The sequence below is a fragment of the Salvelinus sp. IW2-2015 genome, linkage group LG20 (genome assembly GCF_002910315.2).
Source record: "Salvelinus sp. IW2-2015 linkage group LG20, ASM291031v2, whole genome shotgun sequence".
Lineage (NCBI taxonomy): Eukaryota > Metazoa > Chordata > Actinopteri > Salmoniformes > Salmonidae > Salvelinus > Salvelinus sp. IW2-2015.
Window position 1 is genome coordinate 54,035,939 of NC_036860.1, and position 61,254 is coordinate 54,097,192.

The following is a 61,254-nucleotide window of genomic DNA, read 5'->3' on the forward strand; positions in this document are numbered from 1 at the left end:
GTAAGAGTTCATCCTGCACCTCTGTTTCCCAGGGGATGGCTAGGGTGAATCACACACTAGATTAGTTATTTTGTGTTTTAAATTACTGGTTTCATATTAAACTATTAATTTGCTATGATAATGTACTCCTCAGTGAAGTCATTCTTATTGAGGAATGGGATAGTTATAATGAATTACTGGTGCATTAGTAATACAGTATCAAAGCATGAATTATTAATTACACACCGTCCTGCCAAGGGTTTTTACGAGAGTTGCTGAAGAGCAGAGTAATAGCACTTTAGACTCAGTGAGATATGTTGGAATAGTTGGTTGATCTGGGGGCATGTTAATGTGAAATGGGATAGCAGGCACTTTTATCGAAGGCATCACACCCACTGAACTCTGATGTTACAAGCACCACGCTCTAACCAACTGAGCCATCAGAAGCACAATGTGTCAGTGTGTGTGAGTCTGGCGCCTGTTACCAGTATTCTGAGTGTGTTTATGGGCCTGCATAATGCCTGTATCGGGGCCACAGTGGGCATGGATGCATTGATTTCACAGGGATCTTTCTTTTTCTCTCTGAAAAGGAGCAGATAGCAGGAATATGAGCAAGGGAGATGAGTGGCAAAGTGAGTGGAATTGAGCTAGCCATGTAACTGGCTTCCACACTGTCATCTCTGTAATTGAGTCCAATCATGATAAAAGTGTATTGGATTGATTCAACGCTCCCCCATCCAACCCCCCCATCAGCCACATTAGGTCAATGGGCTAGGTGAGCCTATTATCATCATGCTCTTTACTGATACCCCTCATTCAGGCTGCATACAGGTTGATTCTATCATCCATGGTTTTCAGATAAATCTGTTTGAGCACGTGCCTGTGTGCGAGCATATGAGAGAGAGTGAGGGAACGAGAAAGAGAGGAGAGAGCGAGAAAGAGAGACTACCAGAATGACTAGAACATATTTATAGGCTCTACACTGACTGAGAAACAGAGATCAAATTAAGGTATTTTTTATATATTTTTCTCCGCTCCACATATTCCATTGGAGGTAATAACAGAAATCATCTTGAAAGCTCGCTTTCCTCTCTCTCTGTGTGTGTGTGTGTGTGTGTGACATTTAAGATTTAACAGTCATTTATGAGTTGTCCACAACTGTCTTTAATATTTGGTATTTCAAACTTGAAATCCAACAAATGAGATACTTAGCATTCTCTGAGAGCGTTATCTGGAATGAGGCTGGTAAGAGAAGACTCAATCACAATCTCTTACGAGTGTCACCAACGCCCATAGACAACCCACCATATGTCACTCCAAGATAAATCACGGTTTCAATTCTGAGCCTCTATCAAAACAGACAGTAGCCTATATTTCATTCATCCTAAGAACGTTGAGAGTGAGGTATTTCTGTGCACTCTGAATGGGGAAGTTGAAATGCGGTTGGATGTCTTGTCAAACCTCTAATTTCTCCCTATAATGCAGTATGTAAATCAGTTAATCTCCTGGGCTGGTTAATGTGATACACTGGTCCACTGTCTGCTGGCCTAGTCTGTTTGAGAAGCATCTGCCAAATATGGTAGTTACTAGTGAATTGTTGTTTTTATGAACTTTTTTCAAAACTGATACTTTCAGTACTATTACTCTATATTGAAGGTTTCTAGATGCTGTTTTGCTGTCTGTGCTTACTGCAGTAGGAAAAAGTGCATCCAAAATGATGAGTTTCTTTTGCACTAATCTACCAATACAAAACCTCTCAGATGAACTGCTAAAAGACAAGGCAGATACTGACCTCTGGTGGTGTGATGCCTGTACAGCTTACTTCTCTTGAGGCGTGACACAGCTTTTTAGTTTAAGAACATAGCTGCATAGTTGCATTTACCGCCAATGGTTAAATTGGTTGGATGTGATAATCAAAAGCACCAACTACTCTCAAAATGTCCATGTTGATGTTTATTTGTCCTTTTGGCAAATTTGATTTGACATTACAAAGGCCTTATTTCAGGGTAACTACCAGTAGAATAACATGTTCCAAAACATAATAATTGAATAACAGTATGTTACATTGGACAGTACCCCCCCCCCCCCCCTCTAGGGGCGCCACTCGGCATCCCACCTGGGCGAGCCTGACCGGCCGAGGCCTGGGCACTGGGGCGTGACAGCCCGACGAACCAGCAGGGGCGTGGGAGCCTGGCGAACCGGCTGAGGCGTGACAGCCTGGTGATCCCGCTGGAACGTGGGAGCCTGATGAGCCGGCTGAAGCATAGACGCCTGGTGAGCCGGCTGACGTGTAAAACCCTGGCGATCCGGCTGAGGCCAAACGTGGGATGGGCGCCTGCCGAGCCAACCAGGACAAGAAAACCGTTTCGCCCATCTTCCCCAATATCACCTGTGTATTTATACCTGTGTTCTCTGTTTGTCTATTGCCAGTTTGTTTTGTTTCGTCAAGCCGACGAGCGTTTTTCCCTCTGCTCCTGCCTCTCAATTGTTCCTGTTGCCTAGTTTTCCCAGATTTGACCATTCTGCCTGCCCTGACCCTGAGCCTGCCTACCGTCCTGCACCAGATATCGCAAATCAAATCWAATTTTATTGGTCACATACACATGGTTAGCAGATGTTAATGCAAGTGTAGCGAAATGCTTGTGCTTCTATTTCTGACCGTGCAGTAATATCTAACAAGTAATCTAACAATTTCACAACAACTACCTTATACACACAAGTGTAAAGGAACGATTAAGAATATATACATATAAATATATGGATGAGCGATGGCCGAACGCCATAGGCAAGATGCAGTAGATGGTATAGAGTACAGTATATACATATGAGATGAGTAATGCAGGGTATGTAAACATTATATAAAGTGGCATTGTTTAAGTGACTAGTGATAAATATATTACATCGAATTATTAATTATTAAAGTGGCTAGAGATTGAGCTGTTTCCTAAAGTCCACGATCATTGGAGTGGGTCTAGGGTGTCAGGTAGGGTGGAGGTGATATGATCCTTGACTAGTCTCTCAAAGCACTTCATGATGACGGAAGTGAGTGCTACAGGGCGATCGTCGTTTAGCTCAGTTACCTTAGCTTTCTTGGGAACAGGAACAATGGTGGCCCTCTTGAAGCATGTGGGAACAGCAGAATGGGAGAGGGATTGATTGAATATGTCTGTAAACACACCAGCCAGCTGGTCTGCGCATGCTCTGAGGTCGCGGCTAGGGATGCCGTCTGGGCGGAGGGTGAACACGTTTAAATGTTTTACTCACTCACATTGGCTGCGGTGAAGGAGAGGCCGCAGGTTTTGAAGGGGGCCATGTCAGTGGCACTGTATTGTCCTCAAAGCGAGCAAAGAAGTTGTTAAGTTGGTCTGGGAGCAAGACATCGGTGTCTGCGGCGGGGCTGGTTTTCTTTTTGTTGTCCGTGATTGACTGTAGATCCTGCCAAATACGTCTCATGTCTGAGCCGTTGAACTGCGACTCTACTTTGTCTCTATACTGACTMTTACCTTGTTTGATTGCCTTGCGGAGGGAATAGCTACACTGTTTGTATTCGGTTATGTTTCCGGTCGCCTTGCCATGATTAAAAGCAATGGTTCGCGCTTTCAGTTTTGCGCGAATGCTGCCATCAATCCACGGTTTCTGGTTGGGGAAGGTTTTAATATTCACCATGGATATCGCATCTCCGATGCACTTGTTAATAAACTTGCTCACTGAATTAGCGTATACATCAATGTTATTGTCCGATGCTATCCAGAACATATCCCAGTCCACCTGATCGAATTAATCCTAAAGCGTGGAATCAGATTGGTCGCACCAGCGTTGAACAGACCTGAGCACGGGCGTTTCCTGTTTTAGTTTCTGTCTATAGGCTGGGAGCAACAAAATGGTGTCGTGTTCAGATTTGCCGAAAGGAGGGAGAGGGAGGGCTTTGTATACGTCACGGAAATTAGAGTAGCAATGTTCCAGAGTTTTACCAGCCTGGGTCGCGCATTCGATATGCTGATAAAATTTAGGGAGCCTTGTTTTCAGATTAGCCTTGTTAAAATCCCCAGCTACAATAAATGCAGCCTCAGGATATGTGGTTTCCAGTTTACATAGAGTCAAATGAAGTTCTTTCAGGGCCGTCGAGGTGTCTGCTTGGGGGGGATATACATGGCTGTGATTATAATCAAAGATAATTCTCTTGGTAGATAATGCGGTCGGTATTTGATCGTAAGGAATTCTAGATCAGGTGAACAAAAGGACTTGAGTTCCTGTATGTTGTTATGATCACTCCACGACTCGTTAATCATGTTTGTTTCGGTCGGCTCGATGGCTGAAGAAACCGGGTGGCTGTACCGACTCTGATAATGTTTCCCGAGTGAGCCATGTTTCCGTGAAACAAAGAATGTTACAATCTCTGTCTCTCTGGAAGGCAACCCTTGCTCGAATTTCGTCTACCTTGTTCTCAAGATACTGGACATTGGCGAGTAGTATACTCGGGAGCGGTGGGCGATGTGCCCTTCTACGGAGCCTGACCAGAAGACCGCTCCGTCTTCCCCTTCTGCGGCGCCATTGTTTTGTGTCACCTACTGGGATCCGATCCATTGTCCTGGGTTGTGGTCCAAACAGAGGATCCGCTTTGGAAAAGTCATATTCCTRGTCGTAATGTTGGTAAGTTGACATTGCTCTTATATCCAATAGTTCCTCCCGGCTGTACGTAGTAAGACTTAAGATTTCTTGGGGTAAGAGTGAAAGAAATAATACATTAAAAACCAAAATACTGCATAGTTTCCTAAGAATGCGAAGCGAGGCGTCCATCTCTGTTGGCGCCAAACACAGATTGGTGCCGACCGCTGCCTGCACTTGACTTGCTTTTTGCATTCCCTGTTCGATTAATAAACTGTTGTTACKGTTTAAACGTGATACATAWCAATCTATTTTTCTGATACTTGTTCCAATCGAGGCGTAAGGGGGATAGAAATCTATCAAACAGGCAAGTGAGTCTGTAATACCAACATGTTTCAAGCAGACCACCATAGTCCCTGTGCCCAAGAACACAAAGGCAACCTGCCTAAATTACTACAGAACAGTAGCACTCACGTCCGTAGCCATGAAGTGCTTTGAAAGGTTGGTAATGGCTCACATCAACACCATTATCCCAGAAACCCTAGACCCACTCCAATTTGCATACCGCTCAATCAGATCCACAGATAATGCAATCTCTATTGCACTCCACACTGCCCTTTCCCACCTGGACAAAAGGAACACTTATGTGAGAATGCTATTCATTGACTACAGCTCAGCGTTCAACACCATAGTACCCTCAAAGCTCATCACTAAGCTAAGGATCCTGGGACTAAACACCTCCCTCTGCAACTGGATCCTGGACTTCCTGACGGGCCGCCCCCAGGTGGTGAGAGTAGGTAGCAACACATCTGCCCCGCTGTTCCTCAACATTGGAGCTCCCCAGGGATGCGTGCTCAGTCCCCTCCTGTACTCCTTGTTCACCCACGACTGCATGGCCAGGCAAAACTCCAACACCATCATTAAGTTTGCAGACRACACAACAGTTGTAGGCCTGATCAACGACAATGACGAGACAACCTATAGGGATGAGGTCAGCGACCTGGCCGTGTGGTTTCAGAATAACAACCTATCCCTGAACGTAAAAAAGACTATGGAGATGATTGTGGACTACAGGWAAAGAAGGACCGAGCACGCCCCCATTCTCATCGACGGGGCTGTAGTGGAGCAGGTTGAGAGCTTCAAGTTCCTTGGTGTTCACATCAACAACAAACTAGAATGGTCCAAACACACCAAGAAAGTCGTGAAGAGGGCATGACAAAGCCTCAGGAAACTAAAAAGATTTGTTATGGGTCCTCAGATCCTCAAAAGGTTCTACAGCTGCAACATCGAGAGCATCCTGACTGGTTTCATCACTGCCTGGTACGGCAATTGCTTGGCCTCTGACCGCAAGGCACTACAGAGGGTAGTGCGTACAGCCCAGTACATCACCGGGGCTAAGCTGCCTGCCATCCAGGACCTCTACACCAGACGGTGTCAGAGGAAGGCCCTAAAAATTGTCAAAGAGCCCAGCCACCCCAGTCATAGACTGTTCTCTCTACTACCGCATGGCAAGAGGTACCAGAGTGCCAAGGCTAGGACAAAAAGGATTCTCAACAGTTTTTACCCCCAAGCCATAAGACTGCTGAACAGGTAATCAAATGGAGACCCGGACTATTTGCATTGTGTGCCCCCCCAACCCCTCTTTTACGCTGCTGCTACTCTCTGTTTATCTTATATGCATAGTCACTTTAACTATACATTCATGTACATACTCCCTCAATTGGGCCGACCAACCAGTGCTCCTGCACATTGGCTAACCGGGCTATCTGCATTGTCTACTGTGTCTACTGGCATATGATCTAACAAAAACTGATCAACTTTAAAAATACACTTGACAGTTGTTTCACTATTACTCAGGAAGACATCAAGTTTAGATGATTTGGGTTCCACAAGAGAACCATGTTTCAATTGAAACATACGCTGATTGTACAAAACCCTCGGCAGGACGGTGTGTAATTAATAATTCAAGCTTAGATATTACTAATGCACCAGTAATTCATTACAACTATCCCATTCCTCAATAATAATGAATACACTGAGGAGAACATTATTWTGGCAAATTAATAGTTTAATATTAAACCAGCAATTTAAAACACAAAGGAACTAATCTAGTGTGTGATTCACCCTAGCCATCCCTTGGGGAACAGAGGAGCAGGTTGAACTCTCAGCATCTTAGTAACACTCATTTTACAGAGATAATTGTGAAAGTTGACAGTGCTCTTGAAATTCCAAAGGTTGAAAAATACAACAATCTCTAAGAAAAGGTTAGGTTATAGATTTGTTTGCGAAATAGCTCCCCAACCTCATGTTAATTTAAAGCCATGCCTATAGTTCTTTTCACTTTAATGCGATTACATTTTCTTTAAGTGAAACCCAGCAGTTCTAGAAGCTATAGGAACTCATAACATCGTTCACTATCAAACCTAAACAAAGCTATCTTTTTATAATGTTATACACTGAGTGTACTAAACATTAGGAATATCTGCTCTTTCCATGACATAGACTGACCAGGTGAATCCAGGTGGAAGCTGAGCAAGAGGACAAGTATATTAGAGTGTCTAGTATGAGAAACAACTGGCAGCTTCGTTAAATAGTACCCGCAAAACACCAGTCTCAACGTCAATAGTGAAGAGGCAACTCCGGGAGGCTGGCCTTCTAGGCAGAGTTGCAAAGAAAAGTATATATCTCAGACTGGCCAATAAAAAGAAAAGATTAAGTTGGGTTAAAGATCAGACACTGGACAGGAACTCTTCCTAGAAGGCCAGCATCTCGGAGTCGCATCTTCACTGTTGACGTTGAGACTGGTGTTTTGCGGGTACTATTTAATGTAGCTGCCAGTTGAGGACTTGTGAGGCATCTGTTTCTCAAACTAGACACTCTAATGTACTTGTCCGCTTGCTCAGTTGTGCACCGGGGCCTCCCACTCCTCTTTCTATTCTGGTTAGAGCCAGTTTGCACTATTCTGTGAAGGGAGAAGTACACAGCGTTGTAAGAGATCTTCAATTTCTTGGCAATTTCTCGCAGCACAAGAACAGACTGACGAGTTTCAGAAGAAAGTTCTATGTTTCTGGCCATTTTGAGCCTGTAATCGAACCCACAAATGCCGATGCTCCAGATACTCAACTAGTCTAAAGAAGGCCAGTTTTATTTATTCTTTAATGAGAACAACAGTTTTCAGCTGTGCTAACATAATTGCAAAAGGGTTTTCTAATGATCAATTAGCCTTTTAAAATGATCAACTTGGATTAGCTAACTCAATGTGCCATTGGAACACAGGAGTGAGTGATGGTTGCTTGTAATGGGCTTCTGTACGCCTACGTAGATATTCCATTCAAAATCAGCCGTTTACAGCTACAATAGTCATTTACAACATTAACAATGTCTTCACTGTACTTATGATCAATTTGATGTTATTTTAATGGACGAAAACATTGTGTAACGGCTCTCTTTCGGTGAGTGAGTAGACCAAGGCGCAGCGGGTGCTGAATACATAATGACTTTATTGTAAGACGAAGACAGACACGAAATACACTTGACTAAATATACAAAATAACAAAACGAACTAGATAGACCTAAACTACGAACTTACATGAAACGAAGAACACATGAACAGGAACGACCGAATGAACGAGACAGTACCGTGTGGTGCAACAAACAGACACAGCGACACAGGAGACAATCACCCACAAACAAACATTGAGAACAACCTACCTTAATATGACTCTCAATCAGAGGAAATGCCAAACACCTGCCTCTAATTGAGAGCCATACCAGGCAACCCTTTAACCCAACATAGAAACACAACACATAGAAATGCCCACCCCGCTCACGCCCTGACCAATAAACACATACAAAACAAGAGAAAACAGGTCAGGAACGTGACACATTGCTTTTCTTTCAAAAACAAAGACATTTCTAAGTGACCCCAAACTTTTGAACAATAGTGTACGTTGATTCCTTTCAAGTCATTGGTAACCTTTTCGATAACTGGAATGTAGTTAAAGTTACACAAATCATGTGCATTACTGCAGGGGTTCTCAAAGTGGGGTACGCGGACAGGTACTGCTGTAGGTCCACGGCAATTTTTTTATGAATATGACTAACAACAACACATTAAACAAAAGGGATGTGTAGAATAAGTTAAGATGGTGTAATACAATACAATGTAACACAATTACTCTACAATATATATTCTTAACCCTGGGCAACATGGGCCTGGTGGGCTCACAGGGATATTGGTATCCACAGTACTCCATCAATTTATAAAATACTTCTTGTATTCCCCAAATTAGATTTTTTTAATTAAATGCACAGTAATTTAAGCTTTAAAACTGCAAAGTTCACTCTGCCAAAAAGTGGCAAAATGTGTTGAATTGCARGATATTAGCTTCAAAGCTGCAACAACAAAAAATATCTCTGCCCCAAGCTGAAATGTTCAGAATGCAGGGAAAACTACACAATGTTCTCTCTGATGCCTAGAGGTGGTGCTTTAACATTTTCCCGCAGAGCCCGAGATTTGCTTCGTCCAGCCATGCACTGCAGAAGTCGTAGTAAAACTCCTTGTATGCTATTTTTACCTAACTCGAGTTCTGATTATGAGTGGGGTCCCTAATAAATGTGTTATCCCAAAAGGGTTCCCCGACCCAGAAAAGTTTGAGAACCCCTGCATTACTGGGTATCACAACTCCTAAGTTCTTAATATTCTTCAAGGACAATTTCCATTTGAATTGGTCTTGTAAAGGTTTTGGGTTGAAGGTAGATATAGGCATAATCTCTGCCTTGGACCAATTGACTTTGTTAAAAACCCTCTCTCCTTAACACTCTCTCTGGCCCTGGGAGTGACACAAACTTTGTAGATTTTTACTGCTGAGGTAGCAGAGAGACATTTTGAATCTTTACACAAGACAATATTCCCCCAATGGACTCAAATTTTAGCTATCTCCCTTTCTATAACTTACACACCTCCCATATTACATGCCTCATTACATTTAGGAGCTATTTGATCTGAATATTAGCTTTATATCTAAGCAATGTCTTTGACCCTCTTTATTGCCACCTTCGTTTTTTCATATTTTGTTTTCATTTACTTTTCATATTCTATCTTTTGTKAATGACACCTATGGGTCATTGTTATGGGTGCCCCTCCCATTGCGGTGGCCTTATTGGTTTATTGGTTTATGACATAGTCAAATTGTATTTCTTTACTTTCTCACCACCAATAAGAGCTACACTCTGTTCACCAGGTAGCCTTAAGCCTGTGTCCCTAATTGAATAAACTTTATAATTTATTATTGCAAGTGAGTGTGGAGTGTACCTTTTTCTGACTTTATCAGGTCGACGCACCACAAACTTCAGTCCAAGTTAATCAGTGCACTGGGTTTTTCGCTTATTTTACAGGCTACCTCAACCTGACCCCATTGTCCAGTGACCTGTTGTCTCTCTGCACATCTGTATAAGGGAACAGGTTGCCAGGGCACTCAGTCAGCTGACCTGGTCAGCCAATCACAAGCCATATCAGGTGGGGTAACAGACCCCTTTTCCTGCTTTTTCTTTAGTTGGACACAGAGRTGCAGAGAGACAACAGGTCAGAATAACTTTGYACCACCTCCACACAACTTTCCACTGGACCTTTCCTATCAAGAGAAGCCTCCACCCTGGACTTCCCAACAGTACTTGTTAGCATTGCTAATCTTTGGATAACAGAGGCTGTGGGGTTAGTGCCGGTATTACCGAATATCCCGGTACGGAACAAGGTCCGTATGAAGGTATGACAATCTGGATACCGCCCAAGCCGAGTTCAGGGGTACTTTACATGTTCGGGTAAAATCTCTCCCCATTACACTCTTTGGGTCATGATGTAAAATTTCATTTAAAATGGCCAACCAGTGAAGTCATCACATCCAGTTCCTTCCTGGCCTCTACCAACATATATTATTACGGCACAGTACTACACTTTATTACCCTTTAAATGCTTCTATTTATAATTGTCTGTTGTAGGAAAGACTGTATTCATATAAAAAACATTGTTTTAAAACAACTGCAGACACCCCCCCTCCCGAAAGCCCATTGTTTTGAAACGCACACACGCGTCTTTCCTGAAACATTTTCTCAGAGAAAAGACAGATTCCAGGTGTTAAAGGTGAGATACAATTTTAAAACCCTTTATTTAATTATAAATATTTAGTACAGAACTTTTAAAACATGCTATAATTAATACAAACAATTTTACTATTCCTTTCTTACAGATAAAGGGGCCGGCTATAGGGTTAGCACTGACACCCATCCGTTTCCAATTCACCATCGTCAAGACAGGCTCTCTTGCTCGCTAGATATCCCAGACACTCCCCGTTCCATAAGTTTGTATTCCATGGATAGATTAAACGTTGTGCATGTCGACCCTGGGTATGTCTTAAGGATAGAAGCGCCCAGCAGCGTAAATTGTTCACAATTTTGGAAAAGATTGTCCAGCTTTGTCATCATGGCCAGGAATATATGATAATCTCCCCACTTAAAGCTAAAGACGGGCATAAAATAGTTTACATCCTGCAGGCTTTGGAAAATACATATGAACAAACTGATTTTGTAGCATTTGAATTATCATATTGTTCACATGCTAAAATTGTCACTTTGGAGTCGGGGCTATACGCCATTGAAGAGATTCKTATGGCTTTCAAATCCTTGCGCCCGCACACCTCTTCCAACGCGTAGCCGGGCAGGGATGTACCACTCAGGGCGTGTTCGATCTGACAGAGCGCTAGCCGTATCTTAAGCCATTCTCTCATACGCAGCGCAGGAGAAAAACTCCCGGGTTTTGCTTGATAAAGGGGACTGGGGCCGCTGTCTGTGAAAATCTTCACAGTTGAATCCTCCGGTTGGAATATATAAGCATTATGTCCATCACTCATATCCAAAACTCCTTTAAAACATTCAGGGGCCTCACACAAAAAGTCCACTATGCTTTTGTCATTGGGTTCTTGACACRAGGCACAAAGTACACRCAGAATTGGCCTAGGAGACATGTTTAATTTTCGGTTTAATGTTCTGGGTTTATTTTTTATTTCTTGTTTAGTGTTCTGGGGCGCTTGTGGTGTTCTGGGGCTTATTTATAATGCGTCTGCCCCCCCAATACCCCCRGACATTCCTGTTTCATAGACAACAGCCCTAAGGTCACTAAAACAGGGTGGGGGCCATACTCTTTGAAATGTTCAAACACATCCCCCAGTTCAACGAGGTCCCTACACATCAATCATCATGACAGCTTCAAAGGAACAGATGAAATATATGCATAAATTAACACTCACTSTAAAGCGTGAAAACAGGAACGACAGGATGCCCATATATGGGCACTCCCTAGAGCATGTGATAACTTCCCGCCAGGATGTCCTAACAGGATGCCCATATATGGGCATACACACGTGACCCATGACATAGGGTCATAAATCACACGTTTGACGTGTGCCGTCTACTGTATTCTCTCTCTGGTTTCAAGCGCAGGGCACAGCAGGTGTTTATTTGTAAAGGATCACAGGAGGAGCAGGTTGCTGGGGCCAGGGGCAGGCAGAAAGTCATACACTGGGGGTCCAACAAGGCAACAGTACAGGCAGGGAAAAGGCTAGTAACGTTGTCCGGGAGATCAGGCAATAGGATAATTACTGGAAATCCGATAGGCTAAAGTACAGGCAGGGAATAGGCAAAAGGCGCCGTTAGTGAGGCAGACAAAACTATCATACACGGGACGATTAAATTACGGGTGAAAACAGAGCTCCGAATAGAAATGTGTCACAAAACAAACAATACCTCACAATGATGGGGTGCAAAGAACTGAACTAAATAGTGTGTGATAACGACATACAGGTGTGTGAACAGGTGATCAGAATTCAGGTGATTGGGATCTAGAGAGTGAACTGCGTTCAGGGGATCTATGTGTTAGAGAGTGTGAGCTGGAAAGTGAGCTGCGTTCAGGGGATCTACGTGTTTGAGAGTGTGAGTTGGAAGCAGATGTTACAGTGTGTGTATGGTTATAAAGTGTGAGTTGTATCCCTGTATCTCCTGCTGGTCATTTCCATCCTCTTACCGGGACAGTTGCACATACACCTAAACCAGCACCTCTTTCCGAGACCACAACAATGTGTCACTCTTTTTCAGACTTTATAACCAGATAGTTTACCAAAATCTTCAAGCAGTGACTGAGGACTGGAATTGAGTATGAAGGGTCTTGGAGATAGAGTATAACATCCTTCGCATACAATGATATAACATGGTATCCTTTTCCAATTGTAAGTCCTTTCATTTGGTCATCGGATTTAATGACTAACTTCTTGCAATTCTACACATTTTACCATGGTGCCAAGAGAAACATTTACAGTTTTATAGGTAATCACGTGCTATTTTACACATTTTGCCATGAGGCTGAGAAAACATTTTTGCAGTTTCAAAACACATTTTCTACAATTCTACACATTTTGCCATGAGGCGGCTGAGAGATAATGTTGCTGTTTTAAAGCGACATGTTTATATGCTATAGGGGGGACAACCTCAAGGAGGTCTATAATATGACGTCTTCATGTGCTATATGCCTCAACTAGCCTTTTCTAAGTACCATTACCATGATAGATTCAATCCAAGATGGCGTAGCAGTCAGACGTCTTTGTCATTCATCTTGTYGTGTCCCATGTATATATMTTTTTATATATTTTTCTTCGCATATATTTTTTATATTTTTCTAAACCTCAACTTCAAAATACTCTCCTGCAACCCACCTCACCCAATGTGGTGTGGATCTGTTTTTTCTAAAGTATTTTTATATACCTCGGAACTGGAATCCCCCAACAGAAGCTAGCCAGCTCACTAGCTACTAGCTAGTAGTCAGCTAACCACTGCTAGCGGTCATCAGCTAACCTTTAGCTCGGGAAGCTCTCGCCAGTTTGTACAACGCGACTCAAACCAGAGCATACCGGACCTATTTTCTCTCCATATCCCCAGATTCCTACCGCAAGCTCTGAACCTTTTCAACTGGATCATCGCAGCTAGCTAGCTGCTATCCAAGTGACTACTCCTGGCTAACGTCTGTCCCGAAGCAAGCACCAATTAGCCTGGAGCTAGCCCATGCTAGGCCCWTTCTCCCGGCTAGCTTAAGAGGCCCATCAGCCACTCCTGGGCTACAATACCCGGACCCCTTCTACTGGCGGTACGGGGCACGGAATCCCGCCRATCCTTCACGACTGGACTACCGACGTAACCTGMTCGAGGGGGAACTCAACTGGACCCTACGTCGCGACGTCCCCTGAATGCCCATCTGCTAGTCGCGGCCCGCTAGCTGCAAGCCGCGGCCCGCTAGCTGTCTAGAGCATATTGGACTGTTAGCTGAATAGATCCATTGGCCAATTTCTTGGGCCACTATACCTATTTTGCCAATTGGACTTGGACCCCTCTGCTACTYGGAACCCTACTAATCCATCATGACTGGTCTATCGACGTCACCCCACGCGGAGRCTAAAACAGACTTTCCTCCAAAGCGACGTCCCTTTAAGGCCCTTCTGCTAGCTTGCTATCCCCGGCCTGCTAGCTGTCTGAATCGCCGTGTCTCCAGCCAGCCCAACACCTCATTAGACCCCTATGATCACTTGGCTACGCATGCCTCTCCCTAATATCAAAATGCCTTGTCCATTACTGTCCTGGTTAGTGATTATTGTCTTATTTCACTGTAGAGCCTCTAGCCCTGCTCAATATGCCTTAACCAACCATTTAGTTCCACCTCCCACATATGCGGTGACATCACCTGGTTTAAACGTCACTAGAGACAATATCTCGCTCATCATTACTCAATGTCTAGGTTTACCTCCAATGTACTCACATCCTACCATACCTTTGTCTGTACATTATGCCTTGAATCTATTCTATCGTGCCCAGAAACCTGTTCCTTTTACTCTATGTTCCGAACGTACTAGACGACCAGTTCTGATAGCCTTTAGCCGTACCCTTATCCTACTCCTCCTCTGTTCCTCTGGTGATGTATAGGTTAATCCAGGCCCTGCAGTGCCTAGCTCCACTCCTACTCCACAGGTGCTCTCMTTTGTTGACTTCTGTAACCGTAAAAGCCTTGGTTTCATGCATGTTAACATTAGAAGCCTCCAGTGTTTTATTCACTGCTTTAGCACACTCTGCCWACCCAGATGTCCTAGCCGTGTCTGAATCCTGGCTTTGGAAGAACACCAAAAACCCAGAAATGTACATCCCTAACTATAACATTTTCCGACAAGATAGAACTGCCAAAAGGGGCGGTGTTGCAATCTACTGCAGAGATAGCATGCAGAGTTCTGTCTTCATTTCCAGGTCTGTACCCAAACATTTCGAGCTTCTACTTTTAAAACTCCACCTTTCCAGAAACAAGTCTCTCACCGTTGCCGCTTGCTATAGACCACCCTCTGCCCCCAGTTGTGCCCTGGGCACCATATGTGAATTGATTGCCCCACATCTATTTTCAGAGCTCGTGCTGYTAGGTGACCTAAACTGGGACAAATTTAACACCCCGGCAATCCTACAATCTAAGCTTGATGCCCTCAATCTCACACAAATTATCAATGAACCCACCAGGTACAACTCCAAATCCGTAAACACGGGCACCCTCATAGATGTCATCCTAACTAACTCGCCCTCCAAATACACCTCTGCTGTTTTCAATCAAGAYCTCAGYGATCACTGCCTCRTTGCCWGCATCCGTAATGGGTCTGCGAYCAAACRACCACCCCTCATCACTGTCAAAMGCTCCCTAAAACACTTCTGCRAGCAGGMCTTTCTAATCGACYTGGTCGGGGTATCCTGGAATGACATTGACCTCATCCCGTCAGTAGATGATGCCTGGCTATTCTTTAAAAGTGCCTTYCTCACCATCTTAAATAAGCATGCCCCATTCAAAAAAAATTGAATTAGGARTAGATATAATCCTTGGTTCACTCCAGACCTGTCTGCCCTTGACCACCACAAAAACATCATRTRGCGTTCTGCATTAGCATCGAACAGCCCCCTTGATATGCAACTTTTCAGGGAAGTTAGTAACAAATATACACAGGCAGCTAGGACASCTAAGGCTAGCTTTTTCAAACAGAAATTTGCATCCTGTAGTACTAACTCAAAAAAAGTTCTGGGACACTGTAAAGTCCATGGAGAATAAGAGCACCTCCTCCCAGCTGCCCACTGCTCTGAGGCTAGGAAACACTGTCACCACTGATAAATCCACTATAATTGAGAATTTCAATAAGCATTTCTCTACGGCTGACCATGCTTTCCATCTGGCTACCCCTACCCCAGTCAACTGCCCGGCACCCTCCACAGCAACCCGCCAAAGCCCCCACCATTTCTCCTTCACCCAAATCCAGATAGCTGATKTTCTGAAAGAGCTGCAAAATCTGGACCCCTACAAATCAGCAGGGCTAGACAATCTGGACCCTCTCTTTCTAAAATGATCTGCCGAAATTGTTGCAACCCCTATTACTAGCCTGTTCAACCTCTCTTTCATATCGTCTGAGATTCCCCAAGATTGGAAACCTGCTGCGGTTATCCCCCTCTTCAAAGGGGGTGACACTCTAGACCCAAACTGCTACAGACCTATATCTATCCTACCCTGTCTTTCTAAGGTCTTCGAAAGCCAAGTTAACAAACAGATTACCGACCATTTTGAATCCCACCGTACCTTCTCCGCTATGCAATCTGGTTTCAGAGCTGGTCATGGGTGCACCTCAGCAACGGTCAAGGTCCTAAACAATATCATAACCGCCATCGATAAGAGACATTACTGTGAATCCGTATTCATCGACCTGGCCAAGCCTTTCGACTCTGTCAATCACCACATTCTTATCGGCAGACTCAACAGCCTTGGTTTTTCAAATGATTGGCTCGCCTGGTTCACCAACTACTTCTCTGATAGAGTTCAGTTTGTCAAATCGGAGGGCCTGTTGTCCGTACCTCTGGCAGTCTCCATGGGGGTGCCACAGGGTTCAAATACATCAATGATGTCGCTCTTGCTGCTGGTGATTCTCTGATCCACCTCTACGCAGACGACACCATTCTGTATACCTCTGGCCCTACTTTGGACACTGTTAATTAACCTYCAGACGAGCTTTAATGCCATACAACTCTCCTTCCGTGGCCTCCAACTTCTCTTAAATGCAAGTAAAACTAAATGCATGCTCTTCAGCGATCACTGCTCGCACCCGCCCTCCCGTCCAACATCACTACTCTGGACTGTTCTGACTTAGAATATGTGGACAACTACAAATACCTAGGTGTCTGGTTAGACTGTAAACTCTCCTTCCAAACTCACATTAAATCTAGAATCGGCTTCCTATTTCGCAACAAAGCATCCTTCACTCATGCTGCCAAACATACCCTCGTAAAACTGACCATCCTACCGATCCTCAACTTCAGCGATGTAATTTACAAAATAGCCTCCAATACTCTACTCAGCRAATTGGATGCAGTCTATCACAGTGCCATCTGTTTTGTCACCAATGCCCCATACACTACCCACCATTGCGACCTGTACGCTCTCGTTGGCTGGCACTCGCTTCATACTCGCCGCCAAACCCACTGGTTCCAGGTCATCTACATGTCTCTGCTAGGTAAAGCCCCCCCTTATCTCAGCTCACTGGTCACCATAGCAGCACCCACCCATAGCACGCGCTCCAGCAGGTATATCTCACTGGTCACCCCCAAAGTAAATTCTTCCTTTGGCCACCTTTCCTTCCAGTTCTCTGCTGCCAATGACTGGAACAAACTGCAAAAATCACTAAAGCTGGAGACTCATATCTCCCTCACTAGCTTTAAGCACCAGCTGTCAGAGCAGCTCACAGATCACTGCACTTGTACATAGCCCATCTGTAAATAGCCCATCAAACTACCTTATCCYMATACTGTATTTATTTATTTATCTTTATCTATTTTTTGCACCCCAGTATCTCTACTTGCACATTCATCTTCTGCACGTCTACCATTCCAGTGTTTAATTGTTATATTGTAACTACTTCGCCACCATGGCCTATTTATCGCCTTACCTCCCTTATCCTACCTCATTTGCACACTGTATGTAGACTTTTTCTACTGTATGTTTGTTTATACCATGTGTAACTCTGTGTTGTTGTCACGACTTCCACCGAAGTCGTTTCCTCTCCTTGTTCGGGCGGCGTTCGGCGTCACCGKTCTTCGAGCCATTGTCGATCCACTTTTCATTTTGTTTTGTCTTGTTTTCCTACACACCTGGTTTCCATTTTCCTCATTAATTGTTGTGTATTTAACCCTCTGTTCCCCTCATGTCTTTGTGTGGAATTGTTTGTTGTAAGTGCTTGTGCACATGTTTACTGGTTGCGCGTCGGGTTTTTGTACCCATATTCTGTATTTTTATGCCATTGGTTTTTGGATTAAATTGCTCCGGCTACTACGTAGTTCTGCTCTCCTGCGTTCGACTTCCATGCCACCAGTTACGCACCCCTTTACAGTTGTTGTGTGTCGAACTGCTTTGCTTTATCTTGGCCAGGTSGCAGTTGTAAATGAGAACTTGTTCTCAACTAGCCTACCTGGTTAAATAAAGGTGAAATAGAAAATAAAAAATAAATAAATGTCCCCAGTTTTACACATGTTGATGTTTGTTTGTCCTTTTGGCAACACATCACATACAGTACATTTACCAGGGTAACTAATAGTAGAATAACATAATGAAAAAGAGAGACTTGGTTCTACGTATTCTACTGGTTTATGACTCACTGACAGGTACAGAAAAATGAATAATGAATATTCACATACAGGCTACAATGGATAGAACAGAGTAGTGAACATACATGAATAAGCTATAACCATGTAATTAAGATAAAACAAAACGTTTGTATTTAATCCATTTTAGAATAAGGATGTAACATAACAAAATGTGAAAAAAGTGAAGAGGTCTGAATATTTTCCAAATACATACATACGTACATAGCGACATACATACGGTACACTACCAGTCAAAAGTTTCAGAACACCTACTCATTCAAGGGTTTTTCTTTATTTTTACTATTTTCTACATTGTAGAATAATAGTGAAGACATCAAAACTGTCAAATAACACATAAGGAATCATGTAGTAACAAAACATTTTTTTAACATATTTATATTTATATTTCAGATTCTTCAAATAGCCACCCTATGCCTTGATGACAGCTTTGCACACTCTTGGCATTCTCTCAACCAGCTTCACATGGAATGCTTTTCCAACAGTCTTGAAAGAGTTCCCACATATGCCCTTGTTGGCTGCTTTTCCTTCACTCTGCGGTCCGACTCATCCCAAACCATCTGAAATTGGTTGAGGTCAGGGGATTGTGCTGGCCAGGTCATCTGATGCAGCACTCCATCACTCTCCTTCATGGTAAACAGAGACTGGAGGGGGTGTGTTGGTCATTGTTCTGTTGAAAAACAAATGATAGTCCCACTGAGTCCAAACCAGATGGGATGGCATATCGCTGCAGAATGCTGTGGTAGCCATGCTGGTTAAGTGTGCATTGAAATCTAAATTGATCACAGACAGTGTCACCAGCAAAGCACCTCCACACCTCCACACCTCCTCATCCCTGCTTTACGGTGGGAAATACACATGTGGAGATCATCCGTTCACCCACACCGCRTCTCACAAAGACACAGCGAATGGAACCAAAAATCTCCAATTTGGACTCATCAGACCAAAGGACAAATTTCCACCGGTCTAATGTCCATTGCTCGTGTTTCTTGGCCCAAGCAAGTCTCTTCTTCTTATTGGTGTCCTTTAGTAAGGGTTTCTTTGCAGCAATTCAGTCATGAAGGCCTTATTCACACAGTCTCCTTTGAACAGTTGATGTTGAGATGTGTCTGTTACTTRAACACTGTGAAGCATTTATTCGGGCTGCAATTTCTGAGGCTGGTAACTCTAATGAACTTATCCTCTGCAACAGAGATAACTTGAGGTCTTCCATTCCTGTGGCAGTCCTCATGAGAGCCAGTTTCATCATAGCGCTTGCACTTGATGGTTTTTGTGACTGCACTTGAAGAAACTTTCAAAGTTCTTGAAATTTTCCGTATTGACTGACCTTTATGTCTTCAAATAATGATGGACTGTCGTGTTTTTACTCATTTGAACTCTTCTTGCCATAATATGAACTATTACCAAATACGGCTATCTTCTGTATACCCCCACACCTTGTCACAACTGCTTGGCTCAAACGCATTAAGGAAAGAAATTCCACAAATTAACTTTTAACAAGGCACACCTGTTAATTGAAATGCATTCCAGGTGACTACCTCATGTCTACCAGGGCGGCAGGTAGCCTAGTGGTTAGAGCGTTGGACTAGTAGCCGAAAGGTTGCAAGATTGCATCCCCGAGCWGACAAGGTAAAAAAAAAATCCTTCTGCCTCTGAACAAGGCAGTTTACCCACTGTTCGTAGGCCGTCATTGAAAATAAACATTTGTTCTTAACTGACTTGTCTAGTAAAATGAAGCTGGTTGAGAGAATGCCAGAAGTGTGCAAAACTGTCACCAAGGCATAGGGTGGCTATTTGAAAAATATATTTTGATTTGTTTAACTTCTCTAGGATATGTGGGACGCTAACGTCCCACTTGGCCAAAAGCCAGTAAAAATGCAGAGCGCCAAATTCAAATATATTACTATAAAAATCAAACTTTCATGAAAGACACCAAATTAAAGCTACACTTGTTGTGAATCCAGCGAACATGTCTGATTTCAAAAAGGATTTACGGCGAAAGCACACCAAACGATTATGTTAGGTCAGTACATAGCCACAGAAAAACACAGCCATTTTTCCAGCCAAAGAGAGGAGTAACAAAAAGCAGAAATAGAGATAAAATTGATCACTAACCTTTGATGATCTTCATCAGATGACACTCATAGGACTTCATGTTACACAATACATGTATGTTTTGTTCGGTAAAGTTCATATTTATATCCAAAAATCTGAGTTTAGGCGGGACGCTACTGTCTTACTTGGCAAAAAGCCAGAGAAAATGCAGAGCGCCAAATTCAAATTAATTACTATAAAAATCAAACTTTCATTAACTCACACATGAAAGATACCAAATTAAAGCTACACTGGTTGTGAATCCAGCCAACATGTCAGAATTCAAATAGGCTTTTCGGCGAAAGCAAACGATGCTATTATCTGAGTTAGCACCATTGTAAACAAAGAGAGATAAGCATATTTCAACCCTGCAGGCGCGACACAAAACGCAGAAATAAAAATATAATTCATGCCTTACCTTTGACGAGCTTCTGTTGTTGGCACTCCAATATGTCCCATAAACATCACAAATGGTCCTTTTGTTCGATTAATTCCGTCGATATATATCCAAAATGTCCATTTATTTGGCGCGTTTGATCCAGAAATACACCGCTTCCAACTTGCTCAAACGTGACTACAAAATAKCTCAAAGGTTACCTGTAAACTTTGCCAAAAAATGTCAAACTACTTTTGTAATACAACTTTAGGTATTTTTTAACGTTAATAATCGATAAAATTGAAGATGGGATGATCTGTGTTCAATACAGGATTAAAACCAAYTATAGCCAGCTTTCTGGTCACGCGCTTCTATCTAACAGGATACTTAATGTGACTCTCGTTCAAGATGGCCGTACTTCTTCATTACACAAAGGAAAAACCAGCAACTAATTTCTGAAGACTGTTGACATCCAGTGGAAGCGGTAGGAACTGCAAGAAGGTTAATTAGAAATCTGTATTCCCAATGAAAATCCATTGAAAAGAGAGTGACCTAAAAAACAAATATATCTGAATGGTTTGTCCTCGGGGTTTTGCCTGCTAAATAAGTTCTGTTATACTCACAGACATGATTCAAACAGTTTTAGAAACTTCAGAGTGTTTTCCATCCAAATCTACTAACAATATGCATTTCTCATCTTCTGGGGATGAGTAGCTGGCAGTTGAATTTGGATATGCTGAAAATGCTGCCCCCTATCCTCGAGAAGTTAACACTTTTTTGGTTACTACATGATTCCATATGTGTTATTTGATAGTTTTGATGTCTTCACTATTATTCTACAATGTAGAAAATAGTACAAATAAAGAACATTTCTTGAAGGTGTTCTAAAACTTTTGACCAGTAGTGTACATACATGCATTCATACACACATACATAACATAGTMAAATCAAATCAGATCAAATKTTATTAATCACATGCTCCGAATATAACAGGTACAACCTTACAGTGAAATGCTTACTTACGAGCCCCTAACCAACGGCGCAGTTTCAAAAAATGCGGATAAGAATAAGAGATAAAAGTAACAAGTAATTAAAAAGCAGCAGTAAAAGATCAAATAACAATATATACAGGGGGGTGCAGGTACAGAGACAATGTGCGGTTAGTTGAGGTAGTATGTACATGTAGGTAGAGTTAATTGAAGTGACTATGCATAGATGACAACAGAGAGTGGCAGTGGTGTGGAGAGGGGAGGGGGGGAACCAGTGCAGGAACCAGAGGAGAGCCCAGGGCAGGCCCCGGAGCAGGCCCCAACGGGTGACCCAAGGTCAGGGCCAGATTTGATTTGATTGATTCATTAGGATCCCCATTAGCCAACGCCAATGGTGACAGCAAGTCTTACTGGGGTCCGACATATAATAAGAAATACATTACAAAAAAAATAATCCAATTTACATACATTTATAAACATTAACCTGTAGTGTGTGTGTGTGCATCTATCAGTTACACATACATGTCAGTACATACACACAACAAGTACAGGTCACATGGGGAGAGGCGTTGTGCCATGAGGTGTTGCTTTATTTGTTTTTTGAAAGTGAGGAATAGAGTCCAGTCAGCATCATAGGATCACTACCATGTGGCGATGGTGCTGGTGTCATATATACTGCCCGAGCCGGTGAGAGGGTTCCCCCAGACTCCACAACAGTGGAGGGAGGATCGAGAATGACATCTGGGGTGGGCTCAGTCTCTGTAGTAGGCAACTCCTGWGGACCAGTGGTGGCTGGACACATTGCGTGTCCCTGCCTGGTCCCAGTCGCAGCCGTGCCCGACAACGGTGCCGGGGCCAAAGAGGCAGAATATTCACACACTAAAGTCACAGTCGTAGCCAGTAACGTTGCCGGGCTTGAGAGGTGGCGTCCTGCTRCTGAACTCCATATGACTGTCCCTTGTCCTCCACTGCAACCTGTCGGAGAGGGCTCCCCTGACCGGAGGAAGCCCGGGATATGGCCTTCTGTTGCAAGATGTGAAGAAGCCTCTGTATATTCTGCTCCATACGAGCCAAACGTGTTTCCTGTACTCCACCGGAAAAAGGAAACCCATACTACGGATGCAGCAATGTGACTCCCTGGTAGACCACAAATTGGGTGCTACTGCAGTCCCACTTTGTGCTGGGTAGCATCCCACAGATGGAGGAGAGGGGCCATAGGGTCCATGCTGTACCGTTGGCAGGCGTGGGGCTCCAATAGGCTCCAGAGAGGGGGTATAATCCACACGGTAGTAGTCCACTGGATACCCYGGAGCCATAATCCACTGGACCTCAGTGTGGGCAGTGTGGAAAGTACCCTTTGTAGTCTTTGTGGACCGGCATAATAATAGTGGTGTAAGCAAAGTCACAAATCCAGCGGGACATAGGACCATGAAAGATCGACTCGGGTCTACGTATTCTACTCATTTGTGACACACTGACACTGCCCCTGGTTAGAGAGGAATAAGGCAACCCAAGAGTTGACACACACAGGAACTTTACTTACACACACTAAGGAAGATGAACATGGGGATGGTTTTTGTATAAGCATCCGATGCACCTAACTCCACGATACCACTGTCAGGTTCAGGGAAATAGCTATACCCTTGAGGGAGTGTGCAACGGACCCGTCTGACCAGTGCAGGGCTAGCTATGAGAATCTGACCAATCAGAGAATGCATGATCAGTGCATGGCCAGATTGTGGGGTGCATGGGAGAGTCTGATTTGTAGAAGACACAAGCTGGGGGTGATCAATATCTTACATGAGGAAGAGAGCTAGACAATGCGGCGCCAATCAGTTGTAAATAAACACACACGCTGGAAATTAGTCCAACAGCGCCCTCGGCAGGGGGATTCTGTAGCACATAACATAATAATGAAATAACAGTATGTTACATTGGGTTACCATAAGGTCATGTAGGTAGGTATCTGAAAACCTACTTATTCAAAGAGAATCTTGATTAATAAAATAAAATAAAATTGTATTAGTCACATGCGCCGAATACAACAATTTTGTTTACTTGTTAGCTACCTACACAAATAGCTAGCGAGAATAAAGTGTTATTGACAAGATAAAAAAAATTAAAAGACTTAAAAGCAACACAAAAAAAGTTGCCCTTACAGTGAAATGCTTACTTACGAGCCCCTAACCAACAATGCAGTTTAAAAATAAATAAATACATATTTTCACTGGCTGTTGTCATATCATCCCGTTAACGGGATTGCAGCCATAAGAATTAATATGACTGTGATTTGCGGTTGTCTTTCTTAGCTACCTTAAAATGAATGCGCTAACTTTAAGTTGCTCTGGATAAGAATGTCTGTTAAATGGCAAAGTACAATATTTTTTACTCTTGTTTTTCTGGAAAAATACCRTTGATTCAATTGGTAAGTACAGTGTAAGTGTCTCTTCCACTTTGTACATGGTAATTACCCAGATTATTCCTTTATCGTTATCCCTTGAATGACGGCTACGTAATAGCTATATTGCTGTCTTTTATCATACTATGCCAGTGTACCATTTACTGTAAATGTGTTTTGTATTTTTCCTGTGTGGGAATTGTGCACCAGAGAGTTCAGCACAGTGGCACTGTTATATTTAGTCAGAGCCAGAGTAGCAGCTTCGTAATTCTCACAGACATCCCCTCAAGTACCTTTACCATGATCAACTATCCCCAGTTTTACCCTTGAGAGAAAAAGTACAATCAATGTTTAACTAGAGCATGTGTATATGAGGAGGGCAATCAGTATCACTAGCCACTCGAAGCTAATTGCATTGCAGTATAGCTGAAGATGAGGGCTGTTATAGTGTGGCTGCATGGTGTTGGTGATCTCTCTATGTGGAGCACAGACACAGATAACGGTCAGTRAAGATGAGACAAGAATAAACGAAGCTGGTGCTTCTGACAAACAGACAACCAGCCAAGCTGACATCTGGACTGAGCTGAGAGAGCTGAGAGCTGGAGTGAAGAAAATAGGGGCTGTGGCGGTGGAGCACAAAATGGAGTTGACAGCCGCTAGGTCACAAGTGACAGCCCTGGGAGCTAGACTGAGAGCTAGTTAGAGTCAGTTGGAGAGTCAGAAGACCATGATGGTAGAGCAGGCAGTGAGGCTGAGCATCACCCACTCTGAGCTGAAGGCAATGGAGGCAAAGTTCCAGATGGGCGAGAGAATGCTACAGGAGCACAGCACCAGCATGGTTGATTTAAAAATTAAACTGAGCATTGCACAGATGAAGCTGCAAGCTCAGAAGAAGTACACTGAGGAACTTAGGCAACTCTGGTATTATTTCTATTATCAACAATAATGCTGTTGTAATTGTTTATCATTATCCATTGTTTGATCCTGCAACTGCCATGTTCATGTCCAGTCTATTGTAGAGCAACACCATTCCATTTGGAAATTGACTGAATTTTATAATGTACTTAAAAAAAATGTGTGGTACATTTCAGCCTTGGAAACATAGATAATGGCCAATGAGAGAGAGATCAATGAAATTAAGAAGGTGACTGAAGGTAATGTACAAAGAAAATAGAGAAAATACAGTGCAGCAAAATGTAAAAGCTTACATCACAAACTCAATCAATAATTATATTTTCAGCCCAATTATAGCTGAAGTCGGAAGTTTACATACACTTATGTTGGAGTCATTAAAAACGTTTTTCAACCACTCCACAAATGTCTTGTTAACAAACTATAGTTTGGCAAGTCGGTTAGGACATCTACTTTGTGCATGACACAAGTCATTTTTCAACAGTTGTTTACAGACAGACTATTTCACTTATAATTCACTGTACACAATTCCATTGGGTCAGAAGTTACATGCACTAAGTTGACAGTGCCTTTAAACAGCTTAGAAAATTCCAGAAAATGATGTCATCGCTTTAGAAGCTTCTGATACGCTAAGTGACATCATTTGAGTCAATTGCAGGTGTACCTGTGGATGTATTTCAAGGCCTACCTTCAAACTCAGTGCCTCTTTGCTTGACATCATGGGAAATCAAAAGAAATCAGCCAAGACCGTAAAAAACAAATTGGAGAACTCCACAAGTCTGGTTCATCCTTGGGAGCAATTTCCAAACACCTGAAGGTACCACGTTCATCTGTACAAACAATAGTTCGCAAGTAAAACACCATGGGACCACGCAGCCGTCATACCACTCAGGAAGGAGACACCTTCTGTCTCCTAGAGATAAATACTTTGGTGCAAAAAGTTCAAATCAATCCCAGAACAACAGCAAAGGACCTTGGAAGATCTGGAGGAAACAGGTACAAAAGTATCTATATCCACAGTAAAACGAGTCCTATATCGACATAACCTGAAAGGCCACTCAGCAAGGAAGAAGCCACTGCTCCAAAACCACCATAAAAAAGCCAGGCTAAGGTTTGCAACTGCACATGGGGACAAATCATACTTTTTGGAGAAAATGTCCTCTGGTCTGATGAAAGAAAAATAGAACTGCTTGGCCATAATGACATCGCTATGTTTGGAGGAAAAAGGGGGACGCTTGCAAGCCAAAGAACACCATCCCAACCGATGAATTACGGGGGTGGCAGCATCATGTTGTGGGGGTGCTTTGCTGCAGGAGGTACTGGTACTCAACAAAATAGATGGCATCATGAGGRWGGAAMATTWTGTGGATATATTGAAGCAACATCTCAAGACATCAGTCAGGAAGTTAAAGCTTGGTCGCAAATGGGTCTTCCAAATAGACAATGACCCCAAGCATACTTCCAAAGTTGTGGCAAAATGGCTTAAGGACAGCAAAATCAAGGTWTTGGAGTGGCCATCACAAAGCCCTGACCTCAATCCTATAGAAAATGTGTGGGCAGAAGTGAAAAAGCATGTGCGAGCAAGGAGGCCTACAAACCTGCCTCAGTTACACCAGCTCTGTCAGGAGAAATTGGCCAAAATTCACCCAACATGTGGAAGGCTACCCGAAACTTTTGACCCAAGTTAAACAATTTAAAGGTAATGCTACCAAATACTAATTGAGTGTATGTAAACTTCTGACCCACTGGGAATGTGATGAAAGACATAAAGCTTAAATAAATCATTATCTCTACTATTATTCTGACATTTCACATTCTTAAAGACATGAACTGATGGGGAGATGTATATTCTCTTTACAGTATAAAGAGGTGGGAGAACAGCGGGTGGATTTGACTGAGCTGAAAGCWGWGGTGAAGGAGCTGAAGAGAGAGTGAAGGTACAGTATGTTGTTTATTATAGCCAACAGTCATTACATTGTACACATAGGTTGATTAAAGGTCAGGATGTTGTGGTCTGAAAAAAATTATTGTATCAGTATTAATACATTTATTAAACTGCCTCAAGGCCATCCAATTTATTTTTCCACTAACTGTGGCTGCTTTCTAATGGAACCTATATAAAGTTCAATYAGACGAACTGGAGGCCCTCACCATGAGGTCAAACGCTATCGACACCCAACTGGAGGAACAGAAGATGAAGGTGGTGAAGCTGACAATTGAAGTACTCAATCTGTGGAGGGAGGATGAAGGAAAGAAAACTATAATAGCTCAAATTATTAGGGATTTGACCTGGGAACTTGAGGCAATTTTTTAAGGCTATTCATCTGATTTCAGGTCAAGCCCAGGAACTAGTGGTCCTTGATGTCAGGCTGAACAGCACTGTGGCTGAGGTCGGGGAACAGAAGAAGGACCTRACACGTCAGAAAACAGAAGTAGTGCAACTGTGGAGTGAGCATTTTGGTACGTACACACAGTGCAGACCCTCTTGTTTACAGGTCTACAATCTCCTCTGGCAGTGACAATACAAAGTCTGTTACTGCTGAAGAGAACAAATTAAAGGATTCATCTCAAATACAACACCATGGTTTTTGGTAATGTTGTMGTTGGGAGTTAGTGTATTAATTGTGATATATTTCCTTTGGGTCAAGCCCGGGAACTGAAGGCCCTTAATGCCAAGTCAAACAACACTGAGATCCAGCTAGAGGAGCAGGGGGCAGAAGTGGGGAAGCTGAGAGCTATGGTGGATAACCTGAAGAAAGTTGAAGTAGTAGCACTGTGGAGGGAGCATTATGGTACGTGCTATTTTACATTTAAGTCAAAAATGACCTCTGTCATACAAAAAAAGGTTTGTGGTACTGCTAAAGAGAACAATACATGATTACACAGATGTTATTTGGTAATGTTGTCATGGGAGGAAGTGTGATATCTTTCCCTTAGCTCAAGCCCGGGAACTRGAGGYCCTTATTASCAGGTCAAACAACACTGAGATCCAGCTACAAGAGCAGGAGTCAGAGGTGGTGGAGCTTAGAGGAGAGGTTGACGAGCTGAAGAAAGCAAGTTCATGTATGGAGAAGTGTACACATTAGCCATCATTACATATAGTGCTTTGAGTTGTTGACTTTACAGTTGTCTCTTATACACATCTATTTGAGTTGTTGACTTTACAGTAGCGTAACAATCCGTGCATCGATAATTAGTTGTGCCACAACATTTTTACCTTGTGATGACATTGTGCTCACAGACACACCAAAGGTGTCATTCTCTGCATCTTTAGGAATTGGTGGCTACTTTGGACCCTTCCTCAACGACATTTACTATTATTTACTATTATGACCTGATCTACAAGTGAGTAGATGTAAACATCGGAGATGCTTACAGTACATCCACAGGTACCCTGCTGCATTCATATGTATATTCYCTATCCATTGTTGTGTTTCTTATACAGCAAATATATTGCATCGTTTTAAATCTTTATAAAGTATTAGGCCATATCTTCTTGCTGTGGGATAATCTACACAGCATATCATATATTCATAAGGACCTATAAATGAGTATGTAGAGCCACCACAATGAGCTTCAGAGGCACTGGACTTTCAATTATAGCACATGAAAGTATAGCACAGTAACCCACATTGTTGAATTAAGGATGGTGATTATGTCTCTTCTCTGATACAGGTAAATTGACCGCACCAGTGAGAGGAGCATACTACTTCAGATATACTGTTGCAGGGGCTGACAGTGCATCCAGCAGGGGTGCAGCACTTAAGAACACCGCTACGATGATGTATATTTTAGACAATGAGTCACAGGCCTTGATCATTTCTCCAGTGTGATCACACTACAGCTGCAGAAATGGGACACGGTCAACATGCGCTTGGGTCCTAAGCAAAAAGTCTATGATGATACTCAACCATAACTCATTCAGTGGCTTAGACGGAGATGTGATTGTACATGTAGTAAAACCTGACTATTTTGGAACGTGCAATGGGTCAATAACTGTTTTATCAGTCACTGAGTACATTGAATAATAAGATTTTGCATCGACAAGATTAATGGAAAAGTGCCTGAAATATCAGTGTGCTCCATCTGATTTGCTACAAAATGCTAGACCAAAAATAATCCAAGTGGCACATTGGTTAGACATGCTCAATTGGTGACTTAAGAATAAGTACTCTAGGTATATCGCGTCAATAGAAACGCTAAAATTTTATGTTCAGTTTGATAAAGTGGTTTAAAAACATCAACATAACTAATGCAATAGTTAAAAAGAATTGACGACTTAGGAAGAGGCATTCTGATGGTCCCCTATCATGTGATATTGGAGAAGTTATAGTGTTAGTCGCTCCAGCTATTGCTGGGATATAAAGATAGTACTATGATGAAACAGTTGTGTTAGTCGGTGGACCCTACAACCAAAAGCGCACCTCCAAACAATGGGAATGATTGAACCACTGGATTAGATTATATCATTGGGACGTATTCAATTTGCGACTAGACCCGGTTAAGGGCCTTATTCAGGATATAAGCTGTTTACACACACCTTTGGATTTCCCTGCTAAGGAGTAACCTGAATAAACAGAATATTCTCTTAAGTTCATATGGGCTAAATAGAGTAGTTAACTGTCAATATAACATCGTTTTGGCCTACTAGCTCAATACAGCATTTATTTACTCCTGCAGAATATGCATTTCTGGCAGTAAAATGTTAATTCATCTTGGAAGGGATTTTCAGCACCGAGAAAATGCAAATGCATGTGTAATGTGTTGACACTTATCAGACAGTATCACCACAAAAAAAGACAAGTCATTTATTTTAATTTCCTTAAAACCGGTCAAACATGACATGGAATCTTTTGCTCAACAATCTGTGTTCTCAGCCGCGCTAAACGAACAGGCAATTTACTGGTGATTAATGCAATAATTATCAATGCAAGACATTCTGGTGAGCACTCATGTCTGGGGCAACAAGTTGACAGAAAGCTACATGTAGGCCTAACTATAGCTACCTGAAATTTCAATAACTAGAAAGTCTAAATAAGGGGTGAAGGTAGCCACTGCTACAGTCCAGGACAGAGTATCAACAAAATCATTTACAGTGGATTGACCTGCACAGGTAGCCTACTTTTTGAAGTGATTTTGTTTGACCATCACAGAACCACGATATGCAAAACTGGCCTGCACACCCTGCAAAAAACAAACTGGATAAGATTTGTACATGCCACAGTAGCCCCACCCCGCCAAAAATCTAAACCGGGAACAAAGCTTTTTCGGGTCAATGTAAACGGGATATGTTTATATGCGTCAACTCAAGTAAGAATACACGAGTACCCTGAACAGTACAGGAATTTTGTGCGCATGTAAACGTGGTCAATAGGTTTTTACCTTGGCATAGAAACCCAAGCCTAATGCCCAGTGCTCTGTAATGTCTGAAACAATAGTTTATCCCACTTTGGTACCACCCATGTTCATTTGACAGACCGTTGTTGGAGAATAAACAAAACATATCCCCATCTGAGTTTAAACTTTTATTTATGTCAGGCAAGACAAGGTAAATAACACATTTTTATTCATGGAATTGAACAATTTCATAGTTTATGGCATGGATGAGAGATCAGCTCAGGGAGTATAAAAGAAAATTCAGTAGAGGGCAGCAAACCAAATGCAGCATTGCCAGATGATCAGTACATTCTGCTTTCAGGAAATGAAGATGAAAGTGTCCTCTCCCATCCTAATGATAAAAAGAAAGTCTAAAAAACAAATGGTATACAAATATGCTCAATGTCCATATAGGAATTAGCTCTAAAAACATTGAGTTTACCCCTGTAGCTCTCATGTCAGTAGGCTTTTAGTGAAGGGCAATTGTGTTCTACAGTAACATCCCCACAACCTATGCTAAGTAGTGAGGAGCTGTAGCCTACCTGGTACTCTTCCAGTTGTTGCAGGGCATGAAGCCACAGAGCGCAGCATCCACAGGGTCTTCAGCACTCGCTTCCCATCAGGCAGTTGGAAACACTGACCAACCCAAGCGCTACAGGAACCTGGGGGGGACAGGCGTTATGATGCAATTGCATCACAGCCATTGTTACAGTCAAGGTCATTCAGATTGAGACTAGGGCCACATTGTGGAAGGTTGGAGATAGAAGTGGTGCAATTAGTGGTACAAAATATATTTCCAACATTATGCTGCATTTTATTTGCTCCTTTGCACCCCAGTATCTTCTACCATTAGTCTTAATTTGCTATATTGTAATTACTTCGCCACCATGGCCTATTTATTGCCTTACCGCCCTTAACCTACCTCATTTGCACATGCTGTATATGACTTTTTCTACTGTATGTTTGTTTATTCCATGTGTAACCCTGTTGTTGTACGTGTCAAACTGCTTTGCTTCCTCTTGGCCAGGTCGAGTTGCAAATGAGAACTTGTTCTCAACTAGCCTACCTGGTTAAATAAAGGTGAAATAAAAATAAAATGCCTTGCTGAACACATTCCAGGGTTTACACACCTGCCTCCCATAACACAGAAAAGCCACAGAGGTTCGCAGACCCGATTACTAGTCACACCAGTAACTTGGCCTGTTGTTCTGGACCCGTGACTCCTGGAGCAGTCTCCACTGCACTCTGATAAAGGCTCGGAGCTCAGAACCGACGCCCCTCAATATCAAGCACAGAGCCCAGCTCATTTCGCCACACTCCCGTCACATTGATGGGATTGCCTAGAAGAACACATGCAAAATAAGGTCACCACTACTGTGTCAATAATAGCAGACACACTTCATGACATAGTATATTTAAAACAGGAAGTAAAATCAAGTCTCAGATTTCTATCTACTACATGATCTGTATTGTTACACTGCTCAAATTGTAATAGTGGAGCCCACTGATTATTGTATTTTTACCTGAGGTAGCAGCAGTCCCAAAATCACAGCATGGACACTGATATACTTTGCAACAAAACTCTTCATGTTTGATTATTTCAAGTTGCTTTGCTGAACAGCTATTCCCTTCTTTATCTGTTTACCAAGTTACTATACACTCCCCCAAACCAATCAGCACCTGCCCTTTCTAACAAGACTTAATTCAGAACAGGGTGTATATCCAATAGTCTAGCTGTCACTTCTTACCAGCAGTTAAAAATCAATGCAGATTGAGGAAAAGAGGACTATTGAAATTCCCCTAATTTGAACATTTGCAGCAGGTGTTTCTTCTCTGTCAACACAAGTCTCTCCAAGAGTTTCTAGTTTGTTGGCTGTAGGTTAACCGATTGGCCAGTACACCCGTCTCGACAATTCTCGAACATGAACCGGTTTCCATCCAAACGTTTTATGTGAGTAAGGTACGTCGGATAGGAAATGTCATAACAGCCTGATGGAAACAGAACATTTTGTCGGTAAACTTTCACAATGTCCACGGCACAAATAAACTAGACATGGTGGATCTTTTGTGCCGGTAAAATACTATGCGAGCAATGTGGTGGAAACGACTTTATGCGAAAATATTCATAAAATAACCATCATATGAAGTAAACTTGTGATTCACGCAATGATATTGGTGGTGGTCTCCCACTACTCGTCGGGGAAGCATGCACTTTATTAGGCTACATATGAAATACATGATATGAACTTACAGAGGGTGGTGAAAGTGCACGGTATGTGCTTGACGCTCCTTTCCAATAAATATCGAGGGTCTTATTCTGGTGATATCAATGATTACTAACATTTAACAAATAAATAATATCCTCTTTTGTCCATAATAATGTCATCGTTTTGGCTAGAGCGCACGTGCCAATACCAGAATGGGCACATTGGCTACGTAACGCAAAAATGTTTTGAACAAAACCAACAGTAGAGTGTGAAAATGCAACGGAAACCCATTAAACTTTTTATTCAGTACATGGGAATTTAACCACACAAGTTATTTTATGTGTCTGTCATCACGCACAGACTTGTATCCGCAACAAGTCCATTTGATGGAAACACGTCTCTGGTGTGAAAATGCACATGTTTATTCATGCGGACTTTAGAATATTCGCATGATAATCTGTCACCAATTGAATGGAAATCTAGCTATGGACGATGATAAATTCAGCATTATATCATCTGGCATATATTTGATACGCATCATCAATTCAATCTATACAGAAACGATGTGTTATGTTGATCAATAGAGGTGCTATTTTATTGGACTTGAACAAGGTTACTCCATCACTCCATGAAAGCATAATTGTCAACAACCTATAACAAACATTAATTAAACTGTAAAGAACCATGTTCCCAGTGAATGTATGACTGGACTAACATTAGTATGTTTATCTTCCTCACATAGATATATCACTCGGAAATCTGTCTTTGAAATTGGTAGGCCACTACAGCAATGCAATTTTGATTCACAGGTAAATGGACCAACTCCGATACATTCCTTGGTCCGATCACCTCACCAGTAAATGAGGTTAATCGTGTGGTGATGTGGTAACTATTTTCGGACAGCTTATCCAATATCAAAATTATTAGAAATTGATTTTACTTTTTCACTAATTAACCCCATACCAGACACTCTCCGTTGGGTTAAAGACTTGCAGTCACTTATGTAATCAAACCATGAAAGAATCTCAATTGCATACTCCAAGCGTCTCTCGCCTCGCCTCATTCTCAAAACCCATTGGATGAGAAAGCCAGAGGTCCTTCCCTCTGACCTTATCCTCCAATGGGCTTTGAGCAGAAGGAAGAGTACTATCTAGATTTTCCCATGACTAGGCATATTCTACCCCACCTCAAGAACTGTGACTTTTGAAAATAGATGGTGGTTCTTTTGGGCTTGAGGTAGTAGTTTACACTAAAATTCAATATCCTGTCTTAATTTAACTGACGGAAATTACACACTATGGTTTATGGTCTTTCTTTAAAAAAACGATATATTTTAATGAGTGAAACACACTTGACTGCCTCAATGGGTAAATTATTTTAATATGACGATCAAGCTTTATTGCTTTAGGGTGTGTGGGGCGTGGGTGGGAGGGTGTGTGCCAGACAGCTTCCTGTCAGACAGACAGAAACAGCATTATAATCAGTGATGGATTTACAGAATGTGTGAAGCTGGAAAAAGTATTTTTGTATATTGTTATGTGGTAGTAGTTTTACATTGTCTTCGATACTCAAAGAAGATTTCAAATATAATTTACAGCTTAGTTAATTTTAAATATCAGGCATTCTGTGTCTATACATGTTTACAGCATGTGGACTATACCACATTACTCATTTATACATTTTCTCATATCCAGTGATATAACATATGTTAAGTAGCCTCCATTTATATTATGATACTCTGTTTCATAAACTTCACATTTTTCACAGTAAGTTTGTGGGAAATGTTTTCCTGGAGCTCCACATTTGTCAGAGCACTTGGTAACCAGCACGGGAGGGCTTCTCCATCAAGGAGCATTTGTGTCCATCAAGCAGCATTGAGCAGTGTGGGCGTTCGACACTCATGACAAAGGTGTTCCTCCAATAATCAAAGCCATTGATCCTGGCATCTAAGGGTCATGCAAGGCCATTGATTAGGCTAAACCAGAGGGATCCTTTAATAACCTGGACTCTGAACTCTTGTTGTTTTTCACTGATTTGCCCAGCACATTATTCTGTACTTTTCCTATTTTCTTTGTCAACTTCAATGATTTTTATTTGTTAAAGCTGCATATACAACCCATATAGGCACAGATGTGCTATTGTAATCTAATCCACTGAAAATAATGGCATGAATGGGTGCCACTGATGTACCACTAATACTATAAATATATATATATTATTTGTTTATTTGTTAGGGTCTGAACGTCGGTCCTTCTCCCCAATATGAACACGTCATAAACCATGGCAAAATGTTTAGTTTTACAGGAAATTAGCCTTAAAACTGCAACATTTTCTCTCAGCCTCATAGCAAAATGTATAGATTAGCAGGAAATTAGCTATACATCTCAACATTTTCTCTCTGCCCCATGGCAAAATGTGTATAATTGCAGGCAGTTAGCCATTTTCCGCAAAAACAACAAATTACAAAAACCTTGCGGGGGCCTTGCGAAACTGCGTGATATGCCACCGATGGGTGCAAGCAAGATTGCATACATATGATTTGTTATCAATTCTCACACAAGACAAGATCAGTGCCCAAGCACATAACATTTAAGTAATGAATCTAAATACAACCTTCGGTAATGAAATATCTCTCAATGCTGAAACGAGAAAGCTGTCGGGCCAAATGAGTTACATTCTCTGGCATAGACAAAATTGTGTTTGCGTGGATAGTGTGTCACATTAGATTAGCATAATGCGCTACCTGCTGCACTACAGAACACACCACTCTTGATAGCCCTGTTTGCTTTTTAAGTGGACCAAAGCCCAAAAGTAGGAATTTGGGATTCAACAGACAGCCCCAATTCATCATGGAAAATTTGGCAGTTCACAGACGAAAATKATTGCAGCTGACATGTTATATATGGGTACCTGCTCCACTAGATCACACAACAGGGATTGTCTGACATGTTAAAAGGGCCTTCTCCATTATAGATCACACAGTAGTTGAGTTTATGTCAACCTTTTTGGAGATGAGTTGATGAAAAATAAAACCCCATTTTGATTACCACTAGCTGACAGACAAAAGTATCTCAATTGATTTKGATTTCAGTTTACATCGGTTTACATCAGATTTGCTCCCCCTAATTTATTGTGACTGCTCAAGAGTGATGTATTGGTAGCTATTTGGTGCATATTTTTGTTTCAGAACCAGGACTAGACTAGGAAAAGACTGTTGGAACCACCCTGAAGCCACACACTCATGATGAGGGCAGCCGCGGTTTCCTCCCCACCCARTAGAGACGAAGGTCATGAGAGCGCACCTGAGCAGTGGGAGGTTGATCCCCAACCGTTGCCATCAACTGTTGTCGATGATACTCCGCTTTTAAATCCCCCATCTTTAACCCGATGTATGACTCTTGTTCCGAATGCTTTCTACAGACGACAGAATCCGAGAGGAGAGTGGTATGATAACACGGTGTACAGCGACGYCGACCATCACGACCAACAAATCGTTTCGATGAATACATATGAGGACCACAACGGTGTATATCAGACTCAAGTAGAAGAAATCCCTAGGAATTCAGATGTCGAGGCGCACGATTTCGAAAGTCAGTGGGATCATTCTGAGTTCGATCACAGAAACTTCCCTCAGAAAACGTAAGTGCGACACTTGGGAGATAAATAACCATCATAATAGTATCAGGACATTATGTCCTATTTAGCAAGAGTATCCCTTATTCTTCAGGTTGAGTCAGTGGAGAAGTCACTTTGATTTTTGTTCGACATTTGATATCAAATCAAATGAACAAGCTTGCCTTTTATAATGTGCAAAATGTCAATATTTACAGCTGCAATATGTAACTTTTTGGGCGACCCAACGAAATTCACATAGACATTTTGTTATAGATCTGTCATTCTCATTGAAAGTCTAAGAAGGGGTATATGTATTCTATGTGCGCTATTTCTATGCTTCCGGTTCTTAAGTTTCGTTTTTGTCTCTTTTACTTTCAGTTTTGTATGCCAGCTTCAAACAGCTGAAAATATATTTTTAGTTATGKAAAGACATTTCACAGCTGTTTAGATGGTACAAYGATTCTCTACACTATACTTGCTTGTTTTGTCACATAATCTGATATTAAGCAAACCATTCAAATTTTAGCAACCAGGAAATGGCGAAGCGATTTCTAAATCGTGCATCTTTAATTGAAAACTTTTTCTTGGTTGTTTTACATGGCAGGCGACACCGCCTTCTTGATATTCAGAATATTAATAAAAGGCACAATCTGGGATATGTCATGCTGWTCAATGGTCTTATAATGTAATATAGTATAGACATATATTCCTGAATAATAATATATACATTTCTGATGAGGAGTGGCGATTTTAGTATGTAAATCTTGGTGGGGCAAACCAAAAACTATATATTTTAAATGCATGCCAGCAAAGYCACTACACAACACAACACTGAACAATACATGAATTGCACTATAACGGTGGCAAACGGTGCCCACATATTGTTAGGGCCTACATAAAGCTGTCCCAACAGCAGAGCRTTCTTTTCAGCACCATGGAGTGAATCTTTACCACCACTACACCTGGCTATCAGYGGAGCCTTGTCTGGCAGCGAAACAGTTMATTCAGCCTCATTTACTGGCTTTTAAAAAAACATAGCTGATATGGCTRACTTGCTTAAACAAATGKGGTTTCTACTGACAATTRAGATRTACAAACTATGGCATAAGGGGACGATGAGCGGATAATAGGCAATCCGTAATTTTGATGACAACATTAATTAGCGAGCTAGGATGGACAATATAACTATTTGTTCAGCAATTMTGAAATGTACAGCGACAGAATTCAGAGCATGGGCCGTTCTTACAGTATTCTTATGTACACCAAGTCAGAATCATGGGATAAACAAAGGGGGCATATAAGCAGACAATGAAAGCTCTGAAAATTTTCAATGATTACATTTCTCTAAAACAGGCTATAGGCTACATGTGCACCACCAAGTCAGAACATTAGGCTAAATTATGAGGTGGAAAGGGACCAAMTTATTATGGTGAGGCACATGGGCTACTAACAGCTTACTACACAACATACACTGAGTATTACTTTCTTAGCTACACTATACATATCTCCCTGGCATATTATATAATTTATGCAACAGCATACAAGACATTTTTGAACTCACTTTGTTGTGCTGTGCTCTCTTGAACAGGAAGGCGGCGCTTAGGTCTTTGGGGGCAAATTTTGTCATCAAAGTGTGGCATTCTCTGGATTCATGGTGCTTTCAAGACAACTGGGAACTCTGGAAAAAAAACAAGGTTGAWTCACGACGTCAGTGATCTTCAGGTTGCAGCTCTAGAGTTCCCAACTTGGAATTCTGAGTTGGATGACCGTTGAAAACATATTTTCCCAGTCAGAGCTAGTTTTTTCAGAGTTCTCAGTTGTCTTGAACTCACTGAAGTCTGAGATTTCCCAGTTCCCGAGTTTCCAGTTGTTTTGAAYGCGGCAGAAGTCATGCTGGATTGACAGCATGGCCAATGTATTCAACCTTTTCTGGCCCATGGTGTTGAATGTTTATCCTTTTAAACTTGGAAAAGAGACCCTTAAACCCAGACTTGGACTGCACATCCACTCCACTGAATAGCAAGCTAGTGATTTCTTTGCAATGCTTGCAGTTAGCCATTGATTCCTTCCAACCCACTCATTGTTGAATTTGCGATTTCCAACTTGTTGTGTAATATTTATGTCCAATGGCCGATTAGCACAGATACGTTTTATCTATAATTTCTCTTCATATGACAAGGTTTGAAAAGGATTTGCCAGTAGATTGTCAACTTGATTCATGACGATGACTGCTTGACTAGCTTGCTAGCTAAGATTTTGAAAGTATGATGTTGACATGATCAGCACAATCAAAGCTACGGTAGATATAACCATCATTTTATCTGTGGCCAATGACCTTGAGCCTTCTTGGATRRGCACTTCTAATGTAAATCTATGGCACCACCCAAGGGGCTTGAATTTTCGAGCTCTCCCATAGATTTTGTGGTGACATAGTGTCCCCATGAGTGACAGAACACTAAGCCAATCACGACGGATTTAGACAACATTACCAACCTCTAAGCTCCGTATTTTATGTTGGCTGCACCACCACCACAGAAAGCACTGAGCTAGGCTGAAATACCAGTATTTTGGAGCTGCCTTAATCAAGAAAGCAAAAAAGCGTTTGTATGTGGCTTTATTAACTCAATGATACATTGTTTGCAAACTGGTATGTGACACGTATCAATTCCAAATAACATGCAAAACAGAAGAAGAAGGAAAAAAATATATATATATACAGTGCCTTCGGAAAGTATTCAGACCCCTTAACCTTTTCCACATTTTGTTACGTTACAGCCTTATTCTAAAATGGATTAAATAAATAAAAATCCTCAGCAATCAGCACACAATACCCCATAATGACAAAGTGAAAACAGGATTTTCAATTCAAAATAAAAAACGGATCACATTTACATAAGTATTCAGACACTTTGCTATGAGACTCAATTGAGCTCAAGTGCATCTTGTTTCCATCGATCATCCTTGAGATGTTTCTACAACTTGATTGGAGTCCACCTGTGGTAGATTCAAATGATTGGACATGATTTGGAAAGGCACACATCTGTCTATATAAGGTCCCACAGTTGACAGTGCATGTCAGAGCAAAAACCAAGCCCTGAGGTCAAAGCAATTGTCCTTAAAGCTCAGAAACAGGATTATGTCTGGGGAAGGATACCAAAAAATGTCTGCAGCATTGAAAGTACCTAAGACCACTGTAGTCGCCATCATTCTTAAGTGGAAGAGGTTTTGAAGAAGACTCTTCCTAGAGCTGGCCGCCCGGCTAAACTGAGCAATCAGGGGAGAAGTGCCTTGGTCTGGGAGGTGACCAAGAACCCGATGGTCACTCTGACATTGCTCTAGAGTTCCTCTGTAGAGATGGGAGAACCTTCCAGAAGAACAACCATCTCTGCAGCACTCTACCAATCAGGCCTTTATGGTAGAGTGGCCAGACAGAAGCCACTCCTCAGTAAAAGGCACATGACAGCCCGCTTGGAGTTTGCCAAAAGGCACCTAAAGGACTCTCAGACCATGAGAAACAAGATTCTCTAGTCTGATGAAACCAAGATTGAACTCTTTGTCCTGAATGCCAAGCGTCACATCTATAGGAAACCTGGCACCATGCCTACAGTGAAGCATGGTGGTGGCAGCATCATGCTGTTTTAGTCAGGATTGAGACAAAGATGAACAGAGCAAAGTACAGATAGATCCTTGATGAAAACCTGCTCCAGAGCGCTCAGGACCTCAGACTGGGGCGATGGTTCAACTTCCAACAGGTCAACGACGATGAACACGCAGCCAAGACAACGCAGGAGTGGCTTTAAGACAAGTCTCTGAATGTCCTTGAATTGCCCAGCCAGKGCCCGGACTTGAACCCGATTGAACATCTCTGGAGTGACCTGAAAATAGTTGTGCGGCAATGCTCCCCATCCAACCTGACAGAGCTTAAGGATCTGCAGAGAAGAATGGAAGAAACTCCCCAAATACAGGTGTGCCAAGCTTGTAGCGTCATACCCAAGACGACTCAAGGCTGTAATTGCTGCCAAAGGTTCTTCAACAAAGTACTGAGTAGTGTCTGAATACTTATGTAAATGTGATATGAGGTTTTATAAATTTGCAAATATTTCTAAAAAACTGTTTTTGCTTTGTCATTATGGGGTATTGTGTGTAGATTGATAAGGGGGAATTATTTAAAAAAAATCTATTTTAGAATAAGGTTGTAACGTAACAAAATGTGGAAAAAGTCAAGGGGTCTGAATACTTTCCGARAGCACTGTACAGTTGAAGTCGGAAGTTTACATACACTTAGGTTGGAGTCATTAAAACTCGTTTTTCAACCACTCCACAAGTTTCTTGTTAACAAACTATAGTTTTGGCAAGTCAGTTAGGACATCTAATTTGTGCATGACACAAGTAATTTTTACAACAATTGTTTACAGACAGATTATTTCACTTATAATTCACCGTATCACAATTCCAGTGGGTCAGAAGTTTACATTCACTAAGTTGACTGTGCCTTTAAACAGCTTGGAAAATTCCAGAAAATGATGTCATGGCTTTAGAAGCTTATGATAGGCTAATTGACATAATTTGACTCAATTGGAGGTGTACATGTGGATGTATTTCAAGGCCTACCTTCAAACTCAGTGCCTCTTTGCATGACATCATGGGAAAATCAAAAGAAATTAGTCAATTTTATTTTAGACCTCCACAAGTCTGGGTCATCCATGGAGCAATTTCCAAATGCCTGAAGGTACCACGTTCATCTGTACAAACAATAGTTTGCAAGTATAAACACCATGGGACGACGCAGCCGGTATAACCGCTCAGGAAGGAGATGCATTCTGTCTCCTAGAGATGAACATACTTTGGTGCGAAAAGTGCAAATCAATCCCACAACAACAACAAAGACCTTGTGAAGATGCTGGAGGAAACAGGTACAGAAGTATCTATATCCACAGTAAAACGAGCCTATTTCGACATAAACTGAAAAACCGCTCAGCAAGGAAGATGCCACTGCTCCAAAACCGCAATAAAATGCCAGACCCTGGTTTGCAACTGCACATGGGGACAAAAAAAGATCGTACTTTTTGGAGAAATGTCCTCTGGTCTGATGAAACAAAAATAGAACGGTTTGGCCATAATGACCATCGTTATGTTTGGAGGAAAAAGGGGAGGCTTGCAAGCCGAAGAAAACCATCCCAACCGTGAAGCACGGGGTTGGCAGTATCATGTTGTGGGGGTGCTTTGCTGCAGGAGGGACTGGTGCACTTCACAAAATAGATGGCATCATGAAGACGGAAAATCATGTGAATATATTGAAGCAACATCTCAAGACATCAGTCAGGAAGTTAAAGCTTGGTCGCAAATGGGTCTTCCAAATGGACAATGACCCCAAGCATACTTTCAAAATTGTGGTAAAATGGCTTAAGGACCACAAAGTAAAGTTATTGGAGTGGCCATCACAAAGCCCTGACCTCAATCCCATAGAAAATGTGTGGCAGAACTGAAAAAGCGTGTGCGAGCAAAGAGGCCTACAAACCTGACTCAGTTACACCAGCTCTGTCAGGAGGAGTGGGCCACAATTCACCCAACTTATTGTGGGAAGCTTGTGGAAGGCTACCAAAACGTTTGACCCAAGTTAAACAATTTAAAGGCAATGCTACAAAATAATAATTGAGTGTATGTAAACTTCTGACCCACTGGGAATGTGATGAAAGAAATAAAATTAGAAATAAATCATTCTCTCTACTATTATTCTGACATTTCACATTCTAAAATAAAAGTGTGATCCTAACTGGCCTAAAACAGGGAATTATTTACTAGGATTAAATGTTAGGAATTGTGAAATACTGAGTTTAAATGTATTTGGCTAAGGTGTATGTAAACTTYCGACTTCAACTGTGTATATATTTTTTGGAGCCCCACCTGCCTTGAATGACGTGTCGGCACTGCTCATGAGTCTAGTACAACTATCTTCCTACACCTGTCTTACCTTTATATCATCCAAATTATGAGTAGGCCTGTTTATGATATATTATTTATAACGCTCTCATTTTGAGCATTTGCAAACAAACATAATATAGCCAAATATGTGTAAAACTATTGTATCCTGTTGATCACATGGACTGTCAGGCCTGCATTCATAGCCCCATTTATGAATTGGGGCTATGAATGGTGGTAACATATCCCCGGGCCCATCCTTCCGCTTCATTTTACAAGTAGCTGGGCAGCTGTCATTGGACTGAACAGATTGTACAGCTTTCTGAGTGTAGGTTACTTAAAGAACACCATGAGGCAGCATTTATTTAACTGAGCATATGAACCCTATATAGAGAGGACTGGATTGAGACAGAAGTCCCCATCAGGACTTCAGGATATGTTTTGCTTAGCTAGTACTGTACAGCAAACGTTTGGCTTTCAATCAAAGCYGTCAGAATTCAACAGATGCCGATTACACCTCTCTCCATAGAGAGACCGACACCTGTCATCYAGTTGCTCAATAAAAAAACTCAGCAGACCAAGGATGTTGTGTATTATAAACTGGGTGGTTCAAGCCCTAAATGCTGATTGGCTGACAGCCGTGGTATATCAGACCGTATACCACAGGTACGACAAAACATTTATACTCTAATTACGTTGGTAACCGGTGTATAATAGTAATAAGGCACCTCAGGGATGGTGGTATTTGTCCAGGCTGTGTCCAGGCACGTTGTGTAGTGCATAAGAACAGCTCTTAGTCGGGTTTATTGGCCATATACCACACCTCCTCGAACGTCCCAGTGGTGCGTAAGATGCTGGAAGAGTCCAAGACCCTCAACGTCAACTGTGTGGACTACATGGGCCAGAATGCACTGCAGTTGGCCGTGGGTAATGAGCACTTGGAAGTGACAGAACTACTGCTGAAGAAGGAGGGTCTTGCTCGTGTGGGCGATGGCCTCCTCTTGGCCATCAGTAAGGGCTATGTGCGTATCGTAGAGGCTATCCTGGCCCACCCTGCATTCGGAGGTGGGCTACGCCTCACTTTAAGCCCCCTGGAGCAGGAGCTACGAGATGATGACTTTTATGCCTACGACGAAGATGGCACGCGTTTCTCCCATGACGTGACCCCGGTCATCCTGGCTGCACACTGCCAGGAGTACGAGATAGTGCACACTCTGTTGATGAAGGGAGCCCGTATCGAGAAGCCCCATGACTACTTCTGTAAGTGTAGCGAGTGTCATGACAAGCAGTGCCGTGACTCGTTCAGCCACTCCCGCTCCAGGATGAATGCTTATAAAGGGCTAGCCAGCGCTGCCTACCTGTCCCTGTCTAGTGAGGACCCTGTATTCACCGCTCTGGAGCTCAGCAACGAGCTGGCTCGCCTCGCCAACATCGAGACTGAGTTCAAGGTGAGAAACACAAAGACCAAGCTTGAGGATTGGAAGAAGGGGATTTACTGTTAAATAATATTTTCATCGGTGTAATGTATTGGCTTCCTTTCTCTCTCATATGCTCTCCACCCTCTCACTAATTTAACAATATGGGCACAAAGCTTTGTGCCGATATTTCTGAAAGAGCTGATTTCAGTCTTTTGATCACACAGACATGATTAATTGAGCAGAGATCAAATCAGGTAATACATGTGCACTACGCTCAAATATTATTGGAGTGATGACACACTTATATTATTGGAACCGCTTTGAGAAAATTAAGATTGGGAACACGCCCAAATGAGTCATTGACCTTGTGACATGTTTAGAAATTATTGCAATATCTGAGTGTACTGTATGTCAGGCTTTGCAACATATTACCCACCCTCAAAATTCATGTAGCTTTTTCAAGAATAAGTCTAATCAGGGATTTTCATATCCAGTTTGTTGACTCCTGGTATTGTTGGAGCTGTTCATAAAAAATACTCCACAGGTCTGTCTAATCAATTTTATCCTGATTACTGACCTCTCCAAATATTGTGTTGAGGTTTAAAATTGATGGGTATGAATATAGACACACACAAATACAGTATCTCCTCATACATTTTAATAATTTATCAGACACTCTTATCCAGAGTGACTTACAGTTGTGAGTGCATACATTTTAATAMATTTTTTATTTTCTTACTGGTCCCCTGTGGGAATTGAGCCCACAACCCTGGTGTTGCATGCTCCATGCTCTACCAACTGAGCCACACAGAACACAAAAACGTAGACGCACGCCAACACACACAGACGCACACACACACAGTTCATGCTCATTATAAAGAACCATTATGTGTGACAAACACTAACATTGGCATGCAAACTCATACTCTCACACCCTGCCTTAATGAGGTAAGAAAATATACACAGTATTTGTCAGTGCAGAAAAGGTTGGTCTCTGGGTTTCCAGGTTTCTATTGGAATATTTTAGATGCAGAACATTAARGGAGAGACTGACCCATGTGACCCATTTCAATAATTCTCACACATCTCTTTCCCTTTTCCTCTCTCTCTAGATATAGTTCATGTTCAGTACACTCCCGCAAATTAAACACTCTTATATTATTGGAACCCTCTCTGAGAAAATGAAAATTGTGAACGCGCTCAAATCAGTCATTGACCTTGTGACATGGTTMGAAATTAGCCTACTGCTCAAAGAGAGGGAAAACAGCGGTGGGCTGATGTGGCCTGATAAGCTGATCCAAGCAAATGCAAATGTAGCTAGCTAGTTATCTATTCTGTTGAAACAATCTAACTAGTCTTTAGATTTTATTGGGATCCCCATTATCCGATGCCAATGGCGACAGCTAGTCTTCCTGGGGTCAGTGATTGGAATTTGTTCTGCTACTGACATCTGCCTTTTAGGCCTACTAACAAACAGTCAAATTAAAGCCTTCCCTGTTCCTGACTGTGAGATGACACGCAATTTAAAAGGTATAAGCCACTACACTATTGTTCATCGCCGGTAGCGTCTGCCTGTGGACACTCCAAGATTAAAACATGAGAAATAACTATAGCTAGTTTGAAAGCCATTGTATTTAATTAACAAGAGAGAAAATAGACTATAAGGGAAATAAAAATGTAATAATTTTAAAATGCCACCAATCTGAAGGGCACTTTTCTCGTAGGAGGGCAAAAGGACAGGTGCTCAGGCACCCYTAGACCTCTATCTGTGCACGTGCCTGTAGATAAGCCACATTCACTCAAAGGGGAATTCAATTCTCAGAATCAGTGAGAGAAGAACAATATTAATCAAGGATTTTTATATCCAGTCTGTTGACTCCTGGCAGGGCCGGCCCAAGCCTTTTTTGGGCCCTAAGTGATTTTTTTAAAGCAAGTTTGCTGCAATTCTACACATTTTTCCATGGGACGGAGAGATTTTGCAACAACAAATGGTCGGAGGACCCCTAGCGGCTCGGGCGCCCTAAGCAGTCGCTTATGCCTAGGGCCGACTATGAATCCTTCTGTTACTGTATGAGGGAGCTGTTAATTAAAAGTAATCCACAGAGAGTTCTGTCTAATATTWTTGTTATTTTGTCCTGACTACTGAYCTCTCAGTAATCAAGCTAATCAAACCAAAAAGTGGTTTGGGTTGAGGATTAACACGGGTATGAAGTTAGTCACAAAGACACACTCACAAGCACACATACAGTTTATCCTCTTTCTGAGGAAYAGCCTCAGAAAGACATGTAGAAATGTGTGCGCACAAATGCACAATTTATGCTCATTATTAAGAACCAAAATGTGTGACAAACATTGGCATTCAATGAAAGATGTTATCTTCATGAGAGAAGATAATATATGCAGGATTTGTCAGTGCAGAAATRGTTGATCTGTGGTGTTCCAGGTTTCTATTAGAATATTTTACATGCAGACCAAAAAGTGAGAMTGACACATAATAGCAATCCATCAAAAGTTGTGACCCCTGGAGTTTGCATCATTTTCAATCATTCTTACATAATTCTCTCTCTCTCTTCTMTCTGTGTAGAATGACTACAGGAAGCTGTCCATGCAGTGTAAGGACTTTGTGGTGGGAGTGCTTGACTTATGCAGAAACACGGAGGAGGTGGAGGCCATTTTGAATGGGGATGTGGACCAAGCTCTGCCCGGCGATCACAGTCGACCCTGCCTCAGTCGGGTCAAACTGGCCATTAAGTACGAGGTCAAGAAGGTTAGCTGAATCACTCAAGCTGAATCAAACATATTTCAAAAGGCCATTTTAAATGTTAATCTCCCTCTGGTGTTTGTGTGTGTCTGTAATTGTCTTTAACAACACTCAGTAGTCTTCATTTGAATAGCAATCAATCTCAAGGGCACAATGAGAAACACACTTTTGAGTACATTTTCCCATTCTGCCCGTCCCCTATAAAGTGTTTATTATAAAGAAAAACTGGAATGGGGCCTAAATGAAATAGGTGTTTTACAGCTGTTTAACAACCATCAATGTAGGGATTCTACAATGCAATAACATGCAAGGTATGACAAAACAGACAACCTCTRCCTCTGGTTATCAATGTTGTAGTATGTCAAAGTTATTTTTCATTATGTTTGTGGCCCATCAGTTTGTGGCCCATCCTAACTGCCAGCAGCAGCTCCTGACCCTGTGGTATGAGAACCTAGCTGGACCTAGCAGTCTGCTGGGGTGAAATGCTGGATAGTCCTGGGAGTGGCTATTGGCCTTCCTTTCCTCTCAATCGCATACTGGATAGTGCCCTGCAGTAAGGTACATACACAATCCCCTTTCTATTGTCTTCTCAGAATCACTCATTAACACATGATCCAGGCTGCATCACATCCAGCCGTGATTGGGAGTCCCACAGGGCGACGCACAATCGTCCCAGCGTCATCCGGGTTTGGCCGGGGTAGGCCGTCATTGTAAATAAGAATTTGTTCTTAACTGACTTGCCTAGTTAAACAAAGGTTAAATAAAAACAAAACAGAAAATAATTATAATATATTTTTTTAAATACTTTTTTTTACCTCTACCTACATGTACATATTACCTCAATTACCTAGACTAACCTGTGCCCCCGCACATTGACTCTGTACCCGTACCCCCTGTATATCCACTCGCTACAGTTATTTTACTGCTGCTCTTTAATTATGTTATTTTTCTTTTTTTCTTAACACTTATTTTTCTTAACTGCATTGTTGGTTAAGGGCTTGTAAGTAAGCATCTCACTGTAAGGTCTACACCTTTTGTATTCGGTGCATGTGACAATTAAAATTTGATTTGATTTTGGTATATATCATGAGGTTGTTGGTTGCTGTTTATGTGGTTGATTTCCTCTGTATCAGTTCGGTCAGATTCTCCGTAGCCCCTTCATGAAGTTTGTGGCCCATGCTGTTTCATTCACCATCTTTCTTGGACTGCTGGTAATCAATGCCTCGGACCGCTTCGAGGGAGTAAAGAACCTTCCCAACGAGACTATAACAGACCACCCTCTTCAGGTGTTCAGGGTCAAAACCAGTCAATTCTCSTGGACTGAGATGCTCATCATGAATTGGGTGATTGGTAAATGACTCTGATTTACAAAGAGCTGCTTTTGTGGGAGAGACAWTATTATCCAGTCTATTCATATCTCCTTGTTCATATCTCTTTACCACKGTATAATCTGAATGAAATCTGAATGTACTGAAATAATTTCACTCGTATGCTCCAAACAGATGGCTTTTGCACTGAAAAGCACTCTTCTCTTTGTTAGGGATGATCTGGTCGGAGTGTAAGGAGATCTGGGCTGATGGGCCAAGGGAGTATATCATGCACCTCTGGAACGTACTAGACTTTGGCATGCTGTCCATCTTCGTGGCATCCTTCACGGCTCGGCTCATGGCCTTCCTGAGGGCCTCTGAGACCCAGTTGTATGTGGACATGTATGTTCCCAACATGCCCAACTGTTCCCAACATGCCCAACATAGACCTGAGCAACGCCTCACTGCCTCCAAATGTAGCCTATTACACCCATGGTCAGTGAAAGTGATACGTTTTTATTAAAAGATGATTATAATAATAGCATAGGTCCAACTCTGTCTACAGGCTAACATGGTGTGTATGTAGCATTACAGTAACCTTTGTGTCATAAAACGAACAAGTGCTGCCACCGTTTCTCTCTCGCTCTCTCAGCAAGGAACAGGTGGTTACCCTCCGATCCTCAGCTCATCTCCGAGGGTTTGTACTCCATTGCAGTGGTGCTCAGTTTCTCCCGCATTGCCTACATCTTGCCTGCCAATGAGAGCTTCGGCCCACTTCAAATCTCCCTAGGCCGGACGGTCAAGGACATCGTCAAGTTCATGGTCATTTTCATAATGGTCTTCCTGGCTTTCATGATTGGCATGTTCAATCTATATTCTTATTACCTTGGTGCCAAGTACAACCCTGCCTTCACCACGTAAGTACCCTCCTGCCTATTCTTGTAAATGAAATGCTTTAAGTAGAGATGTATGTGTATTTATTCATTTTGTGTGTTATGTGTTAATGTCTGTGTCCACACGTATACCGCTCGTGTGTGTGTGTGTGTGTGTGTGTGTGTGCGTGAGTCTGTGTGTGTTGTGTTTGATTATTTGTGTTTATATGTGTTCACAGAGTGGAGGAGAGCTTTAAGACTCTATTTTGGTCCATCTTCGGCTTGTCTGAAGTTATCTCTGTGGTCTTGAAGTATGACCATAAGTTCATAGAGAACATTGGTTATGTTCTCTTTRGCATCTACAATGTAACCATGGTAATCGTACTGCTCAACATGCTGATTGCAATGATCAATCACTCCTATCAGGAGATTGAGGTGAGACTAGGAAGCAATATGCCTGAACACCACAAGGGAATTCACAGGAAATCAAATGTCAATAATCACGGTTTTGAGTTCAAAGGGGAATAATGTCCATTTAGAGTATGTGTGAGTATTATACTGTTATGTTCATGTTGTATTCATGTACCATTTTATGAGTGTAATGTTGCGAGCAGTTTTGTAAAATAATCAGACCATACTAAATGAGTTAAAATAAATGAGTCATTGCCTCTCTCCTATCACTCCAATTATGCTCTCACTGGAGGTCTGTCTCAATCTCAACAGGAGGATGCTGATGTGGAGTGGAAGTTTGCCCGTGCTAAACTCTGGCTGTCCTACTTTGACGAGGGACATACTCTTYCCCCACCATTTAACCTGGTTCCCAGCCCCAAGTCMTTCTACTACCTAGTCCTGCGCACAAGGGCTTGTCTGGTGAGGCTGTGCAAGGCCAAAGCCTGTCTCCAAGACAACCAGCGGGAGACGRCCATGATCAATTTGCGATTTAAGGTCAGAAGTCGGCTTTGAGGGARTGGCTGTAGCCGATTTGTATATCTGCCTCGTTAGATGTTGTCAGTCTTTAATGGATTTTTTAATGCGTGTGTGGTTTCTGTTCTGTTTCAGATCAAGCAGTACAGACCTCAAACGAGGACATCAGGGCAAGATGACTTCACCATTAAACATCCTACTCGATACCAGGTACTTCCTCCATACCAGTCAATTTGATTAATTAGCAAGATCAGACGATACTCAGAAGTGCTACATTTTGAACTGTTGTCTTAAGATTCTCTCTTTTCTTGACAGAAACTGATGAAGAGGCTCATTACGCAATATGTGCTAAAGGCTCAGGTTGACAGTGAAAATGACGAAATCAACGAAGGTGATTTATGATTCATATTAGACGCCGATACCGATTATTGGAGGACAAAAAAAGCTGATACCGAGTAATCGGCCGATTTTATATATATATATATAGTTTTTTATATATATATCATACACACGCACACATTTTGTAATAATGGCAATTGCAACAATACTGAATGAACAATGAACACTTATTTTAACTAAATATAATACATAAATAACACACAACAGCTCTGAAGTGACAATGATATGAAGAGTCTGCTTAGGAGACATACTCTCACCTGTTTGAATAAAAATAGAGTTTAAGTTACCTGTGATGAATGTTGAAAACAACAAAAACTTTAATTTCTATATGCAGGAAATCCTATTTTAATAATGGCATGGTAGAAATTGACAACCAAAGTGTGAGTCATAATTCCAAACAAAATCTGAAAAGCGGTTCCTTCATTCATAGGATATTTTTAGATTCACTTAAAATAAGGTCTGTGTTTCGTGTAGGCTTACACCACCGTGCCAATTTATAACTGTGTAGAATACCATAGGACAAGGTACTCTGATCAATCTTGGCTAAATATAAGCGAAGATCATTTTTTTTGTAGTGGATTTATGAAAATATGTTGACAAACGTTACCTTATCCTAGTGAGTTTACACGTATCAAAACGTGAGGCGGTTTGAGCCTGCACGAAACAAGACCTTATTTGAAGTAGATCAAGACATTCTCTATGGAAGACATGAACGGTAAAATAACGAGGAACCCCTTTCAAGTTCAGACGCAAGTTATTACAGGAATTATAACGCGTCAACTATTTCTCTCTAAACATATACCTTTGACAATCGGAAACTATCACCTCGAACAAACGTTTTATCCGTTCGTTATTTATCAAACGGGTGGCATCCATGACTAAATATTCCTGTTACATTGCACAACCTTCAATGTTGTATAATTACGTAAAATTCTGGCAAATTAGTTCGCAAAGAGCCAGGCGGCCCAAACTGTTGCATATACCCTGCTCTCTGCGTGCAATGAACGCAAGAGAAATGACACAATTTCACCTGGTTGATATTGCCTGCTAACCTGGATTTCTTTTAGCTAAATATGCAGGTTTAAAAATATATACTTGTGTATTGATTTTACAGAAAGGCATTGATGTTTATGGTTAAGTACACATTGGAGCAATGACAGTCATTGATTGATTGTTTTTTATAAGATAAGTTTAATGCTAGCTAGCAACTTACCTTAGCTTACTGCATTCGCTAACAGGCAGGCTCTTTGTGGAGTGCAATGTAATCAGGTGTTAGAGCATTGGACTAGTTAACTGTAAGGTTGCAAGATTGGATCTCCCGAGCTGACAAGGTTAAAAATCTGTCGTTCTGCCTCCTAGGCCGTCATTGAAAATAAGAATGTGTTCTTAACTGACTTGCCTAGGTAAATAAAGATTAAATAAAGGTGTAAAAAAATATATAATTTAATTGGCAAATCGGCGCCCAAAAATACCGATTTCCGATTGTTATGAAAACTTGAAATCGGCCCCGATTAATCGGCCATTCCGATTAATCGGTCGACCTCTAATCCATATGTAAGATCAGAAAGCTGTTGTGCCCTCTTAACAGAAGACTGATCATTCTTACAAATGCAAGGCCRTGACATGAAGCTGTAGTGGATTGAGTGATTAATAACCTGTGGTGCATCATTTGCAGGGGAGCTGAAGGAGATCAAGCAGGACATCTCCAGCCTGCGATATGAGCTTCTGGAAGAGAAGTCTCAGGCCACAGAAGAACTAGCTGACTTGATCCAACAGCTTGGTGACAAGCTTAGCAAGAACGCCAAGAAACCTTGATGGAAGTTGAGGGGTGTCCTCTGTATAAGAGCTTTGTATAAAACCTTCAAACTTAGATTCATAGTATGTTGTTAGTGTTACAGAGTGGAACAGGGGAACCCAAGAGCAGAGTCAGACGAGGGGACTGGGATGAAGTAACTAAGGTATTTCTTGAAACACGGGGAAAATGGAATGCAGGCCAGGGGAAGCTCGGGTGGATTTCAGGAAACCAGGTGCGGAAGCTGAGGCTGGAGCGAGAGTGGTTGGGACAGGGTAAGCAGGTCCGGAGGGGAATCCAAGGGAGTAGTAGAGTGGGGAATCCAGGACAGAGTAGCAGGATTATGAGACAGGGACCAGAGTCAGAKCGGGCGGAACTGTAGCTGAGAGGAAAACAGCATCAGGCAAGGAAAACAGGCACAACAGGATCTAATAGTAACAAATGGCTAGACGCGTAGACTGACTGAGCAGAGATTATGATTTGGCAGGGTGGAAGTGGCAGGAYTGAGGATTTGTAGAGGTCTTGATTATGGAATGGGTTGCAGCTGGTGGTGATCTGCTCTGACTCCAGCACACCTGTCTCCGCCCACACAATCACACACACACACACAGCAAGAGGGAGAGAGTGCTGGGGGAGTGGAGACACATGATGAGCAGTAGAGGGTATTGCATGGCACGCATATGTGAGTTAGAATTAGGAATTGCACTCCGCATTGAAGGTAAGGGTAGGCTAAACTTGTGTTAGTGTTCCGTCTATAGGAATTTTATAATGTATATATTCACATTAAATCATCTCGATTGTAAAAATAGTAGTATAACCTAGGCGTTATTTTAAATAATGGGAAATGTGTGTAGACAGTAATCATTTTAACTTTATCTATATATATTCATAAATAAAAATATGCTTATTGAAATATTTAGAATTTTAGTAATAAAATCATCATATTATTAAGTAGGGCCTGTGTATTATTGATCAAAAGTACAATATGTATTGTAATAAGCCCTTATGTCGCTAATGGCTAGGAAAAACTTCCTAGCAAGGTCCGAACACTAGGAAGAAACGAGAGAGGAACGGGTATGCGGGGTGGCCAGTCCGTCTCTGGCTGTGCCGGGTGGAGATTATAACAGCAACATGGCAAAGGATATTCAAATGTTCAAAGATGACCAGCAGGGGTCAAATAATAATAATCATGTAGGTTTGTCTGATGGGTGCAATAGGTCAGCACCTGCAGGAGTAAATGTCAGATGGCTGTTTCCGCCTAAGCACGATCATTCATGAGTGTCTCTAGGCTACTGCTTCCTGCTGTCTCTAGAGAGTTGAAAACAGCACGTTCCGGTGACACAGGTCAGGGTTTCCATAGCCGCAGACAGAACAGTTGAAACTGGAGCAAGCGCACGGCAAAGGTGGACTGGGGACAGCAAGGAGAGTACATTTATTTACATTACCATTTAAGTTCATTTAGCAGACGCTTCTTATCCAGAGCGACTTAAAGTTGGTGCATTCACCTATGATGTCCAGTGGAACAACCACTTTCAATAGTGCACTAACCTAAGGGGGGGGGGTTAGAAGGATTACTTTATCCTATCCTAGGTAATTCTTAAGAGGTGGGGTTTAAGGTGTCTCCGGGAAGGTGGTGATTGATTCCGCTGACACTGGCGTTCGTGGGGGAAGTTTTTGTTCCAGCCATTGGGGTGCCAGAGCAGCGAACATTTTGACTGTCATATGACCAGGGTAGTCTGAAGGCCATTGGTCCTAGGGCTCAGGTTCCTCCGAGAGAGAGAAAGAAAGAAAGAAAGAAGAGAATTAGAGAGAGCATACTTAAATTCACACAGGACACCGGATAAGACAGGAGACAATACTCCAGATTATAACAGACTGACCCTAGCCCCCGACACAAACTACTGCAGCATAAATACTTGGAGGCTGAGAGAGGAGGGGTCGGAGACACTGTGGCCCCATCTGACGATTACCCCCGGACTGGGCCAAACAGGCAGGATATATCCCCACCCAGTTTGTCAAAGCACAGCCCCACACACTAGAGGGATACCTTCAACCACCAACTTACCAACCTGAGACAAAGACAAGTTATAGCCCACAAAGATCTCCGCCACGGCACAACCCAAGGGGGGCGCCAACCCAGACAGGAAGATCACGTCAGTGACTCAACCCACTCAAGTGACGCAACCCTCCTAGGGACGGCATGGAAGAGCACCAGTAAGCCAGTGACTCAGCCCCTGTAATAGGGTTAGAGGCAGAGAATCCCAGTGGAGAAAGGGGAACCGGCCAGGCAGAGAGCAAGGGCGGTTCGTTGCGCCAGTGCCTTTCCATTCACCTTCACACTCCTGGGCCAGACTACACTCAATCATAGGACCTACTGAAGAGATGAGTCTTCAATATAACTTAAAGGTCGAGACCGAGTCTGTGTCTTTCACATGGATAGGCAGACCATTCTATAAAAATGGATTCTAGTCAAGATTCTAGCAGCCGTGTTTAGCACTAACTGAAATTTATTTAGTGCTTAATCAAGGTAGCCGGAAAGTGGAGCATTACAGTAGTCTAACCTAGAAGTGACAAAAGCATGGATAMATTTTTATACATCATTTCTGGACAGAAAGTTTCAGATTTTTGCAATGTTACGTAGATGGAAAAAAGCTTTCCTTGGAACAGTCTTGATATGTTCGTCAAAAGAGAGATCAGGGTCCAGAGTAACGCCGAGGTCCTTCACAGTTTTAATTGARATGACTGTACAACCATCAAGATTAATGGTCAGATTCAACAGAAGATCCCTTTGTTTCTTGGGACCTAGAACAAGCATCTCTGTTTTGTCCGAGTTTAAAAGTAGAATATTTGCCACCATCCACTTCCTTATGTCGGAAACACAGGCTTCCAGGGAGGGCAATTTTGGGGCTTCACYATGTTTCATCGAAATGTACAGCTGGGTGTCATCTGCATAGCAGTAAAAGTTAACATTATGTTTCCGAATGACATCACAAAGAGGTAAAATAAAACGGAGCCTTCAGGAACACCAAAATTTCCAGTTGATTTGTCAGAGAACAAACCATTTACAGAGACAAACTGATATCTTTCCGACAGATATGATCTAAACCAGGCCAGAACTTGTCCGTGTAGACCAATTTGTGTTTCCAATCGCTCCAAAAGAATGTGGTGATCGATGGTATCAAAAGCAGCACTAAGGTCTAGGAGCACGAGGACAGATGCAGAGCCTCGGTCTGACGCTATTAAAAGGTAATTTACCACCTTCACAAGTGCAGTCTCAGTGCTATGATGGGGTCTAAAACCARACTGAAGCGTTTCGTATACATTGTTTGTCTTCRGGAARGCAGTGAGTTGCWGCGCAACAGCTTTTTCTAAAATGCTTAAGAGGAATGGGAGATTCGATATAGGCCGATAGTTTTTTTATATTTTCTGGGTCAAGGTTTGGCTTTTTCAAGAGAGGCTTTATTACTGCCACTTTTAGTGAGTTTGGTACACATCCGGTGGATAGAGAGCCGTTTATTATGTTCAACATAGAAGGGCCAAGCACAGGAAGCAGCTCTTTCAGTAGTTTAGTTGGAATAGGGTCCAGTATGCAGTTTGAAGGTTTAGAGGCCACGATTATTTTCATCAATGTGTCAAGAGATATAGTATTAAAAAAACTTGAGTGTCTCCCTTGATCATAGGTCCTGGCAGAGTTGTGCAGACTCAGGATAACTGAGCTTTGGAGGAATACGCAGATTTAAAGAGGAGTCCGTAATTTGCTTTCTAATGATCATGATCTTTTCCTCAAAGAAGTTCATGAATTTATCACTGCTAAAGTGAAAGCCATCCTCTCTTGGGGATTGCTGCTTTTTAGTTAGCTTTGCGACAGTTTCAAAAATAAATGTTGGATTGTTCTTATTTTCCTCAATTGAGTTGGAAAAATAGGATGATCMGGCAGCAGCGAGGGCTCTTCGATACTGCACGGTACTGTCTTTCCAAGCTAGTCGGAAGACTTCCAGTTTGGTGTAGCGCCATTTCCGTTCCAATTTTCTGGGAGCTTGCTTCAGAGCTCGGGTATTTTCTGTATACCAGGGAGCTAGTTTCTTATGACAAATGTTTTTTGTTTTTAGGGGTGCGACTGCATCTAAGGCATTGTGCAATGTTAAATTGAGTTCCTCAGTTAGGTGGTTAACTGATTTTTGTACTCTGACATACTTGRGTAGGCAGAGGGAGTCTGGAATGGCGTCTAGGAATCTTTGGGTTGTMCRAGAATTTATAGCACRACTTTTGATGATCCTTGGTTGGGGTCTGAGCAGATTATTTGTTGCGATTGCAAACGTAATATAATGGTGGTCCGATAGTCCAGGATTATGAGGAAAAACATTAAGATCCACAACATTTATTCCACAGGACAAAACTAGGTCGAGAGTATGACTGTGGCAGTGAGTAGGTCCGGAGACATGTTGGACAAAACCCACTGAKTCGATGATGGCTCCGAAAGCCTTTTGGAGTGGGTCTGTGGACTTTTCCATGTGAATATTAAAGTCACAAAAAATKTGAATATGTGCGGGGAATATGGTCACTAGTGTAACCAGGAGAAGAGGCCTCATTTAACACAGTAAATTCATCAGGCTTAAGCCCTGTTTCAGTCAGGCCAATCACATCAAGATTATGATCAGTGATTAGTTCATTGACTATAACTGCTTTGGAAGTGAGGGATCTAACATTAAGTAGCCATATTTTGAGATGTTAGGTATCACAATCTCTTTCAATAATGGCAGGAATGGAGGAGTTCTTTATTCCAGTTAGATTGCTAAGGCGAACACCGCCATGTTTAGTTTTGCCCAACCTAGGTCGAGGCACAGACACGGTCTCAATTGGGATAGCTGAGCTGACTASATTTACTGTGCTAGTGGCATCTCCACTAAGCTGGCAGGCTGGYTAACAGTCTGCTGCCTGGCCTGCACCCTATCTCATTGTGGAGCTAGGGGAGTTAGTGCCCCGTCTATGTTCGTAGATAAGATGAGAGCACCCCTCCAGCTAGGATGGAGTCCGTCACTCTTCAACAGCCCAGGCTTGGTCCTGTTTGTGAGGGAGTCCCAGAAAGAGGGCCAATTACCTACAAATTCTATCTTTTGGGAGTGTCAGAAAAACGTTTTCAACCAGCGATTGAGTTGTGAGACTCTGCTGTAGAGCTCATCACTCCCCCTAACTGGGAGGGGGCCAGAGACAATTACTCGATGCCGATACATCTTTCTAGCTGATTTACACGCTGAAGCTATGTTGCGCTTGGTGACCTCTCACTGTTTCATCCTAACATCGTTGGTGCCGACGTGGATAACAATATCCCTATACTCTCTACACTCGCCAGTTTTAGCTTTAGCCAGCACCATCTTCATATTAGCCATAAGGTCGGTAGCCCTGCCCCCTGGTAAACAGTGTATGATCGCTGGATGATTCGTTTTAAGTCTAATACTGCGGGTAATGGAGTCGCCAATGACATGGGGTTTTCAACTTGTCAGAGCTAATGGTGGGAGGCTTCGGCGTCTCAGACCCCGTAACGGGAGTAGAGACCAGAGAAGTCTCGGCCTCTGACTCCGACTTGCTGCTTAATGGGGAGAACCGGTTGAAAGTTTGTCGGCTGCATGAGCGACACCGGTAGATCATTCCTACAGCATTTCCTTCCAGAAGCCATGAGAAAATTGTCCGGCTGCGGGGACTGTGCGAGGGGATATATACTACTATCTATGCTTACTGGTGGCACCGACGCGGTTTCATCGTTCCCTACATTTAAATTACCGTTGCCTAACGWTTGCRTCTGAAGCTGGGCTTGCAGTACAGCTATCCTCGCCGTAAGGCGATCGTTCTCTTGTATATTATGAGTACAGCGAATGCAATTAGAAGGCATCATTTTAATGTTACTACTTAGCTTCGGCTGGTGGAGGTCCTGACGAACCACGTCCAGATAAAGCTTCCGGAGTGAAAAAGTTTAATGAAAAAAGTCGAGCGAGGGAAGAACACAAAAATATAAACGGTAATTAAAATGTAAAAACCGTAAAGCTGGTAGGTAGCAAAATAAGGTTAGCAACAATACGCACAGCAGCACGTAAACAAGTCTACCAGTTATTAAATCCAAGGGTTCACATACTTTTCTCACCATGCACTGTGAATGTTTACACAATGTTCAATAAAGACATGAAGACATTGATGCTATCAATAAACATGAATTTTAAGAAATTGTAATGAACAAGGTAAGCTACACTACATGACCAAAAGAGCGCGCAAGATGGCGATCAGTGCATATAATTTGTTTTGGTAGGTGAAGGAATTATTGGATTTCCTTACCCAATTATGACCATTGGATTATTTCTATGGTCGTAAAACCCYGTATGAATATGGTTTACTTTATTTACCAAAGTAATTGATTACTTTCTGCAAGTTATTCACCTCTAAAACRAAGTTTGCGACAACACTAGATAGCCTGATAAGCTAGCTAGCTCAAAAAGTAGCTTGTCGAACGTACATGGAAACTGCCACGACCAGAACCAAAAGGAAAGAAATGGAGAGATCGTCAGATGGACAATTAACCAGAAAAGATAGTATGATTTTGGGTACTCCTCTTCAGAACGTAACTGTGGGGGGAAATACTGCAATGGGTGATGAAAATGTGGTGAGCATGGACAACAATGCTCACAACTTGCGCCCCTCCAGTCCCCAGCTCAGGCCTTTACCTTACGACCCCGGCACTCCAGTCAAGCCCCAGGGGGAAAAGATGAGAGGCAAAGAGGGTATGTCACTTCTTGAGATGCAAAACAATATTGTAATGCTTTTGACAGCAAAGATAGATGAAAGGGCAAATGGCTTGGATTATGGTAGGGAGAATATGATGAAAAATTGAGGCCATTAAAAAATCTGTTGACTTTATTTTTGGAGAAGTGAAAACCCTCAAAAGTGACATGAAGAAAGTGGAAGTTATCTGCCAGAAAATTAAAAGAAGGTGGCTGAACTCGAGCAAAAGGTGAATGAGGCGGAGAGATGCCAGCGCAGGTGAACCTGAGGCTCCATGGAATTCCAGAGCAGGCGGGTGAGGACATCAATGCAGAGTTGTTGACATCTGTGGAGCGTCATTCCCAATCAAAAGCCAAACTTCAGGAAAAGTAGACATCGTCCATCGTTTGGAAGACTTAAAGATCAAGACAAGAGACCGGGACAACCATCATCCGGTTCACCACAGATCTACATGGATCTTCTTTGAGGCGAGCGAAGAATTGTGAATTCCTCATCAAGCAAAAATGAGGTTCACGGAGATCTGACCTCAGCAGACAAAGTGACAAGAGAGAACTGTGGCCGATGAGGCTGCAGCTCGAAAGGCAGGGAAAACTGCATTTTTATCGGTGCAAAGGATGATCACGATGGGAAAGAAATGCGGCCAAATCAGAACATTTGAGTGAGAGCCAGAGTCTTACTCTGGACAGAACTGTCAGGCCAAAAAACTGATACAGGTGAAAAGCAGCCTTTAATTATAAAAATGTACACAAACACTTGAATGAGAAAAGGCTGACCTGAGAACTGCGTAAGCTAAACACTAACTATAGGTGAATAACTGCTTATTGTAAAGTCTACACAATGTCTCCCCCTTGTGGGAGTAAGAATACTTTGGTAACTTTATGACCAATATTTATTTATTTTTTGTTGGAGAAGTTAATAATGRGATGGAAATCCTTTTGAGTTACATATCCTTAGGAAAAGCTTATATTAGCATAACAAGGTTGTTGGTTGAAGTTTATGTCTTTATCTCTTTGTTCAATTAATGTCAGGGGTATTCGTAATTTACTCAAGCGTAATGCTATTTTCCTGTATTGCAAATGGTTTTGTCACGTTCTGACCTTAGTTCCTTTTTTATGTCTTTATTTTAGTTTGGTCAGGGCGTGAGTTGGGGTGGGCATTYTATGTTGTTTTTCTATGTTTTGTTCAATGGTTATATTTCTATGTGTTTGGCCTAGTATGGTTCTCAAATCAGAGGCAGGTGTCGATCGTTGTCTCTGATTGAGAATCATACTTATGTAGCCTGTTTTCCCACTATGGGTTGTGGGTAGTTGTTTTCCGTTTTAGTGTTATTTCACCATTTGGGACTGTTTTGGTTTTTATTTTTGATTCTCTTGTTCTTTTTGTATTTTGTATTCATTCTCATTAAAAGTTATTATGGATACGTACCACGCTGCATTTTGGTCCTCCTCTCCTTCCACCAACGAAATCCGTTACAGGTTTAATGCAGACTTTTACTTTTTACAAGAGACTCATGCTTGTTCTTCCGATCAATCTTTTTGGAAAAATCAATGGGGTAACGATATCTGGTTATCATATGGCAACAACCACTCTGCAGGTGTAGCAATTTTAAGAGGTGCATTTAAAGGGAAGGTCATCAGTAGTAAGACTCACCACTCTGGACGTTGGTTAATTTTAACAGTAAATTTCAAAAGTGAAATGTGTTTATTGAATATTTATGCATCCAACAACAAACAAAACAACAGGATATTATTTCAAGAATTTGAAGAAGAAATTAATAGAGTTATAGCTGTATTTCAGGATATCAAAATTATCTTAGCAGATATCCCCCTCCTAACAGATCCAGCATAGTTAATACTGAGTTTAATAACCTATGTCTTGTTCTTGGATTAGTCAATATTTGGAGATCTAAATATCCTGATAAAAAGGAATTCACTTGGAGTAACAAGGACATGTCCAGACAGTCAAGAATTGACTTCTGGTTGATTTCTAATTCATTAGATAATTCTGTAGTCAAGGTATCAATTGAACCATCAATTCTTACTGATCATAAAGTTATATTCTTATTTTTAAATATGAATGGATCTGAAGTTAAACCGAATCGGAGTTATTGGAAACTCAAYAGTAGACTGTTGGAAGATGATAATTTCAAGTTGGATGCCAAAGATATTATACACGACAATTGGAGGAAAGCCCAACTATTCTCTTTACAACTAGAAATGGACCGAATGTATGAAGAGAGAGCAAAAGGGGCATTTGTAAGATCAAGAAGGAGATGGTTGGAGGAAGGTGAAAAAAATACAAAATACTTTTACAATTTAGAAAGAAAGAATTYGGAATTTACATCTATTCATAAGCTCAATATAGATGGCAAAGAAAATGAAAACCYCAAAGATATTTCAAAATATGTTTCAGAATTCTATGGTAACCTTTATACCAGTAATGCCTGTCCTACTAGTGACATATCTGCCTTTCTAGACTCTGTCAAAGACTGTACAAAATTCATAGATGAAGACTTCCAAAAGTCTTGTGATKAAATTATTTMTATTAATGAAATAAAAAAATGTATCAGCAAGTTAAAAGAGAACAAATCTCCAGGGAATAATGGCATTATCAGTGAATTCTAKAAATATTTTCAGGAGGATATTATTGAATTTATATTTAATGTTTTTAAGGAGGCAGTTGATTTAGGGGTCCTGCCTGTTTCTATGACACAAGTCCTAATTTCTGTAATACCCAAACCAAACAAAGATTCTATGATGTTAGAAAATTGGAGACCAATCAC

At 41.9% G+C, this 61,254-nt stretch overlaps 2 protein-coding genes and 1 long non-coding RNA gene across 3 annotated transcripts; 2 read left to right on the forward strand and 1 right to left on the reverse strand.

Moving 5' to 3' along the window:
• The first annotated feature begins 22,538 nt into the window (after nt 1-22,538).
• On the forward strand, nt 22,539-28,235 carry LOC139029540 (uncharacterized). The gene is made up of 4 exons (XM_070449753.1): nt 22,539-22,839; nt 27,449-27,574; nt 27,763-27,906; nt 28,052-28,235. Exons 1-4 carry the CDS (start codon nt 22,539-22,541, stop codon nt 28,198-28,200), a joined length of 720 nt encoding a protein of 239 aa, XP_070305854.1. The 3' UTR covers nt 28,201-28,235.
• A 2,391-nt stretch (nt 28,236-30,626) lies between these two features.
• Nucleotides 30,627-32,120, reverse strand: LOC111981711 (uncharacterized). The gene is made up of 4 exons (XR_002879623.2): nt 32,014-32,120; nt 31,621-31,830; nt 31,033-31,152; nt 30,627-30,842 (listed from the first exon to the last, which is right to left on the reverse strand). It is a non-coding gene; the product is annotated as an uncharacterized lncRNA (long non-coding RNA).
• A 10,338-nt stretch (nt 32,121-42,458) lies between these two features.
• On the forward strand, nt 42,459-52,368 carry LOC111980005 (short transient receptor potential channel 7-like). The gene is given in 14 exon segments (XM_024010694.2): nt 42,459-42,509; nt 43,029-43,679; nt 46,234-46,416; nt 46,808-46,871; nt 46,874-46,968; nt 47,544-47,760; nt 47,951-48,135; nt 48,137-48,212; nt 48,370-48,634; nt 48,829-49,024; nt 49,313-49,534; nt 49,649-49,723; nt 49,829-49,904; nt 51,588-52,368. Coding segments are annotated over 14 exon segments (2,496 nt in total). The 3' UTR covers nt 51,728-52,368.
• The last annotated feature ends 8,886 nt before the right edge of the window (nt 52,369-61,254 follow it).